Genomic DNA, 71,529 nt, shown 5'->3' with positions numbered 1-71,529 from the left:
CGGCTTATTGGTGTCAACATTGTGACAAGCCAGTGACCGCAGTTCAAGCCTGGGTTCCGACATTTGTAAGTGTGACCCCACTGGATATTTTTAAGGAAACCTCGGCACAATTTCTGACTTCTCCAGCCGTGTTTGTGGTGACCAAAACAGGTATTTTAAACCAAAATATGATCTTTTCCTACCTCCAACCAGGCATTTTTTGTGCTGATAACAGTAAGTTTGCGTGTGGTTTTGCAGAAACGTACTTTCCCAACATTCATATTGGTGATTGGGTCAAAACAACGTGAGAAACAAAGTCTTCAGATAACTGAAGCAAACACATTCTCATCTCATCACATCACAGGTGTTTTCACTGAGATAAGAAGCCAGAATGCCAAAGTGAGCGTGAATGACATCAGGTAAAGCTAAACAAATACATAACAGATGGCCCTCCATTATTAATGGACATCCAGTACTGGAGAACATATACTAACTCATTTCTTTTTCTATAAGTCCTGTGTGATATAAAATCATAATATGAAGATAAAGAGAAAACACAAATAATATGAATCAGGGTTCAGGGGTTGGAGCACCTCCTGGACCCAAATTGAGTTTTTTAGTGGTGCTATTTGGAGAGATATACATGTGACATAAATATCATAAGAAATCATAAGGCACTTAATTAAATGCCTTTATTGTCACGGATGATAGACCCTATAAACAAACTCCAATGTGTTTTTAGTCCTTTCTGTAGTTTTCTTGTGATTTTTAGACCAAATATTATGATTTATAGTTCCTGGTGGATATAACTACTATATGTACCCTATATGTAATTGTTACATGTCTGTAAATGGATATTGGTGTATTATATTTTCTGTTGCTTTTACCAAACACACTCTATTTGTTATGGTAGGGTGTTTCCCACCTACTTTTACGTTCTCGTCATATTTAATGTGCCATCGTCTGTCTGTCTGTCACACAGGAATAAAGCTTAATAAATAAGAGAAAATCTCTTGATCCCAATCTAAATATTGTGAAAGGCATGGCAGCACTTTTTGACATTTTTTTTCCCAGACATGCCTTTATTTGTGTGATGGCATTTACCTCATCTGGCATTTCTGTTGTTTGTCAATTATCTTCCTGAAGACTCGGGTCTGACGGAGTTGTTGCAGCGAAGTGATGACAGAAAGAGGGAAAGAAAAAAGAACATAGGAATAAAAATGTAAATATAATTTCCCCATTTGTAAATGCTCGCTGTTCAGCTCCGTGCCAAAGTTTCCTTATCCAGTAGATATCTTCACAAATGTTGCACAGATGTATGTGAAACATGACAAGATGGACAGTGAAGACTTTCAAAAATGTGCACAATGCTGCGGTTGTAACAAGGATATCATGTCCTCGCTGTATCAGTTGCAAAATGCTGTGACAATTCTGGAGGTTGTAGAGTTCAAGCACAAAGAGAAGGAAAAAAAAAAGAGACTTATGGTCGTCGCTTTGGATAGTTTTCCCACATGAGGCAGACATTCGGACACATGTCCCCAAGAAGGCATTATAAATCTGTGAGCATGTCCAGCTTTTTATTGATGAGAGAGCCGAGTCACTAGAACCACCTGTCAAAACTCGTCTTCCTCTTTCTTTTGATCAAAAACTTTCTTTAGTTAGAGATTGTTTCAGAGGAGCAGTGGGGGGGTCTCAGCTGTATAATCTGTGATTGATTGCAGGCAGAAGCGACCAATTTATTTTCCATTTTAAATAAAGATGGAAAAGCAGGAGAAACTGCCAAACGGTGTTCATCTGATCTGAACGGACCTTCAATAAAACAAATTCCTTCAACAGCTATTTCAGCTCTTCACCGAGAGGCATTCCCCAAACAACCTTTTGTCTTCCGTCCTGACACCCCACAACTGTCCTCCTCCTCCTCCTCCTCCTCGTCTCCCGTTTAAATCAATATATAATATTACCAAGGATGAAATCTGGTAAGCCTGACCGCATGAAGCAGATACTTCTCCATGGCTGATGACAGATTCAGCCATTTAGTTCCTGTGTCTTCTATACAAGAGTATTTAATTCCAAGTATCACTTCACATTGATATCAGAACCAGAATCACAGTAGCTGCCAAGTTTGACATTGAGATGTAGAGATAATTTGTCTTGATGTTACAGCAAATGCTGTATATATTTATATATAATTATATTCAGTGTCATTTTACACAAGTGCACTGAACACTCTGTTTCTTCCTTTTGATCAAGTCTGAAATAAACAAGAAAAAACAACATTTAATCTGAAAGAAAACACACAATTCTTTGCAGATAGTCTTTATAAAGTCAGATGTATTCGTGGATACAAGTATAGAAGCTTTTACATGGCATAAGACTGCCATCTAGTGGATAATGAGGTCATTTACTACAAAGTGAAGCAAGGGAAACATTTGAAGTGTTGATATATTATACGAAAAGCAGCATTAACGCTGGATCATCTCCTTATATCTGTATTTCTATAAAACTTGATGCCTCTTCACTTGGCGATGCCTCGTCCTGCTCAGTTGTCTCCTTGATCCACACACTTTACAGATGCTATAATATGTATCAGATATTCTGTCAATGCAACTTGTAAACTGTGATTTTGTTGTTTTTTTCTGTACATGTGACATCTATTATATGTCTGTCCGTCCTGGGAGAGGGATCTCTCCTCTGTGGCTCTTCCATGTTTTTTTCTCCCCTTAAAAGATTTTTTTCCTCAACATTGAAAGTTTTTCCTCACTTGAATCGAGGGTCTAAGGACAGAGGCTGTCGTTCACTGTACAGATTGTAAAGCCCATTGAGGCGATGTGATTGTGATTTTGGGCTATATGAATACAAGTGATTTGATTGAACATTTCAGGAAAATACACGGCAGAGCTGTAAGCAAAATATCATCAAATGACACAGAATTTCAGTCCGTCATCTTATGAAGTAGCCGCTTCAGGTGGAGCCTGTGGCCACAGACTGATCGCAGTACGGATGCTAAAAAAAAAGAAAAGAAGAGAATTTATGAGGACAACTGAAGTCACACAGATACCACGAGGCATGATGAAGAATACAAAAAATAGAACTGCAACAATAAGACAATTCATCGATTTGTCGACGGAAACAGAAAATAATCAGAAACTGTTTTGCTGGGTCACCTTTAAGTCTTCTACAATTGATAAATGTATAACTTCTGGTTTTGGACTGTTAATAATTTCGCACTTTTGTATCTTAAAAAGTAGTTTATAACCTGAAGTTTATGCACATGAGTGTAAGGAAGGCTAAGATGTAGTAAGCAATGATAGAAGATCTAATATGCCACAGCTCGAAGACTTTCCCCTCCTCTCTGAACCCTTGCAGAATATTTGCAGATCACAAACCAGCTGTGAAGGTGCATACCGCCACCTACTGTACGGGAGTGTGTATATGCCACGCTTGTTAAGTCCATGAAAGCAATTTGTCTTTGTATTTTCATCCATATTTACTGGATGAAATTTCACAGATACTGATAAAAAGCAATTAATACAAGATTCCCAATATCCGTCAGATAATTTGCCAGGACGATATTGATCCTGGATCTCTAAAAATTCTTGATATTATTCTGAGAGTTGAATCGAGTTCTTTCTCCGTCTGGAATCCCACAATTAATGTCCTTTTGATATCAGCTCTCCGCGGATTAGTGGGAATACTTAAAAAAAAGGAGCACATGTATTTTTGCAAAGACAAACCACAAACCACTGCTGGTTCGATATACTCACTACTCAAGAATGCTCTTATCATCGAGTGAGAAATGTGTTGGTGCTTTTGTGTTTTATCAAAAAGGTTGTTTTGACATGCTTGAACAGAGAATTGTGTGATAGATTGGTAAGAAAGTTAAAGATTAATAACCAGGAGCCACAGGTATATCAGCTCTTACCTTGTCCCATTTTTCAAAGAGTCGAAGGCCTGATTGATCTGATCCAGCGGGAGGTTGTGGGTGATGAACTCGTCCAGCTTCAGGGTTTTGTTAATGTAGGCGTCCACCAGCTTCGGCACATCCTCCACACTCTTCCAACCTTTAGAAGAACCACAACACAGTGGACGGACGTTAATGAGCCTGTAAGAAATGATGTTAGACATAACAACTCTTTGTTGTTCCATGCATCAGATGTTAGTTCTTGGACCCACTTTACTTCAGCCTGAGTCATCTCCTGCTTCATTTAGTGACTTCCTGTGTTCCATGTTTGATCATATAACAGCGCCAGACTTGTAACTTTCAATCATTTGTGAGCCTATTGTTAGTTACTCTACTGTTAGATGCAACATGCACGGCTGTATTGCGCTCTGGTCTAGTTAGCTTGATGCTACTATGAGCTACCTCCCTGTTCTCAGTGAAATTATCCTTGTATACCTGTTGAACAATAAGAAACTAAGCCTTTACTCCAGCTGGAACCATCAACTAATTTGTGTACTGACCACAATTTAGACGACCAATTATTTTTTTTATGCCATTAATAAAACATTCATTGGCTTTCTCTTGCTTCTGTATTCAAAACTCTCTGTGATAGGTGTTCAAACGATCAATATTCTAATCAATAATAACCCCACATCATTGCTTAAAGCCACATGTTTACCATAGATGTTGTTTTAGTTCAGATTTTCTCAAAGTCTAAAATCAAATGAGGCTCAGAAATGTCACAGGTGACTTAACACGCTCTTCTTTATATTCACGGGTGGATCTATACTTGAACAATGATAAACTGGATTTTAAGTTTAACTTCTTGTCAAATGTTCATGTGAATTTCCATAAATTGCTACAGAAGCATTTTGGCGGGTCATTTTTTAACTAACAGGCCTTGTAAAATTAAGTTCACCTCCAAAATAAGTCCCCTTCAAGGTGCGTCCCATCAGGATCTTTTCAACCGCGACGTTCATTGATTCTGTCTCCGTCCACCCGGCGATCACACAGACGCCCCAGGCATCTATTGTAGACTCGAGCGCTGCAGTCTAGAGCGACAAAAACACCGATTATCTCAATTGATACTTCTTACTGAATAAAAGCGCCATACTTTTGCACGCCTACCATGATAGTTGGACTTCCGACACACTCCAGAGCGTAGTCCACTCCTCCCTTTGACAGCTCCACCACGACCTCCTGGATGGACTTTGGGCTGTGATCGTTGGGGTTGACACACTGAGTGGCTCCAAGCAACAAGGCTTTCTCAAACTTGGCAGGGTTGACATCAACCCCGATGATCGTTTTCGCCTGAGCAGCCTTACAGCCCATGACGGCAGCCAGTCCCACGGCTCCGAGCCCGAACACGGCACACACAGAATCTTTTTCAACCTGGATCCAAATACAGAAGTCAGTCGAACAAATACTGTTTTAAGATACGTCTGTAGAGATCACTTGTTTAGATCCATTTTCAGAGAATACATTTTGACTTCATTCTTCAAAATATATCCATTATACACTTATTATTATTATTATTATTATTATTATTATTATTATTAGTAGTAGTAGTAGTAGTAGTAGTAGTATTTATTCGCCTTGGCACATTTAATTCTTACCTAAGCTTGATCTTAATTAATCAGGTTTTCAAGCCTTATTGGCTTTTATTTAAGTATATCAAGGGTTTCTCAAGCCTGATTTAAAAAGTGCTGATTAAATAAAATGAATTGTACAAATTAAAAATCTAAATTAAACTTCACTATTACACTCACCTCACTTAAATGTTCTATTAGCTGGAGTATTATGATAGTATGTATAGTATGTGAGTATGTTGATCATTTTCTACATGTTGTATTTAAGAGGATGCTCAACACATCTTTAGCTTTTCTACAGAGCTTTAGTCTTTTCCAGTCGGCAGTGTTGTGTAAAGTACCCTAATGTCATTCTCAAGTACAAGTGTAGATATCGTGTCAAAATATATTATATATTATATATAATAAGCGAAAGTCACCCACATAAATGTGTCTCAGAATCAGTGTTTTTTTTTATCTGATTGCTGATAAAATAAATTAATCTAAAAAAATGCACCACTCTGCAGATTTGCATGCTTCATCAGAGCCAAAGTAACTAGTAACTAAAGTTATGAAATAAATGTAGTGGAGTAAAAACTACAATATTTGCCTCAAAAATGTTGTGGAGTGGAAGTATAAAGTAGCAGAAAATGGAAATACTCAAGTACAAGTACCCTTAAAGTTGTATTTAATTACAATTATTGAGTAAATGTACTTAGTTACATTTATCACTGCAAGGAGGATATATTTTCACCTGTGTCTGTTTGTTTGTTGGTTGGTTTGTCAGCAGGATTACACAAAAACTACTGACTGGATTTCCACAAAACCTGGATGGAGGATGTGTCTCCAGAATAGACCCCATTAACTTTGGGTGGGGAATCTGTATCAAGGACATTTGCATTTCATTTCTTAGGGAATAATGCAAAGATCTTGATGTAAAAAAAAATGAGAAGGGTGAATTATGTGACTCCTCAAGTGTCTCAAGTACGATTATGTGGCGCTCGTGTTAAACACTGCCATCTAGTGGGGGAAATAAATAACTTCAGCTCTGCCACAACCACTGTTAACATCACCAGGCAGCATCTTAGGAAAATGTCAAACACAAGTTACAACTCAGACGTCATCCTTCAAATAGTTAATCAGTTTTACTATGATAAGATCAAATGCTCATGTTTGTAGATAAATCTGTAAGGACGGGTTCTTCACACAACAGCCACGAGCTCACATCAGAGTTGATTTATGACTGAGAGTGTCCGATAGATCTTCATCCTCTTACCTTGCCTGTTTTAACAGCGGCACCATAACCAGTGGAGACACCACAGCCGAGGAGAAACACTTTGTCCAGCGGCGCATTGGGATTTATCTTTGCGAGTGAGGTGTCGGGAACCACGGTGTACTGGGAGAAAGAACTGACGCCCAGGAACTGGTACACTTGCTGGCCCTTGCACGATATCCTGCTTGTGCCATCAGCCAACACACCCACTTGTGTATTTGCCCTGAAAACCACACGGAATTAAACAAACAGTAGTTAAAGACACTGAAATCATAGTCGAAAATAAACAAAGCATGTTTACTCAAATATTGAATTTTTGTATATTTTTTAACTTGTACTAGAGCTGAATATTTAAATGTTATGCTGTTCTGTACTTCTACTTCATTACTTTTCTAAAGGCAGTTATTGTACCTCTTACTCCTCTACATTTGTCTGACAGCTGTAGGTACTTTTCAGATGAATATTTACCTAAAAAAAACAAAACATAATAAGCCTGAACACGAAAATGAGCGTAATCTGTCTCCTTTAAATGAGTTGCTCCAAATTTTTTTGGTTTGTGGCCTTTCATAAAAAAGCGTCTGGTTTCAGATGTCTAAAAAGTTGTTGGCGGTTCCACCAGAGTCATTTCCCCTCCTTCACTTCTCATATGGTTTTAATCACCTCGTTGCGTAAAGAGGTAAAACTCTCCAAAAGAAACTAAGATTTGAGGCAAAGAAACGTCTGTAAATGTGTGTAGCATGAACGTTCTTCTTTCCTACCCCATTAATCATCTCATGACTTCTCTCATATCCTATACTGTGTCTGGTGAATATCAAATCATTGAGGACACAAACACGACATAATTATAGTCTGTCATGTTATAGATGAACTGCCGGAGTGGAACAAAACACTGCAGGTCAGGTCTTAATGTCCTACATAATAATGTTTCAGTCACAGAAATCTTTTTTCTTTTACTTGTGATACTTTCAGTACATGTAGCTGCCAGTACTTCTGCACTTCACTTGAGTGGGATCTTGACCTTTTCCACAGGTAAGGAATTCAAATATTGCAATCAAAAGGTATGCAGGTGTGTCTGTCTGTGTAAATACATGGTTATCAAATTACCAGTTCTTCCTGCACTGATTCGTCTTAGGACTCCGGCATCGTTCACATTCCTCACACTGGGGCAGAAAAAGAGGAATGACTTTATCACCTGAGGAAGCAACAAACAAAACAGACAAACTATTTCAGTCAGAGACGGAAAAAAAAAAAAAAAAAAAAAAGAGGAATAAAAAAAACCCATGTCAGCTCGTTTGTCGTGGACAGTAGTGTTTACCCGGTGAGAATTTGGTGACGTCTGGACCGACGCTCTCCACTATCCCTGCTCCTTCATGGCCAAGAATCAGTGGGAACGGTCTAAACTTCATCCTCTGCTCCGTCTCATACAGGTATTCATTGTCTGTGTGGCAGACACCTGCGGTAACAATCTGCACAAATATGTAGGGAGCTGATTCAAGTCTGAGGAAGTGGCTCATGATTATTCGTCATTTCATGAACAAACAACAGGGACAGAGGAAACATTAAAAATAGTTTTGGAGAAGAAATGTTATACTTACGATGCGACATGAGGTAATAATACAATACAGAAATATAGATTTTTTCCATAAGTGAATAAACAAGCTGTTCTCAGAGAAGAAAAAAAATCAGCTGATGAAGATGTTTCTCTTCTTTAACACCTGTAATGCTGAAAAAATGACAACTTGAAGACATGTTCACTTTATGTAATGAGAGTCTGAGTCAGCGTTGGTTAATCTGCCACTGAGTAAAATGCAATTTTTTTCTTCCTATTATCTCAATTCATCCTGATCACATCATCAACTCCAGATGATTACGGCTTAAAAACATATCACCTGTTGACCCTGTAAAGTTTCCAATGTAGCTTCACAAGTGCCCAACCAGAGTAGGAAATAGCTAATAAACTTTTTTAATATATAAACATATATAATTGTGGCAGTATAGACAGACGGATTTTGGATGAGCAGCTGACCTTGATGCGGACTTCATGAGCCTTTGGCGGGGCCACCTCCACATCCTCGATGGTCAGAGGCTTCCCAGGCTCCCACGCGATAGCTGCTTTGCATGTTATCACCTGAGACAGGAGCAGAAAACACTGAACCTGCGCACACAGCTCGACTGGGAGTAACGTGGTGTTTTTTTTTTCTTTTTCTTTTGTTTTTTTAAAAACCCGTCTCTAATTAGAGGACGCGTCATGGAGGAAAGTTGAGCAGGGTGCGGCCGCTGTCTGTTTATACAGCCAGTAATCCCAATTTACGCGCGTGAGAGGCGCATAAATGGATCCAGACTGGATGTTGAAAAGTGAAAATAGACTCAAAACTACACAAACAAACACACTGAAGCTATTCATAAAGCAAACAAAACACGTTTTTTTTGTTGTTTTTTTTGTTTTGTGTCTTACCTGTCCGGCTGTTGTCATCGCTGCCTGGTGTGTCTGACTTTAAACCACCTGCGTTTAAAACAAAGTATTTATATTATATTTTCTGTATATTTACAGACGCGTGAATGAAGAAGTTGCACACAGATATCTGACAAGTCAAAGTACCCGAGCCTGTTATCTTCTGGTCCGGATGAGTCACCAGCTCCACAGCTTGTGCTTTTAAACATGATGCGTGCGCGATAGAGACTCCGGGTTTACGACACTTGCCGACACCGGAGAGCAGCTTTACGGCAGCCCGTCCCCACACGTGTTGTCATCGCATGGACGTCCGCTGGAGTAAATAGCTGCAGCTCGCGGGTCAGAAGTTGTGAGTAATCTGCTTTAACTGTGTGTAGAAAGTGTTGAAGACGTGTCAGCGTTTACATCCCGAAGAGAAGACACGACGTGTTTATTTATGGACGTAAATGAGGCGGAATTTGGGGAGTTTTAATGGTTTTAAGCGAGCTAGCATGTTAGCTTAGCTTGTGCAGTGCTGCCACGGGGTCAGCTCACAGTCTTCGTCTTGTCCTGACTGATTCTCCTCTCCCCTGTTTGTTTTACAGACGACTTGAAGAGAAAATGTCTTTCAGAGGAGGAGGAGGACGAGGCGGAGGATTTAACCGAGGTGGCGGCGGAGGATTTAACCGAGGTGGTGGAGGCAGAGGCGGTGGATTTGGAGGAGGCAGAGGCGGTGGAGGGTTTGGAGGAGGCAGAGGTGGTGGGTTCGGACGGGGTGGAGGCAGAGGTGGATTCAGACAAGACTACGGTCCTCCAGAATATGTTGTCGGTAAGAACCGAGTCACGAACCTGTGATGTTGGGAAAATATGTTGCAGAAGCTGAGGCTGGTGACTGAGCTGTGTGATTAAAGGTGCAGTGTGTAGTTTAGGAAAGAAGAGTTTGATCAGAAGAGAGAGATCTTCATTGACTGAAACACAAACTGACTCTAAAGGACAACACAACTGCACTGATGTGTGGCGGACCCTGCCACCTTTCTAGCTTCAAACAGTGTTCTGGGGACCTCATTTTCTTCTGAGAACAGCGATGGAAAATAAATATTTCAGAGTTTGTATTGATATTGTAAATATTAAAATTGTAAGACTGAATTTCTTTGTGACAAAACTTTACTAAGTTGCTTTTATTTTGACGGGGCAGAGGGAGTTAACTAGATGCAGTCAGTGGGTGGAGCAGCTTGCAAAGGTCAAAAACAGCCGGGTCCACTTCCAGTAACCACACTTGCCACTAAACACTTAATTGTGTGGTCAGGAAAATGACCATAATTACCAGTACCCGGCCTGTAAATACCGCCCACACCAACACCTTTTAATATCGACTATGATGTCAGACTTTGGGCTCAATAATGTGGAAGTGCCTGAAAAGCAAAAAAAGGCAAAGTGTTAGTCGCAGTAATCAAGTACTGTGTTGTCAATAATACACATAACTTTTCATGCTCCGCAACAAACTGCAACCGTGGGTTTTTTTTAACAAGTTACAAGTTATGAAAATATCTTGTGGCCATCATTCACACCATGTGATGTGAATGTGACATTTAAAAAACCCAGATGTGAAATGGGGAACTGGAAACTTGTGAAATTACATAATTTGAGTGATCATCATGCAATCATAAGACTAACCATGTACACATGGTCCTCATTAGTGACTTGTGTTTATACCTTCAGGGTTTCAGAATTTCCTTTTTTGCCAACTTCCTTCATTTTGTTTGTTTTGTTTTATTTGTTGATGATTCTTTTTCCCTTGGTTTGTTTTTGCTGTTTAAATGTCCAAAAATGTCCAATGTCCTTGAGCAAAGTCTGCCAAAACAGCTTTTTCACACAACTAACTGTGGTTCATTGTGTTTCCACTGTACAGCACTGGGAGAGTTCGTGCATCCGTGTGAAGATGACATTGTGTGCAAGTGTACAACAGAAGAAAACAAAGTTCCCTACTTCAACGCCCCAGTGTACTTGGAAAACAAGGAGCAGATCGGGAAGGTGGATGAGATATTCGGCCAGCTCCGTGACTTTGTATCCTTTCTGTTGTAGTTCAGTCTCTGGACCTCTGACACATCTTGTGGTTTAACAAAAATAAAGGTCAATTTATCAAGATTAAGTGTAATTGTTGCTGCTCAAAATCCCGTTGATTCCTTAATCCACCCGTGCAGTATTTTTCAGTCAAACTGTCTGATAACATGAAGGCATCGTCATTTAAGAAAATGCAGAAGGTAAAACAGACATTAACATTTTAGAAATGGTTAATTTTAATCCTTGCAAACATTTCAGTTCCTCTGTGTGTTACACTGTATGTAATTTGCGATGCCTCTTTAGTTTTATATAGATCCGATGAAGCTCCTCCCGCTGCAGAGATTCCTCCCCAGGCCGCCAGGAGAGAAAGGTCCGCCAAGAGGAGGCCGAGGCGGGGGTAGAGGCGGCGGTCGCGGAGGTGAGGCATCTAACTTTGTCTCATTTTAATAAATCCCGTCTCCTATTGTTTATCAATGTGTAGCTCGTCACACCGGGGCAGGCTTATTCTAGAGTAAGCTGTCAAACTAAAAAAGCTCAGTGTTTCCGACGTTAAGTTAATACTGTTTTGCTTCTATTTGTTTTTCCCAGGCGGTTTTCGAGGTGGCAGAGGTGGAGGTGGTCGCGGCGGAGGATTTGGCGGCCGCGGTGGAGGGTTCGGAGGTGGACGCGGTGGAGGCTTCAGAGGAGGAAGAGGAGGCGGTGGCGGACGTGGATTCAGAGGTTGGTCCTTTTTCAGTCTTCTACAAATTGTTCTTCGTCTTTCCACGTTTAAAGGTACTAATTTTTTGTTGTTTGCCTGTAGGTGGGAGATGATCCGACTGTGGTGCTCTGGTGTGACCGTCCCATTCCAGTCTTCTGCCACACAAGTAACAAAGGCTGCGTTTTATATCAGTGTTCGGCCTGATGGACTCAGAATATGGACATTGCCTCACTTTGTAGAACTTGAGTGGATTTTCTCTTTTTGTTTTATTTTTGTACTAGTTTTGAATGACTGATGGATCTCCATGATTTGTATTTAAAAAGGTTCATATGTATGCTTGTTTGTAACATAACGAGGACCTTTTCTGCCTGTCTGGGAGGATATTTGGGTCCCTTTGTGAACAGTGAACAGGCATTGTCATTATCCTGCGCTGACTGTGTTAAAATGTTAGGCCATGACAGATGTTTATACTTTTGAATAAGATTTCAAAAGATGCATTCACAAACCTCAATGTGTTAATTTCCTGAGATATGGGAACATGTGTGGTAAATCAGGCTTTTATGCTATTAGTTGAAAACATTTTAATACCCATAGTTTGTAAAATCTTAAACAGGATATTGTCACATTTTTGTTGAAGACCTTGATTAAAGGGTGCTTTGTAACTGTGTCATTGATTTAATCTCTCAGGTATCCGTAATACGACGCCATCCTAAGGTGTGTTATTTCCCCCGAGGGCATTACTTGGAATAGGAAAAACACACTATAAAGAAAGTGATGTTTCAGCAGATGTCAAAACATATGAAGATTTTATGGTGCCCGTCCCCTCCACAACGTGCTCTGCTTGTTTTATTTCACTGAGGGATGCACTCTTTACTGTGCAGAACGATGCCTGCAGCAACATGGTTTCACCTTTAGATCTGAGTTTCACCAAAACACAAACATAACATGATCCAACGTGCAAAGGTGTGATGGGAAACTTGCCTACCGTGCGAGTAGTACTGGACCTTTCAGTGAAGTACGAGACATCTTGTGTCCAGTAGTTAAAATTTTTAGATGGATGAAGTATTTTTCATATTTATAGATTCTGCAACATTTAATGAGGGCGAAGACGATAAACACTACTCAAAATGAGTTATTTGATTGTTTATTCTGTGATGTCAGAATTTTTATTTTGTGTTTTGAAGAATTAGCTCACATTCAGTATAAATACAAACAATTAAATAGGTGTTGTTTTGGTTCCACTTATCCACCTTAAGACCAACTCAGTCTGTGTCAGGGGACAGTGTCGGTCAGCTGTCATTTATTTTGTCACATCTATTTTTAAGGCTAAGAAGGCTTTCACTTTCACATGTTAGTATTTATATCCACTACATAAAAAAATAATGAAGTTACTGTGAGATTTTTAAAAAACATTTATAACTCCGGTGTTCTTCTGATTCTGGGCTTTAATGTGATACAAACATGAAATAGACTCAAAAATAATACAAAATAAATTAAAAATTAAGCTCTTTTCCACCGTCGTGCCTACGTCACGCGTCCGCTTGCCCGTTCTCGTTTCTGATTGGTCCGGATGGTTAACTCCTTCCGGTTAGGCTCCGCCCCCTCCCCTCTGCTGAGGAAACCAACATGGAGACAGCTGGAAAAGTGAGTACACTTCCCATCAAAAAGCGCCAGAACTGTCAGAAGTGCGTTGTTTTAAATGCATTATTCTCCATTTATGTGTCGTAACGGTGACAGACATTTCAGCTGTAGCACAAAAATAACAAGGTTTCTCCAAACTGACGTGCAACACACACATGCGTTGAATAAACAAGTACAAAGAAACACTGTTCCGCTACTTAACCGGGTCAGTCAGCCGCCTGTGGTTTGAGCAAGTAGCTGTAATATGTGTCCCGAGAGACATATTTAATGCTGGTAAGTTAAGACTGATTAAAAACAGTCACCACTAGTTTAAGTGGAGGAGAAGTCGTAGTCACGTCTCGGCTACACCTGAAACAACTGAAAAAAGCTGCACAGGGTTAAATGTGTTAAAGCAGAACAGCTCTCAGGGCTTTGCATAAGCTCGGACAGTTCAAAGGGCAGCTGCCCCATGCAACCAGCTGGAGCTGCAAACACACTGCAAACAATCAGTCAACGCATGGCTGCACCTCCTCGACTCAGTGATGTACTTTGCCCTCAGGTGATCAAGTGCAAGGCAGCTGTAGCCTGGGAACCTGGGAAGCCTCTTTCCATGGAGGAGGTGGAGGTGGCACCACCCAAGGCCCATGAAGTTCGCATCAAGGTAATCCAAACCACTGCATCCCACTTTTTAGTAGTACCGTCGAGCTGTAGAGATGCTCTGGTCTGCAAATCTTGTTATCCAGATGTAAGAAAACATGTTTGTTTGGTACAGACTCCAACAAATGTCACATCATCAGGATTTTAATGTTTGTGACCAATAAATGTCATTCCCAGTCATCATGAATCACATCGCAGTCTGTTGAATTAACTGCAATATGCATATATTTTTATCATACTGTGTAGCCCTTTAGCTTTAGTTTAGCTTAGTATTTCCTTTTAGCGACCTGTTTTATCAGCATGAGAAGCCTAGAGCCTACAATCTCCCCTGGAAGGATCGCACACAGCCCAAAGTTTAACAGACAGACTTACTTCTTGCATGTAGCAGCTGTGTCTGGCTGATACTGAAATGACTCTGTGCCTCTCAGCTCTTTGCCACAGGGGTGTGTCACACGGATGCCTACACTCTGAGCGGCAGCGACCCCGAGGGGCTTTTCCCCGTCATCCTGGGCCACGAGGGTGCTGGAACAGTGGAGAGCGTTGGGGAGGGTGTCACCAAATTCAAGCCAGGTACGAAGCAGCCAGACAAGATATTGGAATTTAAACATCTGTATGCTTTTGCGAATAAATATGACTTGCGTGATTTCTAATTATTTTAATAATTCCCCTTTTCTCCAAGGCGATACTGTCATCCCGTTGTATGTGCCGCAGTGTGGTGAATGCAAATTCTGCAAAAATCCCAAGACCAACCTCTGCCAGAAAATTAGGTAATATTGTGACTGATTTACTTAATTTTATTTATTTACTTCAATAGTTGAACTCACAGCCTCTTGAGCTACACCTCAAACAAATCACGGCTCAGTCATCATCAGTTTGAGCGTCCACCTGTCCCCCAATGAAGTACACAGCAATTACGTTTCATCATACTTTGATGAAAAGAAATCACCTTTTCTCTTTGGTTGCACCCTGCAGAATTACCCAGGGCCAGGGCCTGCTCCCCGACAAGACCTCACGCTTCACCTGCAAGGGAAAGCAAGTGTTTCACTTCATGGGGACCAGCACCTTCTCGGAGTACACCGTAGTGGCCGACATCTCTCTGGCCAAGGTGAACGAGAAGGCCCCAATGGATAAAGTGTGCCTTCTTGGATGTGGCATCTCTACAGGTTACGGTGCCGCTCTTAATACTGCCAAGGTGGGTATCACAGGCTGTAGGCCATGCTGTGCTATAGCCAGTCACCTCCAAGTAGCCCAGTTCAGTTCAGTTCTTTACAGTAGAACAGTTATTTTTGCGTTTCCTTTATCAAAACGTGAATGAGTCCACTGCAGACTACAGTTTGGTCAGTCAGAACAACCAGAGTCATCTTGTCGTCTGCACCCTGATAAAGATTTCCCAACTTCTTGCTGCCTTTTCTCAAACAAAACGTGTTTACTTGTCATTATAAACAACCACATACTGAGATAAAAATGTATACAGCAGTGTGCGCTGTGCGTAGGGAGTGTGTGGTTGAGTGGCTGAGAAAGCAACAATAAAAAGGCAGTGAATGCGAGCAGAACAGAGGACAGAGGAGGTCAGCAGTTTGTATATGTTGTCAGTCTTGCGGTAAAGTGCAGTGTTCTCATGAGGCAAGACCAAGACAAGCCTCCTCTGTTGTTTCCCCACCGATGGGAAAAGTGAAAGCGCTTACCCCCAAAGCCTGGCCTTCATTAGGAGTACTGTGTGCGGTAGAAACACAAAACAGATCTTGGACATGTGTATATTGATTGCAGGTGACATACTGGCTGTGATACCGAAAGTACTTTGGTGGAGCAAGGCTTATGAGACTGCATCAGAAAAAGGAAGCATTGTTCCCTGACTTTCTTTCAAAAGTGAGAAAACTGCTGTTAGATAATTGTGACACATTTTATTTTTTAAAGCTTGTTAGGCAGAACAAGTTTGTCGCCCAGAGGACAGAATGCAAAGAGATGAAATTTGTCTCATTGTTCGCAGGATTCACTCTGAAATGGGTCACCCTTATTACTCATGCAAGATGTAATGTGAAATGAGCTGTTGCCAAAGGGGTCTCTCTTCAAGTTGTTGTTGTTTTTTCATGTTTTTGTTGTGACATTATTTTGACCCAAAAATGTCAGTTTCTGACGTGTTAACAATTCACGAGAAAATTAAAAAAACATTTATTGGCATCTATTCAGAAAGCTTGACATGAATCCCATAATTACGGTGTGGGCTTCCAAGTTTTTGTCTCCTTTATCGTCCCTGGTGCTTGAATACATTAAAAAGAGAGAAATTGCAATATAACAATACAAGAAAATCCAACTCTGATATTTGTATAATTAAATGTGACGAGCCGACTTTTAAGTTCTTTCACAGATTTGCTGAATCTCACATTGCCGTTCTTCCTCGTGCACATTCAGGTCGAGCCTGGTTCTACATGTGCTGTTTTTGGCCTTGGAGCTGTTGGCTTGGCTGTTATTATGGGCTGCAAGGTTGCTGGGGCAACCAGGATAATTGGTGTAGACATCAACCCTGCCAAGTTTGACACAGCCAAGGAGTTTGGAGCCACTGAGTTTGTGAACCCCAAGGACCACAGCAAGCCCGTCCAGGAGGTTCTGGTGGAGATGACTGACGGGGGTGTGGACTATTCTTTCGAGTGCATCGGAAATGTGCAAATCATGGTGAGACTTTGTGATCGAAATCATCTTACAGAAATGGAAGTAAACAACATATAAAAGACTGTCAGAATGTGTTCATTCATCATCCAGGTTGATTGTTATATGTAGGTAGTAGAGCCGGTGCAGAGGCACGTAGTATTCAGTGAATTCAACGGGTGGCACAAGCTGCATGTAAAATAGCTTTCAGAAATGAGCATGTTATTATTTCAGAGAGCTGCTCTGGAGGCATGCCATAAAGGATGGGGTGAAAGTGTCATCATCGGTGTCGCCGGAGCTGGACAGGAGATCTCGACCAGACCATTCCAGCTGGTGACAGGCCGAGTGTGGAGGGGCACAGCCTTTGGAGGTGACTGTCTGTGTTAGAAAATGACTTGTCACGAAGAGCATTAGGTGGTCTGACCGCATTTCCAACTTTCTGCAAGTTTAAAACCTTTCAAATTACCAAACCAAAATTACCCCTAATTATGGGTCATTTAAGTTTATATTCTACTAAATTTTAATTTAAATGTAGCTCAAACTTTGCAATGTCTGAGTCCAAATTATCTATACAAAAAATTGCTTTCTAATGAAAATGCATGTATTTGTAGTGTTTTTTTATCAGCCTTGTGGTGATCATTGAACAGCTGTATAAGGACTAAGCTGTTTTAAATTTCAGCATGTGAAATACCTCAACATTTCTACCAGGTAACAGCTGAGCAGCTATTTATCTTTATTGGGTTGAGAATAAGTGTCTCACCACTGCAGAAGGCATTTTGCTGAAACAGCAGTGCCAATCAGACAGGCTAAATAAAAAATGCAAGTTGTTAAACTGGTTTTGATAATCATCTCCAGGTTGGAAGAGTGTGGAGAGCGTTCCCAAACTGGTGGAAGAATACATGAGTAAGAAGCTGAAGGTGGACGAGTTTGTGACCCACACGCTGCCCTTTGAGAAGATCAATGAGGGATTTGAGCTCATGCACGCCGGAAAGAGGTGAGAAAAACATCTTAATTATCCAGTCTGCATAACACGTTTGCTCCAGTTTCATTTGTTTCTAAAGCCCTTTTCATTTAATTATTTTCTGCTGCTCTATTGACTATAGTTCTCTTAATTATTGTGTTTTTTCTCATTGCAGTATCCGCACAGTGCTGACCTTCTGAAGTGCCTGAATCACGACCTCTTTCACATCCGGCCTTTAAACAATCTCCTTCCATAGTTGCAGCAGCACTTAATGTTTCTCTCTGCACTTGTTCATTTGTTTTGACATAAGTTTCAGTATTAGAACACAAGCAGTTTAACTGTTTGAAGCAAAAATCAAAAGTCATTAAAGTTTTTTGAAACGTCAGTCAACAATGAGTCTGTCAGTCCTGTTTATTCACTGTTCCAAGAACTCAAAGCACGATAACAGCATTTAATCATATTACATAACAGCTACATTATGCAACACCACGTTCATACTTAATGCACATATTGTGACAGACACTGAATATCACAAAACATAAACAAATGTGATAAATAGTGAGAATAAATACACATTTTACAAACAAATATGCCAGTTAAAATGACTTGTATACTTTTGGTATATATTGCACTTATATTTGACTTTTGATAAAGTCATCACAAACTGTGAGATAGCATACCACAGCCTGATTAGATCACAAGCTTCATCCTGTCTTAAAGATAATCATAATCACCCACCAACACCTCATCTGACTCAGCATGACTGTTGAATCTTACTGTATCTTTTTGCAGTATGGACAGTGCAGCGCAGTAATCCACAAGCTCTCATTAGCTGCCTGCATTCCTAACTATTCTCATTCATACAGATATAATATACACAATTCAAGTGTTTGAAAAACAAAATAATGTTTAAAGTTTGCATGTCCTGCTACATTTTTAAAAGAAAAAAAAAATTGGCAGTGGAGTGTTGAGGATGAGTTCAAGAGTCTCACGGCCTTGGGAACATGGAGTTAGGGTTTATGCACCCATATCCCAATATCCATAATTTTGAGTCGTGTATGTTAATTACAAGACAAGCAGTAACACAAGATATTAATATATTTTGCCGAAGTATACTGTCACTGGTTTTGTGGCTTGTCGTGGACTTTTGAATCTGTATCTTTGATGTTTTCGAGTCTAGTGTGATAATGTTTTAGACTGGGACTTTGATCAAGGGCTAAATAAGTCAACCTGATCTCCTGATTATTATCAGCTGTATTGGTAAAAGATTGGGATGATTCAGTTTATTAATAATCTCTTGCTTTACGTGAATACTTCTGCAAACCACAAAAGAAATGTCCAGATAATGGTCACAAGTTCGATGGATGTACTACTCTCACTCTCCTCTCCCTCTCTAGCTTTCTCCTCCTCTCCTCTCTCCTCTCCTCTGCCTCACACATTGAGAGGTCTGGATCGTCATTACCCTGGGCTCCCATGGATCATTGCTCTCTTCTGTTTTACTATCTCCTTATATCTGTACTTCTGTGAAATTCAAATCTTTTTACATTCTGATGGGGTTTTTTTGCTAATTATCTCGTGTGGCCTGTTGTTTTCCAGGTCACCGTGGTGGAGTGGAGGCCATGTGGCCCGGGCACCACTTGGCGATGCCTCGACCTGCTCAGTCGTCCTCCTGGATCCACACTCCTCACATATATTTTATGTAACTTACTTGCATCAGGCATTCTAGCAATGAAATATGAAAACTGTGATTTTGTTGTTCTGTTCTGTACATGAAACATCTATTGCATGTCTGTCCCGGGACAGGGATCCCTCCTCTGTGGCACTTCCTGAGGTTTCTTCCACCTTTTTTTCCCGTTAAAAGTTTTTTTAAATTTTTTAAATATGGAAAGTTTTTCCCCACTCTATTCGAGGGTCTTAGGACAGAGGGTGTTGTTCACTGTACAGATTGTGAAGCCCACTGAGGCAATGTGACTGTGATTTTGGCCTATGTAAATCAAATTGATCTGATTTTGATTTGAATTCATGTATTTTAATTCATGTGATCTTTTCTTATCACTTCAAGGACAATTGCAGATGACTTCCTCAGATAAATGTAGGACTTTTTTTAATTACTGATGAGTGATAATGGTCATTTATCCCAGGAAGACATCAGCAGTGAGTCCCAAACAAACCCTGCATCAACACGTGCTTCGTCCTCTTGCGCATGCGCGGTGCGACGGTACCAGATGGCCCAATCACATTCTCTATTTCAACGGTCGCAGGAAAGTGAGCGAGACTCCCAGAAGATGGCGACCGCTCTGGTGGTGAGTGCACAGCGACACACCGGCGCCCCAGTCCCGCAGTTCGCGTTTATCCCCCGTGAAAACACGAACGATGAAACACAACGACGGGGTTGTTGAGACGGGACACCTTCAGTAGTTGTGTAGACGTCCCGTTGTTCACCTGTGGCAGGTAACAGAACAACACTAACGCACCGGCGCCGGAGACGAACACAGTCGCTCCGCACACCGACGCTTGTAGTGACCGCTGTGAAGTGTAGCGACCTCGGGGACCGACACCGGGTGAAACCACCCTGACAGTAACTCTGGTGCTCGGATGAATGAGCGGAGCCTCCAAGCGTTGATCCACAACTCGGTTCCGACTAGTTGGACCTTCAGCAGACAGCTAGCAGCGAGCTAATAGCGAGCTAGCAGCGGCGGCTACGCGTTGTGTTAGCAGCGGCAGCGACAAAACAACACAAGCTAGCTAAGACATGCTCCTCTCTCTTCACTCATCTCAGCAAGGCTACAAAGTGCTTCACGTGAAATACAGGTTAAAATAAGCTTCACAGGACACATGAGAATAAAAGGCAAAAAGTGCTTCAGAGAATATATTAAGATAAAACATTAAAAACACAGGCCACCATTGTTTTTTAATGTTCATTGCTGCAGGAGTCGGTACTTTCCAATCTGTTTTAAGAAATCTCATGTTTAAATTTATTTGCCACCTTTTAATGTGTCTGAACATAAAATCATCCTGGTTTTATTCGAGACATAAGGTTTAGCACCACAAGCCACCAGTTCCAGTCAGTAAGCTGCCTCTGTCACTGTTTTTAAGCCATTTAAAAGCTCTTTTTTTTGTGAGTTTGTAAGTCATTTATTTTAAGTCATATCTTGTCTTTTATCCGGACCGTGAGTCCACAATAAAGTTTTGAATTGAAATGGATAAGAAAAGTAAAACACTAGAATACATGTCGAATTTACAGATCTGTCATCAAAAAGGTTTTCCTATATTAAAAAAAAAAAAAAAAGTTTTAAGCAATGACCTCAAAACAGGGAGTGTTTTGCCTGATCGTGGAGCTCTGATAGTTAAACCCTGTTCGCCCTCGGTCACCAGCCTTGACCTACGTACGTCCAGCGAGGGTAGGTTGGATGATCTTAGGTTGCGATTTGATTTGTAGCGTAGGGAGTCAATAGTTCAGTAATGTAACTGGGAGCCAGACCGTGTTGGGCTTTAAAAGTTATCTTATGATAAATCCTGAATTTAACTGGCAGCCAGTGAAGGGAGGAAAGAATAGGCACTGATTTAAATGTATTAATGTTTCTTAGATGGAAGTAATGAGATTACCGACATGGTTCAAAGTTCAGTTGGGAATCAAATATGACACCAAGATTTCTGACTGTAGATTTTATATTGATTGACGAGGGACCAAGGAATGGTTTTAAGATGGCGTGGCCAAATTAGTCAAGTTATATGCAAAAATAGTTTAAGATTGTCCAAAGACCGCAACACAAAGGCAAACTTAAGATTTTAATATCGGCCTCATGGATAAGGGTCAAAACAAATCAAATTTACTTTATCATCAAAATCCACAGAAGCAGTGAAGTAATACAGAGGAACACACAACAAAAGTAAACGATACAAAAAAATGCACATTCCTCCTTAAAACTACTTAAATACCCCATAAAGCTGCAGCAAGTAATCCGTTAATTATTAAACAAATCACGCACTATTTTGAGAATCGATTAAATGGTTTAATTTTTTTTAGGAAAAAATCCTCATTTCAGCCTCTTAAATGTCAATATTTGTGGTTTTCTTTACTCCATCAGTAAATTAAACAAAACAAGATTTTTGAGGGTTTCATCTACGGCATGAGGAAACACTGATCGCCATTTTTCACATTTTATAGCCCGAACAAGTTTACTCGACAGTGAAAATAATCCTTATTTACAGCCCTATACCTCCTATCCACTCTCATATACTCTCCAAAGTATCATAGCCACGAGCATAACCTTTTTTTTTTTCCAAAATTTCAATTACGACAATAAAACTAAAGACAAGTTAGATGATTAAATGCAGCATAACAGTGCCAGCAGCTGTCATCACAGATGGCACATTAGAAACGCAGCAATTTTAAAAAGCCCCAACATTTTGTTTGACAATTCTCTGAAAGTTTTAATGCGTCTTTGTACCGTTGTGTTTCCTAGGTGTCCTCTTCAGTTGCGGCAAATCCTCAGAAGAAACAAAAGGTCGTGAGTCCTGAATCGTACATTAAGCATCCATTACAGAACAAGTAAGTCTAGTTTTACTCCTTGTTCCCCAGCAAGTAGAGTCAAGAAGTTGTCATGCAGAAAACATGATGAACAAGTGCATTAATACAGTTCTGATTTTTAATGATGGGACATTGAAGAGTTAAGTCCTTATGGGTCACATGATATTTGTCTTATCAGTTAAGACACTCAAAAGGCATTAGGGTCTGAGCAGGTTTATCTCGCCCTTATATCAGGTTCAGTAGTTTTATTGTGAATCTGCACATCTCTTCCAGTGAAACAAGTTGTTAATGAGCAACATGACAAATGAGGGAAAGCAGCTGTCAGTCTAACCCTTCTTTGATTTGCAGGTGGGCTCTTTGGTTTTTCAAGAACGACAAAAGCAAAACATGGCAATCTAATCTTCGTCTCATCTCCAAAGTTGACACTGTGGAAGACTTCTGGGCGTAAGTTTATTATCGCTATATGCTGCACATGTCTGCATTAAAAGATGTAGAATTGCACAACATCAGAGCTATTCATGATTCACAGTGGCAGTTGTTGGTGATGTGTGAAGTTATGTTGCACCATGTTTTCAGCCTGGCTGCTAAAAGGTTTTCTGTAACATACTCTCATACATAAAATATTCTCCATCTTTCACAGATTATACAATCACATTCAGCTATCAAGTAACTTGCTGTCTGGCTGTGACTACTCGCTCTTCAAGGTAAGAGTGCTCTTATAACTGTCTTTCGACATTGTATAATTATACCCACTTAAAACTCTGAACTGTCTCAACTTCCCATGTTAATAGATAATCACATTAATTTAGGGGGACAGGACAGCGTTGGTGCACTCTCGCACGTTCAAGGAATTAACGATGCAGAATATCAGCTCCTGTTCACCTCATTCTATGCGAGCGAAGGGGCAAATAAAACTGTGACATCCGGTGGCAAAGGCATGCCGCATCATGGTTTCGCATGACCTATGAGGTCAAGTCTCAATAAATAACAATGACGTGTGTGGTTGAGCCCTCAAATGGACCACAAACCAGCAAACTGAGTTTCCTGTGCCTCACAGAACCAAAAAGAAATACAATTTTCTTTCTGTGTTTTATAATTCCAGTCAATTCATAGCCCTCACTGTCGAACTACAAAGGAAATAAGAGTGGCAAACTTGGACTTTCATGGCCTTGTTGGTAATTCATTCATCTGAGTTTTGCTGATTTGTGAGCCTCCATCCTCAGTGATGCATGTACTCATTGGGTGGGGAGAATCAAAACATAGTTTTTTCCAGATACTCGCACCAAGTCAGGCTGCACTTCACTTCACTTCATCTTCTCCAGTGGCCACAGTGAGCCTATAAAGGATTAGTTATGAACATTAGTCACAACTGAAACTGGATCTCATCTGTCATAAATAATGTTGGATAGTTGGAAACAGAGGATGGAAAGGTGGCATCTTGTAATGCATTTTGGTGGTGACAAGTTCCTGCTGTCAGATGCTACTTCAGTTGCCACATTTACATGCTGACATGGTTACCAAATGCATATTTAAAAAGGCCAGCTGTTTCTTGACTGTTGCAATGATCTGCAGATTATTTTTTAAATTCAGATTATGCTTTTAGAGGAACAACAACGGAACTTGAGAACTTAATTACCTTTGGTCGTGATCTAAAGGGGAAACTTACAAATTAAAGCCTTCGTTCATCGTGGAATATTTATAGTGTTGTAAACTTTGACCTTTATTTGGATGCAGGATGGGATTGAGCCAATGTGGGAGGATGAACAGAATCGACGAGGTGGCCGCTGGCTGATAACTCTGTCCAAGCAGCAGCGTAAAGCAGACCTGGATCGGTTCTGGTTGGAGACGGTATGTTCAGTCCTGTCGAGTATTGATACTTCAATGATACCTTTTTATGTCTTGTCTAGGGATGAACCAATATCGCCCCCTATCGGCAAGTTAACTAAAATTCAATGATGGCAGTGGCCGGTGTTTATCTGTTGTGACATATCAGTTTAGCACCGGCACTTTTTTGAGCTACTGGCTTGTGACATCCCTGCAATCCAGTTGTAAGGCTATATAAACGCATATTACTGAGTAGGTAGTTGTATAGCAGGCTTTTGAAGCAGTTGCTTTTTAAAGATTTTTTTTTTTTTTCCCAGCACAAAAGGTGAATAAATGACAAGAAAAACAAAATGACAGACAAACATCGGTATCATCAGTGGCCCAGAATTTCACAATCGGGGCATCCCTAGTTTACCTGTATTCTTTTTTCGGGGGAATACATTTTGTGGCATCACAGCAGTAAAAGCATTTGTGTAAATAAATCACTTTTTTTAGCTGCTTTGGTTTCTGTACTACAAAGCAAGTTCAACATAACCGGGATATTTTTCAGTTATCTGGCTTCACTTACAAACACACAAAGTGTTCACATGAAGGTGGTTATCAAGTCGATAAGTCAACAGGTTTTTCCACATCTAGACATGCGCACAGTCACATAAAAGGGGAGGTGTTGTCAGTGTATGAATACTCGCAAACATGGACTACTACTGGCAGCAGACTGGAATATGTTACAAACAAAAAGCAAGCTATATATTAGATGAATAGAAAAATAAGTTAAACACATAATCCAGGCTGACAGCAGCACAGTTACAGCTGTCAGAAAAAATCAACTGTGCGAATATGTAAATTAATAGGCTTATAATATCACGGCTCCATCATTAGGGCACGAGTAGAGCTGACTATAACTACATATGTTTATTCCATTAAAGTAAAGTGTTGCTGAGATTTATTTTTATGGCATTTGTGACAAGCTTAGCCTTATTCTTCCAGCTGTAACCCCCACAGTGTCTAACACACTTGGGAGCAAATGCAAAATAATTACAAAAACAGAATTCAAGGCAGTACTTTCATATCTTGTAACATACAGGGATTTAATGTTTCAATCTGTCTGTTGTAAGATAATGTTGGTATAAAAAAGCACAATGAAATTGCTTTGACATTACTTGCAGCCAACAGGAAAAATAAATAAATGAAGAAGACGGGAGGAGGCGCTCCTACACAGCAGTACACCTCTGTCAATCCACACACCGAGCTCAGCATGATCTTCTGTGAAAGATGCTGTCATTTTCCAGAGTGCATGCTGGCACACTGTGGCCTGTCATGGCTTCCTGGGAAACTTGAGTCATTGTTAAGAGTAACACCTGTGCTTTTCCTCCTGTGAGAAGTCAAAATGTCTGCCATTAAAAAGGAACTGCTCCCCAATTACAAGGCATTTGGAAATAATGTTTGTTTTTCCTGCAGCTCTTGTGTCTTATCGGTGAAGCCTTTGATGACCACAGTGACGACGTTTGTGGAGCCGTCATTAACGTCCGAGCCAAAGGAGACAAAATCGCAATATGGACCACGGACTACGAAAACAAAGAAGCCATCACACACATAGGGTAACTCAAACATGCCACAAATATTGGTGACAAAGTTGAACGTGTCAATAGCCCTTTTTACACATGTACAAATGTTGTGTGTAACTTTTACTTATGAGTATTTAAACCCCTATAGCTGAAATGAGCTACTTGAATTTTACACTCCTTTTACAGTGATAGATACCCAGTTAGTTCAAGAGCTGGAAAGAAAACCCCAGTGTTATATTTAAGGGTGTCAGTATGGAAGAGTATTAGGGCCAGGGCTAAGGAGAAAAAATAAGGTTTTTTGTCATTATGCACTTCAAGAAAAAAGTCTGAATGTCGAGAATAAAGTTTAAATACAATTGTGTGAATACAGTTGAAATGTTGAGAATAAAGTTGACATTTCAAGATTAAATTCAACCTTTTGAGACTACATTAAACAGCACAACTCAACAAAGTGCCTTGTGTAGATGAATTGGTGAAACTGTACTTCAGAATCTGCTTTAGTAACAAAGAAATAATTTCTCTTTTAGCTCATAAACACAGTGTAGTTGTCTGTATTAGGACTTTGAAGAGATTGTTACACTACACACAGAAAGTTACACTCCAGGGATTTTTTTTTCTTGAAGTGCAAAATAAAAATTTTTTTTTTTTTTTTTCTCACCCCTGGCCCTAATACTCTTCTGTATTTCAGAGCTGTGCAGGAAATCCCTGTTGAGCAAAATATGTCTGAAGATACAGCATCAGTGGACAACCTCTGTGCTACTGAAGGAGAATAGAGATAATTTAATATACATGCCTGTCTCTGTAGGGCTTCTTGTGTCGTTTATTGTCACATATGAAGGTTTAAAAATGTTTTCTTTTAGCATTTGCTAATGTGCTTTACACGTCTTTTTTCTTTCCCTGCCTCTGTAGGCGTGTGTATAAAGAGAGATTAGGCGTTCCGCCAAAAGTGATCATCGGATATCAGTCACATGCAGACACGGCCATAAAGAGCAGCTCCACAACCAAGAACAAGTTTGTTGCCTGAGGACCATAAACCAGAATCATCATCCGTGCTTTTTCTGTTGCCAGCAGAGATTTTTTGTGATTTTTCTATGAATGTAACAGACAGGCAAACAAAAAGGAAACCGTTTTATCTCCACTTTAAATCTTTGTTAGTGGATTTACATGTTTGTTAACACTTCACCAATGCTTTTGTTTCTGGTGAGAGTATGTGCAGTTACAATGTAGCACCATCATTTGAGGACTTTATAACTTTGTTTTTGTGGTGGAGGGCTGAAGATGAGTAAAAGATGTTTTGATGCCCTGATTTCATTTTTAAATGCGGTTGCATATTTGTGAATTTATTAATTTATCCACCGCTTACGTTTTTCTTAAAGTACTTAACATTAAAGGCAAGAAAAGAAAGTAAAACATTTTCTACTTTGGTACAAGCTGTAGTGTTCTGTTAGTATTGTACATCCAAGTCAGTTTACAGTAAAAATGTATTGCATGGTCTAATTTTTAACCATGCAATGTGATATAACCCACAAGTGAAGAGATCTGAACTAACAAACTGATAGAAACCTTTGTTTTCGTAGGAATTTTAGCAAAGTCAGATCATTTTTTGACACCTTTTCTGCAGTTGTATTTCAGTTTGATAAATTCTTTATTGCCAGTGTTACAAATGGGAAGTCTTGGTTTGAACTGCGAAGTTTCTTGTCAAGCAGCTTGTGCAATTTTATGTGAAGAGTTCAAATTGAGATGTTTACCATTCTCAGAAGCAGAATATATATTTAAAGATGCTTATGGTGCTTCATATTTTGTCTAAAGTTCATTTCTGTGAAAATTTGCCAGGATCATCCTAAGTTCCTTATTTTTTTTCCATCTGTAAAAACACACTCCTGTTTTTATGACTTGAGACATGAAAAAAATTCAGAAATGAAAATATTCCACTCAGCTTCACACATGAAACTTAATTTTGTTTCACACAAAAAGAAGACTCTTGGATTTTTTCATGAAAAGAAAAACATTAAGTTTCATACAAAATTCTCTTGAAACATTTTTGGGAAAAAATTCTCCAGAAATTTTTTTTCACTCAGTTTCACACATGAAACTTCTTTTCTATTGAATTTTTCTTTTCAGAAAAATATTTTTTTTCTAAAATAAATGTATTCACAAAAAAAATTTTTTTTTCAGAAAAAGTAAACTTCAGAAAAATATTTAAAAAAAACTTCAGAAAAAAATAAATTTTCATTCGTTTTCACACTTGAATTATTTGCTAAGATCCTTTTTCTAAGTCTGAGTCTACGTTCTCTCCTGTTTTGAGAATTGGTGAAAAGATTTTGACAACTTTGTCACTCGAGTAAACGATTTACATCAAAATGGATGAAGGAAGCTTTGTTAATCATACATGGTGCCACTTGAGCAAAATTATAAAGTATGTACATTTTTTGCCATTCATGTCGGAGCTGTTCGTTTACTTTCTCTTACACATATGTCCCTAGAATTTTGAGTGATTTCAGTAATATTTTCCAAATATACATATTGTTGGGTTTGCATATTTTCTGCTGAAGCCATAAGATCCAGTAAAAAAAGTTTACTTGTTCATTTTAAATGCCTTTTGTTCTACTGCTTTGATAAAGTTTACATTGTGTCATTATTTACATTCCAAGTTTCATTTTGTTTGTGGCATTAACAAATGTGCGTTGTCTGGAGGATTCAACTGTGCCTTGAATGTTACAGCCTGCCCCATATTTCTAGGCAGTGAATGTACGAGAGATGGATTGTAAATAAACATTTAGTGTGAAGTGAAGTGTGTTCTCTTTCTTATGAGGTGTTTGACTAAAGGTAACACTTTAAAATAAAAACAAAAATTCTGACTTTTTTCAACGTTTTCTGAAAATTCTGACTTTTTCCCCATCAAATTTTCTTTTCAAATATTGACTTTTTTCCCTCAACTTTTTCTGAAAATTCCAACTTTTGTTTCAAATTTATCTAAAAACTTTGACTTTTATTCCTCCCAACAATTTCTCCTCAAAATTCTAACATTCCTCCCAAAATTCAGACTTTTTTTCCCTTAAATTTTTTCTGAAAATTCTGACTTTTTTCAACTTTTTCTGAAAATCCTGACTCCTACATCGGTTTAATCAGTTTATTCAGTACACATCACAAACAAAACAGGAGTCAGACTAGACACTGGTCCATGTTGGAAGTGGAAGGTTGGTGGAGATGGAGATTGCAGTCAGCTGGCGCTTCAAAAAGGGCTCCTCTCCTTCCTCTGACCAATCCTGTGTCAGCAATCAAGCTGAGCAAGCCAATCAGCAGGTCCAGCCTGATGCACTTCCCTGAATTTCTTTTTACTAAAATAACTTTTTTCAGAAAAAGTTACTTTTCAGATAAAATTACTTTTCAGAAAAAGTTACTTTTCAGATAAAATTACTCTTCAGAAAAAGTTACTTTTTAGAAAAAGTTACTTTTCAGAAAAAGTTACTTTTCAGAAAAAGTTACTTTTTAGAAAAAGTTACCTTTCAGAAAAAGTTACTCTTCAGAAAAAGTTACTTTTTAGAAAAAGTTACCTTTCAGAAAAAGTTACCTTTCAGAAAAAACAAAATTCCAACTTTGGTTTCAAACTCTCTTAAATGTCCAACTTTTATTACCCCCAAAAAGTTTCTCCTCAAAATTCCAACTTTCCCCCAAAATTCTGACTTTTTTCAACTTTTTCTGAAAATCCTGACTCCCCCCCGTCACACCACTGGTCTAGGGGAACCCAAGACATACCATGATGTGTGTCTCCCCATTCTTTCCACCCCCAAAAGAAAGCCAGTGTCACAGAGGAGCCACGTTCAAAGTAGCATTTATTTTGCTTCAGAGGGAGAACAAGGCCAACACAACAAACAACATAATCTGTTTACCCCTAACTTCCTGCCACAAATCAGAAATATAAACAAAAGACAAAATCTTACCCAACTCCTACATCGGTTTAATCAGTTTATTCAGTATACATCACAAACAAAACACGAGTCAGACTAGACACTGGTCCATGTTGGAAGTGGAAGGTTGGTGGAGATGGAGATTGCAGTCAGCTGGCGCTTCAAAAAGGGTTCCTCTCCTTCCTCTGACCAATCCTGTGTCAGCAATCAAGCTGAGCAAGCCAATCAGCAGGTCCAGCCTGATGCACTTCCCTGAATTTCTTTTTACTAAAGTAACTTTTTTCAGAAAAAGTTACTTTTCAGAAAAAGTTACTTTTCAGAAAAAGTTACTCTTCAGAAAAAGTTACTCTTCAGAAAAAGTTACTTTTCATTAAAAGTTACTTTTCAGAAAAAGTTACTTTCCAGAAAAAGTTACTTTTCAGAAAAAGTTACTCTTCAGAAAAAGTTACTTTTTAGAAAAAGTTACTTTTCAATAAAAGTTACTTTTCAGAAAAAAGTTACTTTCCAGAAAAAGTTACCTTTCAGAAAAAACAAAATTCCAACTTTGGTTTCAAACTCTCTTAAATGTCCAACTTTTATTACCCCCAAAAAGTTTCTCCTCAAAATTCCAACTTTCCCCCAAAATTCAGACTTTTTTCAACTTTTTCTGAAAATCCTGACTCCCCCCCGTCACACCACTGGTCTAGGGGAACCCAAGACATACCATGATGTGTGTCTCCCCATTCTTTCCACCCCCAAAAGAAAGCCAGTGTCACAGAGGAGCCACGTTCAAAGTAGCATTTATTTTGCTTCAGAGGGAGAACAAGGCCAACACAACAAACAACATAATCTGTTTACCCCTGACTTCCTGCCACAAATCAGAAATATAAACAAAAGACAAAATCTTACCCAACTCCTACATCGGTTTAATCAGTTTATTCAGTATACATCACAAACAAAACAGGAGTCAGACTAGACACTGGTCCATGTTGGAAGTGGAAGGTTGGTGGAGATGGAGATTGCAGTCAGCTGGCGCTTCAAAAAGGGCTCCTCTCCTTCCTCTGACCAATCCTGTGTCAGCAATCAAGCTGAGCAAGCCAATCAGCAGGTCCAGCCTGATGCACTTCCCTGAATTTCTTTTTACTAAAGTAACTTTTTTCAGAAAAAGTTACTCTTCAGAAAAAGTTACTTTTCAATAAAAGTTACTTTTCAATAAAAGTTACTTTTCAGAAAAAGTTACTTTTTAGAAAAAGTTACTTTTCAATAAAAGTTACTTTTCAGAAAAAGTTACTTTCCAGAAAAAGTTACTTTTCAGGAAAAAAAATCCATCTTTTGCTTCAAACTCTCTTAAATTTCCAACTTTTATTCCCCCAAAAAGTTTCTCCTCAAAATTCTGACTTTTTTCAACTTTTTCTGAAAATCCTGATTTCCCCCCGTCACACCACTGGTCTAGGGGAACCCAAGACATACCATGATGTGTGTCTCCCCATTCTTTCCACCCCCAAAAGAAAGCCAGTGTCACAGAGGAGCCACGTTCAAAGTAGCATTTATTTTGCTTCAGAGGGAGAACAAGGCCAACACAACAAACAACATAATCTGTTTACCCCTGACTTCCTGCCACAAATCAGAAATATAAACAAAAGACAAAATCTTACCCAACTCCTACATCGGTTTAATCAGTTTATTCAGTATACATCACAAACAAAACAGGAGTCAGACTAGACACTGGTCCATGTTGGAAGTGGAAGGTTGGTGGAGATGGAGATTGCAGTCAGCTGGCGCTTCAAAAAGGGCTCCTCTCCTTCCTCTGACCAATCCTGTGTCAGCAATCAAGCTGAGCAAGCCAATCAGCAGGTCCAGCCTGATGCACTTCCCTGAATTTCTTTTTACTAAAGTAACTTTTTTCAGAAAAAGTTACTCTTCAGAAAAAGTTACTTTTCAATAAAAGTTACTTTTCAATAAAAGTTACTTTTCAGAAAAAGTTACTTTTTAGAAAAAGTTACTTTTCAATAAAAGTTACTTTTCAGAAAAAGTTACTTTCCAGAAAAAGTTACTTTTCAGGAAAAAAAATCCATCTTTTGCTTCAAACTCTCTTAAATTTCCAACTTTTATTCCCCCAAAAAGTTTCTCCTCAAAATTCTGACTTTTTTCAACTTTTTCTGAAAATCCTGATTTCCCCCCGTCACACCACTGGTCTAGGGGAACCCAAGACATACCATGATGTGTGTCTCCCCATTCTTTCCACCCCCAAAAGAAAGCCAGTGTCACAGAGGAGCCACGTTCAAAGTAGCATTTATTTTGCTTCAGAGGGAGAACAAGGCCAACACAACAAACAACATAATCTGTTTACCCCTAACTTCCTGCCACAAATCAGAAATATAAACAAGAGACAAAATCTTACCCAACTCCTACATCGGTTTAATCAGTTTATTCAGTACACATCACAAACAAAACACAAGTCAGACTAGACACTGGTCCATGTTGGAAGTGGAAGGTTGGTGGAGATGGAGATTGCAGTCAGCTGGCGCTTCAAAAAGGGCTCCTCTCCTTCCTCTGACCAATCCTGTGTCAGCAATCAAGCTGAGCAAGCCAATCAGCAGGTCCAGCCTGATGCACTTCCCTGAATTTCTTTTTACTAAAATAACTTTTTTCAGAAAGTTACTTTTCAGATAAAATTACTTTTCAGAAAAAGTTACTCTTCAGAAAAAGTTACTCTTTAGAAAAAGTTACTTTTCAGAAAAAGTTACTCTTCAGAAAAAGTTACTTTTTAGAAAAAGTTACTTTTCAATAAAAGTTACTTTTCAATAAAAGTTACTTTTCAGAAAAAGTTACTTTTCAGAAAAAGTTACTTTCCAGAAAAAGTTACTTTTCAGGAAAAAAATCCATCTTTTGCTTCAAACTCTCTTAAATTTCCAACTTTTATTCCCCCAAAAAGTTTCTCCTCAAAATTCTGACTTTTTTCAACTTTTTCTGAAAATCCTGACTTTCCCCCCCCCCGTCACACCACTGGTCTAGGGGAACCCAAGACATACCATGATGTGTGTCTCCCCATTCTTTCCACCCCCAAAAGAAAGCCAGTGTCACAGAGGAGCCACGTTCAAAGTAGCATTTATTTTGCTTCAGAGGGAGAACAAGGCCAACACAACAAACAACATAATCTGTTTACCCCTAACTTCCTGCCACAAATCAGAAATATAAACAAATGACAAAATCTTACCCAACTCCTACATCGGTTTAATCAGTTTATTCAGTACACATCACAAACAAAACAGGAGTCAGACTAGACACTGGTCCATGTTGGAAGTGGAAGGTTGGTGGAGATGGAGATTGCAGTCAGCTGGCGCTTCAAAAAGGGCTCCTCTCCTTCCTCTGACCAATCCTGTGTCAGCAATCAAGCTGAGCAAGCCAATCAGCAGGTCCAGCCTGATGCACTTCCCTGAATTTCTTTTTACTAAAATAACTTTTTTCAGAAAAAGTTACTCTTCAGAAAAAGTTACTTTTCAGAAAAAGTTACTCTTCAGAAAAAGTTACTCTTCAGAAAAAGTTACTTTTTAGAAAAAGTTACTTTTCAATAAAAGTTACTTTTCAGAAAAAGTTACTTTCCAGAAAAAGTTACCTTTCAGAAAAAACAAAATTCCAACTTTGGTTTCAAACTCTCTTAAATGTCCAACTTTTATTACCCCCAAAAAGTTTCTCCTCAAAATTCTGACTTTTTCCAACTTTTTCTGAAAATCCTGACTTCCCCCCCCCCCCCGCCCGTCACACCACTGGTCTAGGGGAACCCAAGACATACCATGATGTGTGTCTCCCCATTCTTTCCACCCCCAAAAGAAAGCCAGTGTCACAGAGGAGCCACGTTCAAAGTAGCATTTATTTTGCTTCAGAGGGAGAACAAGGCCAACACAACAAACAACATAATCTGTTTACCCCTAACTTCCTGCCACAAAACAGAAATATAAACAAAAGACAAAATCTTACCCAACTCCTACATCGGTTTAATCAGTTTATTCAGTACACATCACAAACAAAACAGGAGTCAGACTAGACACTGGTCCATGTTGGAAGTGGAAGGTTGGTGGAGATGGAGATTGCAGTCAGCTGGCGCTTCAAAAAGGGCTCCTCTCCTTCCTCTGACCAATCCTGTGTCAGCAATCAAGCTGAGCAAGCCAATCAGCAGGTCCAGCCTGATGCACTTCCCTGAATTTCTTTTTACTAAAATAACTTTTTTCAGAAAAAGTTACTTTTCAGATAAAATTACTTTTCAGAAAAAGTTACTTTTCAGAAAAAGTTACTCTTCAGAAAAAGTTACTTTTTAGAAAAAGTTACTTTTCAATAAAAGTTACTTTTCAGAAAAAGTTACTTTTCAGGAAAAAAAATCCATCTTTTGCTTCAAACTCTCTTAAATTTCCAACTTTTATTCCCCCAAAAAGTTTCTCCTCAAAATTCTGACTTTTTTCAACTTTTTCTGAAAATCCTGACTCCCCCCTGTCACACCACTGGTCTAGGGGAACCCAAGACATACCATGATGTGTGTCTCCCCATTCTTTCCACCCCCAAAAGAAAGCCAGTGTCACAGAGGAGCCACGTTCAAAGTAGCATTTATTTTGCTTCAGAGGGAGAACAAGGCCAACACAACAAACAACATAATCTGTTTACCCCTAACTTCCTGCCACAAATCAGAAATATAAACAAAAGACAAAATCTTACCCAACTCCTACATCGGTTTAATCAGTTTATTCAGTACACATCACAAACAAAACAGGAGTCAGACTAGACACTGGTCCATGTTGGAGGTGGAAGGTTGGTGGAGATGGAGATTGCAGTCAGCTGGCGCTTCAAAAAGGGCTCCTCTCCTTCCTCTGACCAATCCTGTGTCAGCAATCAAGCTGAGCAAGCCAATCAGCAGGTCCAGCCTGATGCACTTCCCTGAATTTCTTTTTACTAAAATAACTTTTTTCAGAAAAAGTTACTCTTCAGAAAAAGTTACTTTTCAGAAAAAGTTACTCTTCAGAAAAAGTTACTCTTCAGAAAAAGTTACTTTTTAGAAAAAGTTACTTTTCAATAAAAGTTACTTTTCAGAAAAAGTTACTTTCCAGAAAAAGTTACCTTTCAGAAAAAACAAAATTCCAACTTTGGTTTCAAACTCTCTTAAATGTCCAACTTTTATTACCCCCAAAAAGTTTCTCCTCAAAATTCTGACTTCTTTCAACTTTTTCTGAAAATCCTGACTTTCCCCCCCCCGTCACACCACTGGTCTAGGGGAACCCAAGACATACCATGATGTGTGTCTCCCCATTCTTTCCACCCCCAAAAGAAAGCCAGTGTCACAGAGGAGCCACGTTCAAAGTAGCATTTATTTTGCTTCAGAGGGAGAACAAGGCCAACACAACAAACAACATAATCTGTTTACCCCTGACTTCCTGCCACAAATCAGAAATATAAACAAAAGACAAAATCTTACCCAACTCCTACATCGGTTTAATCAGTTTATTCAGTACACATCACAAACAAAACAGGAGTCAGACTAGACACTGGTCCATGTTGGAAGTGGAAGGTTGGTGGAGATGGAGATTGCAGTCAGCTGGCGCTTCAAAAAGGGCTCCTCTCCTTCCTCTGACCAATCCTGTGTCAGCAATCAAGCTGAGCAAGCCAATCAGCAGGTCCAGCCTGATGCACTTCCCTGAATTTCTTTTTACTAAAGTAACTTTTTTCAGAAAAAGTTACTCTTCAGAAAAAGTTACTTTTCAATAAAAGTTACTTTTCAGAAAAAGTTACTTTTCAGAAAAAGTTACTCTTCAGAAAAAGTTACTCTTCAGAAAAAGTTACTTTTTAGAAAAAGTTACTTTTCAATAAAAGTTACTTTTCAGAAAAAGTTACTTTTCAGGAAAAAAAATCCATCTTTTGCTTCAAACTCTCTTAAATTTCCAACTTTTATTCCCCCAAAAAGTTTCTCCTCAAAATTCTGACTTTTTTCAACTTTTTCTGAAAATCCTGACTCCCCCCCGTCACACCACTGGTCTAGGGGAACCCAAGACATACCATGATGTGTGTCTCCCCATTCTTTCCACCCCCAAAAGAAAGCCAGTGTCACAGAGGAGCCACGTTCAAAGTAGCATTTATTTTGCTTCAGAGGGAGAACAAGGCCAACACAACAAACAACATAATCTGTTTACCCCTAACTTCCTGCCACAAATCAGAAATATAAACAAAAGACAAAATCTTACCCAACTCCTACATCGGTTTAATCAGTTTATTCAGTATACATCACAAACAAAACACGAGTCAGACTAGACACTGGTCCATGTTGGAGGTGGAAGGTTGGTGGAGATGGAGATTGCAGTCAGCTGGCGCTTCAAAAAGGGCTCCTCTCCTTCCTCTGACCAATCCTGTGTCAGCAATCAAGCTGAGCAAGCCAATCAGCAGGTCCAGCCTGATGCACTTCCCTGAATTTCTTTTTACTAAAATAACTTTTTTCAGAAAAAGTTACTGTTCAGAAAAAGTGACTGTTCAGAAAAAGTTACTTTTCAGAAAAAGTTACTCTTCAGAAAAAGTTACTTTTTAGAAAAAGTTACTTTTTAGTAAAAGTTACTTTCCAGAAAAAGTTACCTTTTAGAAAAAGTTACTTTTTAGTAAAAGTTACTTTCCAGAAAAAGTTACCTTTCAGAAAAAACAAAATTCCAACTTTGGTTTCAAACTCTCTTAAATGTCCAACTTTTATTACCCCCAAAAAGTTTCTCCTCAAAATTCTGACTTTTTTTCAACTTTTTCTGAAAATCCTGACTTCCCCCCCCCCTGTCACACCACTGGTCTAGGGGAACCCAAGACATACCATGATGTGTGTCTCCCCATTCTTTCCACCCCCAAAAGAAAGCCAGTGTCACAGAGGAGCCACGTTCAAAGTAGCATTTATTTTGCTTCAGAGGGAGAACAAGGCCAACACAACAAACAACATAATCTGTATCTAAAATAACTTTTTTCACAAAAATAACTTTTTCACACATGAAAACAAATTCTCTGAAAAAAATACTCTAGAAATTTGTTTGTCCACTTGGTTTCACACATGAAACTTCTTTTCTATTGAATCTTTATTTTAAGAAAAAATATTTTCTTCTGATTTTTTTTTCTTAAAAAAACTTTTTTTTAGAAAAAAATTCTTTTCAGAAAAAAAAACTTTTTTCAAAAAAAATCAACCTTTTCATTTTTTTTCTAAGTCTCTGAGTCTGCATTCTCTTGAGAACTTTCATGAATTGAGAAACTAGTGAAAAAAATTTTCCATCTGTAAAAACACACGACAAACAAAAGGTTTCCAGGAGGAAAATAAAATGTTGTGTGAAATGGAGTGAAGGTTGATTGATGCAAGGTTGGCATAATGCTGTACATGAATCACAATGTTCTAGTTGCACTGACCGTGTGTTTATTTGTGTTCAGATTTTTTGTCTGCTTCCGTGTAGATAAAAGGATTTCTGTAGCAGCTGTAGCCTCAGTAATTTATGTCCCAGTTGGTCCGTACTTTTAATAGGCTATACAAACTGCAGCTAGACTTAAAAGGGCTTTAAGTAATCTATGACATCCATTGACTGCTACTTGAGAGCAACAGCAGCAACACAGCCCCTCCCGCTCCTTTGAAATAAGCTCCTGTAATTGACACAATCAATCAAGGCACACTTTCACACTGGAGACAACTAGGAGGAAATTAGAAGAGAGCCACAGAAATGTCTCCAGAGGTTGCAAGGTGAAGAGTTTACCTCACAATGCAAAACACAACAAGCAGCCTTTGTTTAGTTGTGTTGCTGCTGGAGATTCAAACCGACCAGCTGAAGGTAATCCAAACATTTTGTCTGCATCTGACGCCGCTGAAACAGCAAAAGAAAATAGCAGATGGAAAGATAACAGACAAGATCTTAAACAAGACTCCAGGAGTGTATATATTTCATAAATAAATATATACAAGTTACGCAGGTAAAGGCTCGACTCCAAACCAGGTGTTTCAGGCAGTGCAGCAACAGTGTTTTCTTTGGCGTGGACTTTGGGCTTTTTCACTTTGCAGACCTTTAACTTGCAAAAAAATACTACATAACACAATAACGGAAAGGCAGAAACTCAAAAAGCAGAATATGACCTCTTGTCAAATCATCCACAGGCAGCCGAGAGAGACGGGATAGGTCTAATTTTAAAAGTTACATTAAAATCTGCTCACATATGGCCAATAAAAAAGTGATTAATATATGTAAAGTGCTACAAAATGTTACAGGGAGGCACTTTAAGATGACGCCACTAATAAGAGTCTTTTGTTTTTTTTTTTAATTGTCAATTCATGATTGTTCAGGAAGTTGGAGGTTGTACTGTGTGTATGTGTTCTGTGGTTCAACACCGACCGCTCCACGATGGTTGGATTCAGCCAGACACAACTTTACAAAGACATGACTGCAAGTTTTCCAATCATGGCAGCGAGCTCAGACTCTTACAGTTTTTATGTCTTTTCATTCATGTGATATTTTTCAGTAATAAACTTGATGCAAATATATATTTTATGTGCACATGATGCCAGCTGTTTTCTTTAAATTCAGGGATATCCCGCTCTTATATAGCCTGTAAACTTTATAAGGAAAGATTAATTGGTACTGGGCATTTTGTTAATAAACGGTCAACCATAAGACCAATCCAACATGGTGTGGGTGGAGTAAACCTTGCCTGGTGGATTTACTTCTGCTGTATTTTTATTCTCCTCTTTTCAGCTGTAAACTGAGCACAAGTAAATTAACTCACCGCAGGTACAGTAAATCCTTCAGGCCTCAGATGTTTTCAGATGTCCTCCTGGGTCAGTGAGATTATTTGTCCATTTATTGTAAGTGCGTGTGTGTGTGTACGTGTGTGTGTACGTGTGTGCACTACGCAAAGCAATTACGTGCCAGATTTATAGCCGCTCTAGATGATGAGTACAGAATGTGATAAAATATGTTAATGTAATTAACTGCCCGATAATGTAATATATAATAATCTCCTGATGGATAATTTAATTATTTTCCTCCCTGATAATATAGCTCATACAGAACAAGCATACATTTCATTTATTGCATCAAAGAGATGTAAAAACTGATGCAAATTTGATCACATTCTGGCTAATTATTAAAATAATCTTGTAGTTGTTATTCCACCATTAAGAAGACTCTTTTCTTTGATTCTGCCCGCCATTTCAAAGTCTTCATTAAAACGATGATGCAGCCTGATCGCAATCATCTATTGGCGGCGGCGTTAAGTATTAATTTATGCAAAACCTGCTTTCCTTCCTTGGTCCTTTTGCACCGATCACTACCTTGTAGTGGTAACAGCTGACATCCGAGTAGTGGATTTGTTGAACCTGATGTCCTGACAGATGGAAGAGATAATTTGAGCCAATACCTGTAATTGTCAGAAACAACATTTATGTGCTCTTTCTCTTAAAGCAACATTATCCAAAACGCACCAAATCACACAAAAATGCCAATTTCTACATAATGTTGCTTTAAGGTTACAGAATTATATCGAAATACATGTAGTTTTAATACAGGCCCATTCACTCAAAATCCATGTCACCCCTGCGGGAACTTTCCCCCAGGGACTATAGGAACCTTTGTTACAACTACGAGAGAAGGGTAGGACCCAAATGCAGAAACACTCAGGAGGCAGACAGGATTCAGGAACTGAAGGCGAGTTTTATTAAACAGAAGCTGAATGATACAAAAAAGCAAAGTACAAATCAATGAAAACACAAAGAACAAAAAACTGGTACATACCATGAGGTCAAACTGAGAAACGCTAGATAGCACTGGAGGAAGCTGGGCTGAAACAGTGGGACACACAGGAGAAAACAGAACGAACTGACAAAGACAAGAGGAAGCACAAAGACTATATACACACACACTAACGAGGGGATGAGCTGCAGGTGGAGGGAGGCGGGGAAAGGACAGGTGAGGGAAAGGAACGGAAAAACACTGGAAGGAGGGAAAATCACACAGAGGGAGGAACTGAAAAGCAACACACGACACATGAGGGCACAATTTCAAAATAAAACAGGAAATAAGAGAACAACAAAAACCAGGATCATGACAACCTTTGGAGGAACTCGGTGCTCTCACATTATTTTACCATCCTGGAGGTTAGTACTTTCCAAAAGTACAGGAACTTCAGGGGTAGGACTTGCGATGCAGAACGTTTTTTGATTGGTTGAGTATTTGAAGCATTTTTATATCAACAATCTTTTATTAAAAATCTGCAGTTTGTTTTTGTTCATTGTGATCTGACATCAACACGGAGTTACAGAAGTTACAGAAGAAAGCATATAGTTACAAGTTACATCGTGTTGCTTTAAGTAAATAATTCATATGCAGGTTGTCAATGATGCAGCAGGTAGAGTAGAAGGTCTCATGGAAAAATTAAGAATGAGGTCAAAGTGCCTCAAAATTGGGTTCAAACAGAGGACTGACTTAATGAATTCATCAGTTTCCACTCATATCTAATGCTGCTTGAAAGTGTGACCTAAAACGAGTAGCCTTAGGTTCACTGGCCATAGAATCAAAGGAGGCTTTGATAAGATGTCTGTTTACGAGCATGTTGGCTGTTGCATGGATCAAAGCCCACGCTCACCAAGCAATCTAAGTATAGGCCTGTACCGTATATGAATTTTTTTCCCCACATGTGCATGCTAAGTGAATTATATGAATCATAACTGGCTGCCATGCATACAGAAGCTTACATAAGCTGGAATGCTGCACCATGTAACGCCACTTCTCCACGACCCCGGTTTAGTCATCTTTGTCAGGCTCGTACCTGCGTATGTTAAGTGATTACTAAATATCTGAACACAAAAACCAGAGGCATCAGGAAGCTGCTATAACAGCCTCCACTCTTCTAGTTTTAGGCTTTTCAGACTTTGGAACCTGGCTGCAGGAATTTGCTCCCATTCAGTGACAAGAACATTACTAAAGATAGGAACTGATGTCCGGCGATAAGGCCCAGCATGCAGTCTGCATTTTGAATTATCACAAAGGTGTTAGAACAAAATCAGAAAAAACATCTCTATCTATCCCTTTCATGCATGCACGCACTTTTAATTATGTAAGCTGGAGTACCATGTGCCAATCACCAGGAGGCGGATCCCCAAAACCTTGTCCACAATCCCATTTAATTATTACAGAGATGTTGTCTCGGTCTCTTGGCCAGTGACTACAGATGTAAATTGGCTTATAGCTAACTCTGGTGCAGCTGAGAGGCTGTGCACTGTTCCTGTAAATAATAACCAAAAAATACATTATCTTTGTATCTCTGTCATTTTGAGTTATGGCATCATACATTCAAAATGGCAGAGGGACGAGGAAATGCACCAAATACGTCTGGGATAAATGTTAAATCGTCTTAAATCAGAAACCGACAGGTTAAAAAATAGATTAAAAAATATCAATATGTTTCTCCTACATTTATTTTCTCTCCTCTCTAGTGGATGTAAATTCTGCCTTTTTCGATTCAGCCTTATTTTGTATGTTTTATTAAAATTGTGATATAATTTACACTTGAATAGCTTTATTACAATTCCAGTCAGATTCAGATCTAAATATAGGTTCAATAGGCAGAATTTATCCTTTGGTGCATATTTTCTGTCACAAATAAAGAACATTATTATTTCTATTTAAGTATTCCTAACATCCCTTATTTAGTAAAAAAAAATACCTGACTGGTTTTTCCGATAAAAGGATTTAACCGCTTTCACTTTGTGTCGAAAAGTGGTGGGAACATAAAGCCTCAGATGAAAAGACATTTTCTAAACGGCCTTCAACATAAGCGGTTTAAGGCAATGTAATGTAGGAGGTCAGTATGAGGTCAGAGTAGATAATTACGGTGGGGAAAAAAATGCATAAGGGCGCATCAGAAGGCCACAGCCTGGGCTCGTACAGAGTCGACAATATGAAAATACTCTTCATAAAATGAACAATAATGTTGAACGACCAAGTAACACTTACCCATATGAATCACATCCACAACTTCAGCACCATGTCAGCTGAACAATGCCAGTATCAATCTGCTGTAGAAAGCACCAGAGCAAGTCAGTCAGCCATCTTCATTAGTTAATTAACATTTCTTGGTGCATGCCAAGGCCTAACTCCTTCAAAATAAAATACATCAGAAAAAAAGTTAACAGCATGATTTTGATTTAATAATTCATGCGTGAAAGGGCTATCCATCCATCCATCCATCCATCCATCCATCCATCCATCATACCTTTGCTCCCACAGATAATATTTCATAGAACAGCCAAAGCTCCAGTGTGACTGTGACAGTGGTGATTCTCTCTTCTTCCACTGGGAGGCAGTAAAGCTTCACTCTTGACGGCAGCCTCCACTCCTTCAATCCTCCACTTCCTGCTTTGGTAGAGAGAATTTGGATTCCGCTGAGTGTGTCTGTTGCACACACTAGGGAAAGAAGATATCTGTAAATAGCAGCTGTGTGTCTTATTTATTTATATACCCACCCATCACCAAAAAAAAAAAAAAAAAAAAGAAAAAGAAAAAAATCCACATTACAATTCCCCCCCTATCGCCTTAGGCAACTGTCAACCTCCTGCTCACCAGCCCCTGTACGGCACACAAAGGGGACAGGGAGAGTCAAGCCGTGCACTTGACTGATGTTTTTGTACCACCTTCTATGCACAAGTGCAGGAGTTATAAACCCGGGGACATGACACCACTCTGGACGAGGCTGCGGCACAAGAGGTTGCAGATAGTTCCTTCCATCTGCAGGAGGTGCCGATTCCTTCTGTGTTTCATGACAGACGTGTCACTTAACTATTCCTCGTTCGCAGCACCTCACCAGCGGCTGCCTCTGAGGAGTCTAAGCCGGGCTCAGTTGGTAGGCTCTTATCCGTGGCGCTGCGGACCGTATCTCTGAGTCAGTAATAATCTTGTCATCTTTCTGTCTGAATCAGAAGAAGGAATCCACTCATTTGATGAGTGGGGGGCTTGATATCACGCAGACACCCACATGTGTGCACCCACAGCTTTGAAATGAGTTTAACAAGCAAAAGGCTGCATAAGAGTTCCATTTTTAGTAGTGACTCATGAATATTTATATTTATTTCATATATAAAAAGATGTTTACATGAACATGGATTACTATCTTAATCACTGTCAACCGATATTAAAATGACGTCTGTATGGTTTGATTATTTCATTACTGTCATAAACATGTTTACATTACATCAGTCTGCCACCGCCCCGTGTTTTGTTAACACGGCATCTGGGTTATGACATCTGGTGACCTTCGACATGTGAGTCTGAAAACAAAACAAGCAACATCTGAATTACCAATGAACTGGAAGCACAAACCGGGCAAAGCTCTGAATCATGCTTTAAAAATATTAGCAAATAACTACTTTAATATTCAGGCTTATTGGAAAAGGGTTCAGTTATGAGTGTGCATGTGGACTCATTGTATCCTCCAACCTTTACCTGAGACAACTGTCTGAGCTATTTTTGATATATGTGACTGGTTGGCTGAGCAGCGATAGCGGGGAGGATTGCTGTGCACAATAACTGCGAAAAAGCCAGTCGACTTTACTGGTATTCCTGGAGACACCTAAATCTAATAAGTGTGTAGAATTTAGGGGGGTTTAGGGAGGAAAATGAAATATGAGTGCCATGTTGCATCGCCATGGTTCTACGGTAGCCCAGAAAGGACAAACCAAACACTGGCTCTAGAGAGGGCCTGTCAGGTTCTTAACATCCAGCATAAATGCCACTAAATCCTACACACTAGTCCTTTAAGTCAAAACTCAAACAAACACATTATGGATGACAAAAGTCACCGCAGCAAAACAGTGATGATGACGATTGATTGATTTTTGGCATTTGGCTTTTGTTCTGTAAACCACTTTGTGACAAACTTGTTTGATAGAGACGGCTTTGCAAATAAATTTAACTTCTTCTTGACTCATTGGAAATGGGACGGCTGAAGGGGCTACAAGCAGCCAACACTGGGATTAGGGGGTGTTGCTCATATTGACACTCAGAATTGCTTCAAACAGAACCATGTTCAAGTATGCAGAAGCATTTTACAACCCAAACAAGGCTCAACTTCTGCTACTGCTGTCAGTGTCGTCCATGAGATCCCCACTCTTTCAAGTACTTACCAATGTCGCACTGAATTGTTACTTATGCCGAGGAGGTTATGTCCAGCAGTTTATCATACAAATATAAGACTGGATTTTCATGGATCTTAATGGACGGACAGGTGTTAACCTAATGAGCAGCTGACAAGATAATGACGGTGATTCACCAGTTATGGCTTTAGACTGTCTCTCACCATTCTTGGTTGACAAACGCTGAATATTTTTTTAATCACAAGTAAATCCAGTGTGTTAAAATATGGTATATTTTTCTATGTTCGGTCGCAGGTTTCCCAGCCTCCTCTCTGAACACACTGCAAAATGGCAAACGCTAATACGTCTGTAATCCACACACTGATGGCAGCCCTAGTAAGCTGCCTGGACCCTGCACCAAATAAAAAAAAGCACTATGTGTATCAGTGCTTGCAAAATGACATTGCTCAATGAAGTGAGCAACCACTGTAAGCTAATTTATTTAGCAGTTCACTGAGTTGTAGTGTGAGAGTACAGTAGGCTCGTCCTCGATGGCCGTCTTCTACTAAAGTGATGTAATCTACAGGCAGACAGCTGCTGCGCCTACGCTGCTGTCACGGACTAAAATATCCAGCTGCTATTCGATGTTTTTCTTTTTAGACTTGATTTCGGAAACATAAGTATCATTATTGGAATAAAAAAATCTGCTTAAGAAAGAAACCTATTACTACGTGCACGGGCATGACAAGAATAAAACACATCCTCGTACCAGAACGACTGACGAGGTCGATCGTTAGCATCTTCAAAAACAACAGATATCATCATTCTCAGAACAGCGACACATGTACTGGACCTTCACTGTACAGTCGCAGGTTGGTTAGGTTCAGGAAATCATTGGGGTTTGGGTTAAAACTACGTAAAAAACAAACAAACAAACAAAAAGTACCTTTACCTAATTAAGTATGTGACGTTACTTCACTACGTTCATAAGTTAAAAGAGCTCACTGTTGACCTCTGGTTTCACTCTGGACAGGAACAGCTGTCTCCTGAACGACAGTCCTGTGTTTGTTTGTTTAACTCGACCATCCACCCTCGGCCTCCTGCTTCTCCTCACTTCCTCCTTTTCTGCCGTAATCATTACCATCGCCGCTAGAGGCCGCTGCTGAACAACAAACGTAAATACGGGTTGTAATAAGCTGCTTTCGTTCACGACCTACAAGCTTAATATTCTTAATTTGTCTGTGTGCTTCATCACAAGAATGAAACTCTGTACCCATATCTGTCTATCAGTTCACTATATATTTGACATTTTCTCATCAACAATTTTGTTTTTGGTTCAAGAACCTTGTTTTTGCAAGTTACTGCTGCTTGACATGGCAGTTGCATCGATTTAATAATGCATTAGTCAAGAGAACTCGCCAGGAAAGCAACATCACAATCAGCAGGCTGCAGACAACCATCATGCTACAACCTGTGAGACAGAAAGAAACAAAATATCACATACGAGTGAAGTGCGAAGTGAAAAAGGCTATGAGTCAGCCTTCAAAATGTCAGCAGATCAAAAGCAGGTCAGGGCAAAGCCTTTATGGATCTCGACTAAACGGAGCATATAAGCAGCTTCTTTATTGAGCCTGCCGCTAAATCCTTTCTTAATTATTTTAAACATTTTCAAAGAACCACAAGTCATCCTTAAATACTACAAATCTGCTTTCACGTTTGGTCCACAACATCTACTTCAGGATTTTTGTCAGTTTTTGTGTATGATTAATGGACTGTAAAGAGATGTGATGGCACAGTTTGTTGTTTATTTAAAAAAAGAGCCACCAGTAATAAATGGCCTCCCTCCATTTACAACAGCCAGTAATTAATAGTAACAAAATCTGATTAGTCTCTGAGGGAAGGAATGAGACTGTAAAATGGGTAAAAGATAGTTCGGCTATAAAACAAACATCCTCAGGTTCGCATTATACAGGAAAGATAAACAGAGATTCATCCATATTATATTATAGTGATCCACAAAGCAATGTTTCCATCCATGCTGATTTGTCCTTGAGCAAGACAGTGAACTCCTACCTGCTCCTGGCAGCTTCTTCCTCTGACCCATCTGGTGAAACAGCAATGTGTGCGTGAGTGTGTGAAAGTGAGTAAGTTGCTTTAAAAAAAAAAAAAAATCTGCTCATCCTCCCCCCTTCGTCATTTTTGGTACACATGTTCAATTTGGGCAGGAAAAAGATCCCCTGGCAGTAACTTAGTTAAATGAGCTTTGCTTGCTGCCGGTTCAGCAGTAATCACTGGTGTCACAGCTCCACAATCCGGCCTATGTTGAATCTATTCCCCAAAGCTTTGGGTATCATCCATCTCTGAGCCTGCGTCCCTGGACAAGTTGGGTTTTTCTGACCCAGTTTGAAAAAAAAAATATATAAAATTCTGCAACACATTTACATCAGGTAATACTGGGGCAGGATAAGCTGCTGAAATATGCTTCTTATGCAGAGTTTGATCTCGCCTCTGAGGTCAGCTCATCATGCGTAAATGGTGTTTCCCTGGCAACATATTCTATATGAGAAGTGCTGATGAACGCAGTGGAGTGAGTGGAGTGAAGATTGCTATCTCGAAAATCATTCACTGGCTGCGAGAGCTTATGATGACGATCTCAGAGGACAAATATTTCAGAATTTAGGACATAATTGAAATATGAAGGATTGTAATTCGAGATGCATACACACCGAGTGTGTAGACACTTTCACCAGAGGGGGCAACATACTGTATATGCCTCTGTTAGTTTATGAAGAACATAAAGATTCATTCTTCTGGAAAACTCAAACAATTTAAGGGAACAAAGAAATTAATTCTTACCTTCTTTTGAAAAATCTCTCCCACCGTGCTGCTGGTGTAACAAATGTAAAACATCCCAGAAAAATGTGTCTGCACCGGGGTTGCACCACAGAGACCCTTAGCGTTCTGCTCTACATATTCAGGACGCATCAGATATTGATATGCCATTACATTTTTTGCAATTGCATTTTCATGATGGATAATGGAGGCACAACACTGTTTTGTAAAACAAACAGCGACTCGCTCGACCGTCCTGTTCTTCTGGACGGAGGTTAATGCTCCAAAATCCTGCATGTTCGACATTTGTAACTATACAAAACTGCCTCTAATCCAAGTCTCCAGCGTTAAGAGGAGTGCGTGTTTTCCATGTCTGTGTGTGTGTTTGTGTGTGTGTGTGCATCGATTTGTTAGCTGTGTAATCCTCGATTGTGACAATGGTCAGCGAGATTAGGGGCTAGAGCCACAGAGTCGGCCCTTTTAGACGGGTAATGGGCAAAAAAGCGTGTTAATTGCCCTTGACTGTTGAAAGTAAATTAATTATTGATCGCTCTCTCGACTCCTCTTCTGTACTTACATACCCTTACAAATCCTTTTATCTTCGGCTCGGAGTAAGAACATTTCCTCTTTTCCCATCATTATGCAGGCTGGCGAGCAGAAGGACCACTAGCCAACCTCTGCAACCAAAGCCCTTTTCTCCCCCGTTCCTTCTCATAGCTGTGTAGTGAGCTGAAGGCCTGTCAGGAAATCCTCCCCCAGCCCAAAAAACGCTTTACCTTCTCCTGAGATCTCTTTCAATACCTCCTGTCTCTTTCTTCTTCCTCCTCTCTACTTTTCCAATAGCTTCTTCTTCTTCCTGTCTGTACTACATATCCTGGCTTCTACAACTCTAGTTCACACACATACACACACATGCACATAAAACACAAACGCTGCACACACATGTTTTCTCGCCCCCACACCTGCAGCTGTTACAAATAAATAAGAGAGCAGATGAATAAAAACCGAGGTTGAGGTCTAAAGGCTGTGTCGTAAATTGATGACAGTGAATGTAAAGGCGTGGAAGCAGTAGAGACAACAGCATCATTATTCTGCCTATTGATTTTCTCCCTCTGCTGCTAAAAGGAAAAAGCCACCTTGTATTTGAAATGAGATATAAACAAAGTCTAACATAATAAAACTGCATCTTTTTTTTTCTGCAGCTGCACATGTCAAAACCCTTTGGATTAAAGCTTCACCTTGAAAAGAGGCTCATGTGTCAGTGTGCACATAATATTATAGCATATATGTGTTTGAGAGAGTGACAGATGGCCTGTATCGGTATTTGATGTTGAATTCGCTGCTATTACAGTCCTATATTTGATCTCACATCAAACTGCAACTCGAGTCAAAACCAGAGGTGCTCTGATGTACCTGTAGTTAGACTGTTAGTGACAACTCAACACTGTTGCTATATAGTCCTACTTCACTACATAGATTTTGTCTTCATGTCTTTACAAACAGAAAATTAACAAGACAGAAAGTCTTTCCTCCACATTTGCAGCCATGTTGGGCTGTAATACTTCCTGCGCACCAGAAAAAAACAAGTTGTTTGTTGGATGAAAATTGTGCAACTTTGCTGTTTCTTACCACTGGCTCAGATTAAAGGTCAGGTCTTCAAGGAGTAGTTCAACATTTTGGTAAAAATGCTTATTCTCACTCAGAGTTACATGAGAAGGTAAATACCACTTTGATCTGTCCATTAGGCTTGAAGATAGAGCCAAGAGTTCACTTAGCTTTGCATAACGACTGAAACCAGGAGGAAACAGCCTTCGTTGCTTGTTGCACGACTTCCTGGAGTCTCCACTAGATGCCTGGAAAACTCAAGGCAATGCAAAGTTAAATAAAGGTAACTCCTACAAAACTAACTTGTTGTTATTACCTCTGCCAAGGAGGTTATGTTTTCACCTGTGTCCATTTGTTTGTCTGTTGGTCGGTTTGTTAGCAGGATTACTGTTGGATATGACCATTCAGCATTTTAACATATTACGACATAACATGCTTATTAATAATAACTGGACGTTGACATGCTAATGTAGCTGGCTTAAACTCATTTTCGGCAAGCATTGTCGCCGAATAATTGAGATGTGTTTCTGCTGTCTGGTGCTAATTTATGGCATCTTATCAGGTGATACAGTGATCTTAAAGATAAACTGCTACGTTCAATCCATTTGGATTTTGGTATTACTTGTTGGATTTGAAAATGTCTTGTTTCAGCACCATCTTGTGGTAGCATCAAGAATGAGAACGTGAACGCGGCTACAGTATATTTTCAAAATTATGCAAAACCTTTGTGCAAACGAATGCATCGTGAAATAACACATCAGACTACAGGAACAGGAAAACACACCACAGACATTTAAATGGACTCAGGATTGCTGCAGCTTTATGCGCGGCGTTGTCCCCTTGCAGTAAGTTTATGTACTTCAATGACTTTGATAGTCATTCATTGCATGTTCCCACCAATGTCACGGAAAAAATTATATTCACATTCATTGCTCTCGGTGACTTTAGCTATTCTTATTCTGACATCTTTATCATCGAAGGACCTTGAATCCTCCTGTAGCTTTTTGTCTATGATAATTGAGAGAGCGATTTAGACAGATCTCAAGCTTTGTGTGTCCTCGGTGTTGGCGAGGAGGCGTTCATCTCTTTGAGGCTGGGATCTTTATGGCAATCTAATCTCTTGCATTTAGGCTTTTGGTCAGTTGAATTATATCCTTTCACTTTCTGAACAAGAAAGCAATTTCTTTATGGCCAAGGTTTACGCACTGAACCATTTCAGTGACTCGCCTTGAAGAAAGTTGGAAGCAGAAAGTTATCTGTGTAATGACTACATTACTCCTACTTACTCTGTGGAAAGTAGATGTAAACAAAGGATTGACATGGATAAAGTCAAGAGACAACATAGAACATTATATTATAAATTCCCTTTCTAAGGTCATGTCAACTTTTACAGAGGAGCAATAAAAAGCATTCTGACTGGAAACACTAGCTACATTTCCATCATACAATCTTATTCCATAATGACAAATAAATCTCAAATAAGCTTAAGTTATCAATTATGAATTGACAGACGGAGACAAACATTACAGCGATGTAATCAGAGCTGTTACCTTTTGGATAAGAAACAAACTTGTATGAATCAGATGAGCAACATCTCAGATCCAGCAGAGAAAGACACGGTGTGTCTTTGTGTTTGTGTCGATGTGGATCTACAGCGTAGATCACATAAAGCAGGACCTTGAGGAGTGACAGTACAAACCTCACATGCATTAAACATATAGAGAAGCATAATCCAATTACACTGAGGAGATGGACACCATTGCCATGACAGGGTATATTGCCAATCTTTTCTTTCCTGACCTATTTGGAAGGCAGTTTAATACAGTATTGCCTCTAATGTGCAGATGTTACATTGAAATTTAGACCTTTAGCTTGTAGTAGATGCGGTGTTGATCAACACAACAACATTTTCTGTTGGACACATAGCTGATAATCTTCTCTCCCACTGATTCACTCTTCCAATATTACTACACCAGCACATTCTCACTACCAACCCATCAAACACGGCAGCTTATACCGGCCTGTCCTCATCAGGAAAACGACCATATAGGTTGACTGGAAAAGCCGGTTATCACAACCCGTAGTTATGTTTCTTGTTGGGTTGTGACCTCTGGTGGCCATAGCAATTATTACAGAAACAAAGGAGGAAGTCCACAAGTTGACAAGTCTGCACAGGAAAAAGGTCAGGGACGGATGGCTGGGTCAAACAAACACAGGACCTTCACTTAGGAGACCGCTGTTATCAGAATGTCAACGATGAGTTATTTTAACTCACGTATGTAGTTAAGTTACGTCATAAACATAACGTAGGTACGCTCATACTGTAGCTGATGTTACATTTATAATGTAGTTGCTTTAAGCCAAAGTATGATGTTTTCCTAAACCTAACCAAGCTGTTTTAGACCCTGAACCTAACCAAGTAGTTTTAGCATGTAAACATAACCAAACTTTGCGCTTACGTTGAAGGCTATGTCTGTCTGACAGTGGTCTGCTGCCGTTTTAGGAACAGGGAAGGTACGAGGATGTGTTGGCTCATACTGACATCACATATTATAGAAAAAAACACATGTTGGTTAGAGTGCTTGCTGGGATTCAATGACATCCAACCCTTGTTGTTCCAGGGAAGTTTGTCAGGCTAAAGGGTTTCCTCTGTCATTCGTTCCTACATACTTTTCCATTACATGACCCATGAATGATTCAGGAGCCACTGTGTTTGTTGCAAATAGTCATTCATTTTTTATAGCAGCTTTATCTTGAAAACCCTCTCCTGTCCTGAACCACCCCGCTGGATCATGGTTGGATTTTTCATCACTGGTGGATGAAGTGCCACGCTGGCATTTTTTTTTCTGACCTGCCCAGATGTATGAATTCATAAATTGTGGATGAAGACTGATGGACTCCCTTGTTTTCTGTGATGACATTTCCATACATGGCTCACTCTTGGAAAATGTCATTTTGGCTCAATAGCATCACACCATCACCTCTCATGGTAAATATAATACCGTAAGTGTTTTTTTCCTATAAATTCTCACTGTTTTGCATATCTTATACACCGAGCCCACATGGTTTATTTCCCCCAGCCGCAATGCAAATGCTTTTTTGTGGGAAGACAAATGCATGTGCATCACTAATTGAGTGTGCGTGGTTATATGCTCTTAGGTGTCTGTTGAGTCAGCCTCATTTGAAACCACTTCCTGCATAGCTGCTCCGGATAAGTAGCTATTTACTGAATGACCAAAATATCAAATGGTATAAATGCCTTATATAACAGGTACTCTGTTAGAAAGAGAGAAAAAACAGCAAAGTTGATCCCCAGACCCCAGGCTATTAGTCAAGGTATAATACAACCACACATCAACTTTTCATGGCTGTGGCCTATCACAAAATAAACGCTATACCGAATTGAGGCATTTATATTGTGATGTAATTGAATTTTGACCTCAAGAATAGATATAGAGCTGCGATGTGGCAGCGACCGGAGTAAGAGGTGGGATTGGGTGCAATGGGGCCATCCAAAATCTCTCTTGGGGCAGAAAATAAAAAAGAAGCCAGTCGTGTTTCTGCTGCAGTGTGTGATTGTGTCTGAAGGAGAGCACCGGTCTACATGTGTGTCTCTGGCTGCAGTGATTTCCCACCAGCCTCGAGGGGACAGTCATCCCCTCCACTTTTCTTTACCCGAAGCAAGTGGCACCTAAACCTGCAGCTGTGCCAGGTGAGAGTGGCAACCTCGTTTAGCTAAATGTTTTTCCTTTTTTTCCAGCTTGTAAAAGGAGTTCAAAGGGAAGTTATCTGTCCTTTCCTCACACCACGTCCCCCCCTCCATTCAATTCTCTCTACCCTTCCCTTTTCTTTTTTCTCTTTCTTTCCCTTCACATCTCAAGATTAATAATGCAGCATAACTGATCCCCCCCCCCTCCCCTTATTTTATCTTCACCAGATAGTGCTCAGCCAGCACAAGCTAATTTTAGAGGATGACACTGCTGAGTGCCTGCGATAAGCAGCTCACAATGAGCAGGACATTATTTTCTTTCTTTCTCAGGTTCCAGTCCTTCCCAGGTGGAAATCACTGTAAACACAGCGTGTCCCAGATCTTGCAGATTGCAGAAATTGCAGAACATATTTTGCATCATTACCCTAAGTTCTGAAGCATGCAATTGGCATACATCTGATGTCTGTCTCCTGTCTTCTTGTTTAAAGGTGCAGTGTCTTACAGAATTAGTGATGACGACTCTGATGTCTGCACGTATTCAGAACAATCAGTTTCCTTTTGACAAAGAAGACTGATACAGTGGGTTGAAAATGTTTGTTCCAAATGAGAATGACAATATAAATTATGAAAAAAGTGACACTGTCTCAGAGAAAATCATTGATATTGCAAATTCAAAGCACATTATGTCCCATTTTCGAGACATAACAAGTGCCTTAAGAGACATATTTCAGCAATTAACAAAGAGGTTGAGTCGATAACAGCAGGGGGCCCCAGATCCTTGTTTGGTGCAGCAACCCAACTGTTTAGCATTCCATGCTTGGAGCCCACGGTGCAAGTGTTTATCATACACAATGTATTATTAATTTCCAAGCCTTCAAAAATATTGACCTCAGTATTTGTCTAACCTAATCATGTTTATTTTATCTTGCCCATAGCGTGTAAATCATGCTAAATCAGCTTTAATTACACTGGAGTGGAGTTTGTCTACAGTCGAGGTAGTAGAGATTAGATTCAAGGACAGGATTATTTTATTGCCAACACTGAATTTTTGTTGCCTCGTGCTTTGTGTGTGTATTGCTCTGCTGACATGTGGGCGTAAGTGTGTGTGTGTGTGATCTTATCTGACGAGGGAGATAATTGGAATTTATAGGAGGTAATAGATAACATGGCTGTACATCCAGCCAGACTGACAACAGCAGGAGCAGCAATATATATCCTATCATGGCTGTTCATTTTCCACGAGTGGTTTAAAAATGGGGGGCCAGGGGCTGGATGATACAGTGGGATCCGTCTGATACAGGCCGAGGCTGCTGCACCGGGGATTTCTTCTTCTGTGTGTGTCACGCTGGTAAACTGAATGTACATGTTTGTAATCTGGGGATTTTACTGCGTGCAGCACATTATCTTTTATAGAGTCTTCTAGGACAATTTAGCTGCTCTTATGTCTTCTCTCATGTCTCTAGTTTGTGCTCCTATAACCTTCCACACTCTCAGACACGCTGCTGATTACAGAACACAAAATGTTCAATTATTGTAAGCAGCACTTCAGAAAGCAGAGCCGAAATAATGGATAAGAGAGGATAAGACAAGTATAACAACAGCTTTTATAATGTTGAAATCAATTTATTACGGTGGAATAACTATCAAGGGGCAAATAAAACAGTACATGTCTTTCAGGTTGAATTTAACTTCACACAAAGCTGACTTTTCACAGGAAATAAAGACGTTGAGTCCAAAATGGAGGTTATCAGTTATTCAGGCCTACCATCCACTTTTATTCAACCTCCTCTGTTGGAGTAAAGGCAGCGTCACATAACAGGCATAGTTTTTAGACAATTAAGGGACAGAAGTCGATACAAAATCATGAATTAGTTATTTTACCAACCAGACTAACTTGCTAGCTTGCTAACCAACAGTTACCAAGCTAGCATTAGCTTGCCCCCACTCGGATCCCCCTCTTCAACAACTCTTTTTGAGGGGAGAGGATAAGAGCCATGCTAATCCAGCTTGGATTTAAGGCTCGCAGGAAAAATGAGGTAGACAAATTGTACTCAGGCTGGCTAAGCAACGGAAAATCAAAGGAAATCAGTGCCCACATCTTTTGCAGAGACCGTCTTTTACACCTCAACATCCTGGATCCAGTTGTTGCACTTGATGGGCGGACCGTCTTCTGAGCCGAGAACGCAGGACGTCATTGATGCTTGGTGCTCAAACTGGATCCTCACCTGCTACTTCTGTTTACATTCACCCTGACGCAAACTCAAAAAATGCACATGTTGTGTTCTGTATACATGTTAATAAATAACTGTATATGTTATATTTTTGTGTGTCATGAAGGGTTTTACAAAATGTTATTTCCTGTTTTATTATCATGACAAATAAATCCCTCAGACTGTAAAATTGTGTGGTCGATACTCTTCACGGTGCTGTCTTGCTCTTCTGTTTTCATGTATTCACACCACCATCAATATACATTTAATTTAAGGATAACAGATTCGAGATACCCTTTCAGAAACATGAATAAAGTGAATAAAGAGTCTCTCTATTCTTTACAGCAGATCTATTATTGCCGTGGTGTTGGACGTAATAATCTCTTCCGCTGCAAAAGGTTAGAGGAATGTATGCAGAGATTCTCATCGTATTCAAATGAATGTTTGACAAATGAGTTTCCCTTGAAGACATATGATACAGTATTAGCATTTTATTATAACTAATGATGTGGGTGATCAGGATTATGTAGAGAAGATAAATCATTTCCCTTCCTTTCATTTAGAGAGTGACAATGCTTTATGGCTCTTCGCTGGGCATTCGACCCGGGTCAGACATTATTTCTTTGGTCGATTTCAAGTGAATTTTTTCAACTTGGGCCTTATTTTCATAGTTTTTCGCAATAATTACCACTGATTGTGTTTAAAAATCCCTCACTTATTCCTCAGTGGTGCTTCAGTGTTACTCTCTGCTGAAAGCAATTCCCAACAGCTATAACCAAGGGGCAATTAAAGCACAACCAAATCCGGCGTATGTACTTAATTACCGCTACACTGGCAGACAACCATGATAAAAATCATCTATATTTCATTAATACTATAGTGGCAACCATGGTAGAGGTCCCAGCTCCTTCATCTATATTGCATTTATACTGCAGTGATAAGTCCCCCTCCCGACATATATGCTGCATTAATACTATAATGATAGCAAAGGCAAAGGTACCTCACAATGCATCTATCTTGCATTAGTCTCACAAGAGCCGGTTGCAACCTACTCTTTTAAAAATGTGATAAAGTGGAGCTGAAGACTTGCAGTATATTGCGACAGTGACCTCATATCTCAAACAACTGGGAGCTAAGCTATTCCTTTTGCTGCCTGACAGCAGAAAAACAGAGTACATTTGAATTTTTTTTGACCATTTCTTCTAAGGGGAAGAGAAACATGATAAAAGTGGTGCCGTGGTGTTGGAGTGAGAAATGGTTTGTATGACAGAGGGGGCCTTGGCCACTTTTATAAGGCTGCTTCAGGACGGACTAATAAACATATAATACTAGTGAGAGAGACAGTGTGAATACACAGACCACTCTATCATTCTTAGCTCTTGGCAGTGTGTGCATTGCAGGCTGTCTTAAGCCTTTATCCTGGGAGTTGTCTATGCAGGACTAATGTCCCCGAAACTGTACGGAGAGACAATTCAGGTTAAGAGTGTTTGGCTGCAGAGGCACAGGGCGGCCTCTGTTTGGGGACTTCAATCTGCATTCAAGACTCTGCTTCCCTTCCTCAACCGCTTCCTTCTGTCCTGCGGCCAACGAAAGACAGAGTAAGCACACGGACTCGCTTAATTAAAAAAAGAAAAAAAAAACTAATTTGTTTAATTAGCATGCGAAGAAGTGATTCTTTCCAAAAATGTTTGTCACTTGGCATGCAATGCTCAGTACAACACCCATGCTGCTGCACACTTGAATTGTTTCTATCATGTAAGCACAGTGACCACCTTTTTGCAATATGCTGCTTGACGGTATTAAAATATTACACCACGTCCGTTATGGCAGTGAGCATGCATAATGTGTACCTGTACGTATGCAGTCATCTGAGACTATGAGCTGTTGGCTTGCAGCTAACATCGTGGAAAGAATTCTTGTTTTTGCAGCTTAGTTTTTAACCTACTTAAATTACAAGTACCGCACTCTTGAGCCCTCCAAACCTGTTAACAACCCACTGTTTAATTTCCATCTCCACGGTCAATTAGCACATAAACAATTCCTTTGTCTGGTTGTACCTGCTTTGAAGTGGCTACCTCACACTACTTTTCATACAGGTGTCGCATTCACATTCATTTGCTGGAGTGAACACATGGACGGTTTGTTTCATGACTTATTTCATGAATGCTTTCATTAAATTAATTCTGCTCTGTATGTTTATCTCATGGTACGTTGCTCAAACACACTGTAGGACCATCGCTGTCCCTTTAGCAGCTGCACTCTCACTATATATGCCATGCTGCTTTAATGCATGACTAAAAACGAATGTGTGTTTCAGTTTTATATGTAAATGCTGTATATTTCATGTTGGTTTGATGTTTATGAGGATATGTTGTCCCTGTATAATGTATTCCCACCATGTAACAGCTTTCTGTGATCTTCATTTCATTTGTTTTATAATCATATTCTGACGCCATGCATTGGTTTTTAGATGTTTTGAGGCTTTGGGCTTCGCTTTAGGGTCATCAGCATTCTGTTTTTTTGGAGCCAGAAGTGATTTGGATCAGATGGTGGAGCTGGGAACGATCTCGTAATTGGATCTGACTGAGAGCCACACCCTGAAGCATACCATGCTTCATTTTCTGTCTGTTTTATTCTCAATGGGACCAAAATTTACTAAATTAACTTCAGGCTGTTTTGAAGAAGACTTTAAACTACTGATTGAGACCATAAACTCATGAGTAAACTGTTTACTGAAGTGATAAGTCAAGTGAGAAGAAGGGTCATATTCTCATAAGCTTACATGCGATAAGACTTTTTTTTTTGTGGAACCAGTAGAGTCACCCCCTGCTGGCCATGAGAAAGAAAGCAGGTTATTTGCTTCACTTTCAGCCTGTTCTCCTCAGAAAAATGCCCATATAGGTTGAAAATGAGAGGTCAGTGCAATCCATAATTACGTGTGTTGTTAGGCGGCGACCTCTAGTGGCTTAAGTGAGTATTACAGCTGCAAAGGAGAAAGTGAGGAGAAGAAGTGGAAAGAGTGGAAAGTCCGTGAGGAGGTTGTGGATGGACGGTAGGGTGAAACAAAAACAGGACTTTCATTCAGGAGATGGATATTTGTGTCCAATGTAAAAACCAGAAGTCTGCGCAAATTCTTTTAAAATATTAATGTTGTGAAATTACATCACACAACATAAGGTAAGTTACCATGATGTTTTCCCTAAACCTAACCCCAAACTGCAACCATACAACAAAGGTCTGGTACGTGTTGCTGTGACGCTGCAACTGTCTACAAATGTTGTTTTGGGAGAAGCTAACAATCAACCTATTCAGTCGTTTAGATATGAGGACTTGAGACCATGACCTCATTAGGAAACTGTTTACGGAGGTAATAAATCAAGTGAGAAGTACGGCCATTTTCTCATAAGCTTTCATACAATCGAATTTCTTTTAGAAACCAGTGGAGTCGCCCCCTGCTGGCCATTAGAACGAATGCAGGATTAAGGCGTTTGTGCATTTGCTTCAGAAGCTCCGTGCATTTTCTAATACAGTCAGTTGATGTACTTGCTAAATGCCTCGCCTTGTCTTCTTCAGTGAAGGATTCTCAACATTTCCTGGATTAACTTTTGACAATCCCCAGACAACACATGTGAACATAACCTTTTCATTTTCACACAAAGGTGAAGAGTGCAGAAGTAAAAGCGATGTTTTTCCAAAGCAGAGGCTGGGACCCTGCCTGCAAACATCTCACCTACTCAACATTGTGAAAAGCATTTTTTAAAAACCGTGTTGCAGTGATTCTGGCAGGATGTTCACACAAATACACTCCACCACCAACAATGGCAAAACCTCTTTAACTTAATTTCAAGTGGTCAATTATCTTTCCCTATCTTTCTGGACAGAAAGCAGCAACAGTACGAGTGATGGACTGAAAAGGTTATGCCAGCTCTCTTTTCAGCGCTGATGGACAGCCTACTCTCCAGACCTCTGGAGCTGGTTTGAACGGGGCTAAGCCTCAGAGCAGATCTCACCAGCTGCTAAAATTCAGAGCCACACAGCAGTAAAAACAAAGGTGCCCTGTACCTGAACTCAAAAACCTTGTTATTTATTTATTTCCTCAGAATATAGGGGTTGTTATCTGATTTTTGCAAGGCAGTGACTACTGTATAAAGATTTATCTATCTGGTGAAAAGAGAGGAAACTTTCTGCCTTCACAATCTTAATGATATTAAATGAAATCTGTCTTGGCTGAGGATTTAGATGGAGCTGAGCAGGCTTTTGATTGAGAGATAAATTGAGAATGCTGACTGCTCATTTGTTCCACTAACTATAGTCTAATAATACCCTAAAACCTTTCATTCTGTCACACAGCTTTTTTTTTTCTTTTTTCTGAAAAATATCACTTGCAAAGAGGTCAAAAGAACAAAAGATGAAATCACTATACAATCACTGATCTGGCCCAATAGTGTGGGTTTATTATCATCACCATCTTCCAATAATATTGGCCTTTTGACTGGATGAACACCACTCGGTCCTTGTAATCAGGTTCCAGATCCAGAGTCGGCATTGTAAGATTTTACGGTGCAGATTCATCAGCAATCCCATCACAACTCGATAAAGCATTACGTCTGGCTGCCCCACAATCAAAAATTGCAGACATCGTGGTTTTCCAGGATTGATGTGGAGAACCATTGCTTGTGGGGTTAAAGAGTACTGCCATTCCATCATGGTGACACCTAGGCACATAATCCACATGGGACATTTTAATTGAGCACTGTCGATTAAAAGCCCACAACCTAGTCAGGTCTCTGAAGTGCTGAGGCGGGTTTTTCTGCCGCTTGTCCGGTCTATATGCTACAATCTTGTCGAACAATTACGTGACATGAAGTTGAATGTAAGGCTTTCTTAAGTGATGGGATTGATTGCCTGATCAGGTTTGTTTGTCTAGATGACGTCAATGAAGCTCCTTCACTGGTGTTTTAGCTGAAATCGTCACAGTTCAGTCCACAAGAAATTATGAAGTTGTGGAAATCCAAATGAAGAAATATGCTGCATTAAAAAAATTAAATAAAAAAAGGCCTAGAGGGCAGCAGTTTTGTTGATGCAGCAAATTTTCTTTGCTGTCTTGTACCACGTTTTCATCCATTGGTGCCAAATGTTACAATCCCTGCCCCCAATGTCCCAAACGGTCTGTCATTATAACCGACAAGCTTTTTTAATAATAAGTCATGACAAAACAATTTTCTAACTCAAGAGCTGAGCAGTGTTGAGAAGCTGATGTAGTCATTTTTCCCCATTTATAGTGGAGAGTTTTCCATGTTCTCCTTTGGTCTCCAGAAGCGTCCTTGTGGGTTCCCTCTTCTCTTTAGTGCAGGTTTGTTTTTACCTTCCTTTTTTTTTTAACTGCTTTCTTGATAATCCCATTACGGCCTACGGTTGCACTTGTCATTCCATGTGGCTTTACTCTGAATCTCTAAAGCCAGTCTCATAAAAAAGTAAAGGTAAAGTATGTCAGTATTTGACAAGTGAAGACATATTTTGCCATCAGATCACAATTCAGTCGGCTGTGTCCAAACAGGCGGCTTTGTTTTCTTAAGAAAAATTGATTCATAGTTTTGGAGAAATGCAGGACATGCTGCTGAAGACTTTCTCCTGTGAAGCAGCCGCAGGAAGTGTCAACCAAGGTTAACCACCAATGGCTACTCATGCTCAACAGAGTTTTTCATAGTTTTACAGCTTTATTGTTTCAGATTGTGCCGCAGTAAACAGGTGAAACTTTGTATGGCAGGGATGGACTTCATTACAGCGCTGAAAATGCAAAAAGCAAAGTTCTTCACTAAGGTTAGGACATATATAATAACAATATTTATATTCACTGCAACTTTCTGCGAGAGTGAATATTGAACATACAAACACAGATCCTGAGTTCGCAGTTTCCATAAAAAAATTATGGTAAATAAAGGACTTAGTATGCAGAAAACGCCACTAAGGGTCATAGTTTAAAGTTCATTTTCAGTGAAAGTTTTATGATTTCTCATCAAATGCAGACTGAAAGTAAAACCAATATCACTGTAAGCCATGGCACCTCATTAGTTTCAGTTTCATAAGTTTCACACGTAATCTGCGTGTGTAACACTGAAGTCTTGTCTGTTACCTGGAGATATCCTTTCTGTGGTTTTCCATTTCAGCTCATCACTTTCTGTTTTCCTGGGAGTTTACCTTCAGCAAACAATCTGCCTACATTCAGTATCCTGCTGTAATGAGAGCTGGCATACTGATCCAGTTAATCTGAAAGGCATAACAGGCCAATAATCATGTTTCTGCTTTAATTTCATGAAGGCATTTATTCCACATTTGGGGGCTTATAGCCACTGTTTGGACTGCAAATAATATATTGAGGTCCATCTACAACACAAGGTGAATTTTCAAAATGATGCTCTGTTTTAAAATCTATCAGATTACTTTAATGTAATTTAGTCGTAAACTAGCAGGTCAGAAAACTGAGCACTCACCAGAGACTCCAGTTCTCTCTTCTTCCCCCTCTTCTCTCTGCACATTACATTTACAAAGTAGAGTACATTTTCCCTTTAGCTTCAGTCAGTAGTCAACATTACAGAATGTAAACACCTGACAATGACTGTCATCTCTGCAGATCGCTGCTGCAGTCAGATCGACAAACGGGTGTGAAGATAAATCCAAGTCTCTGTCTCTGAGCTCTCCTCCCGTCAGTAAAATGCTCCGAATCACAGCACAATGTGATGTGACGCTGAGTGTTTATTCCTCCAGTGGGGTGTTTATTCCTCCAAAGGGTGTTTATTCCTCCAGAGGGATGTTTATTCCTCCAGTGTGGTGTTTATTCCTCCAGAGGGGTGTTTATTCCTCCAGTGTGGTGTTTATTCCTCCAGAGGGGTGTTTATTCCTCCAAAGGGTGTTTATTCCTCCAAAGGGTGTTTTTTATTCCTCCAGATGGTCTGTCCAAACTTGCAATGTTTCTTCTAGACTTGTAAGTGAAGTGCTAGAGAGTGTGCATTTCCTTGTTTCTCACGATAGGCATGACAACCCAACTACCTTGTTTCATGGTGCGTCCAATTTGCTTGCAGTATAAATTTGACAGGTGGCCAATTTTTTACAAATAGCACAATACAAGCTTTGTGTTGGTAAATCAGATACTGTATTATTAACAGATCCTTACTTGTATCAAGTCTCTGTATCAGAATTATGTAGCACAAGAAAAAACAAGGTCACACTCTTAGAAATACCTTTTATTAATTATCATGTCTTTAGAGACGCGTAATTTGCAGATCATGAAGGTCTCCAAGATTCTGCTAATTAAACCTGATGAGTGTGTGTGTGTGTGTGTGTGTTGGTGTGTGTTTGTGTAAGACCTGATGAGTGTGTGTGTGTGTGCTACTTCTTTGAATAAACATGTCCTCGCAAAAACCTGCTAATCTGAAGACTCTTCAGTGAGTGTGTGCTTGTGTTCCATCTCAACAGGTCACTAGTAATTAGCCTTACAATACCTCCTTTGCAGAAGTCATCAATCCATCTGTGAGGTGGTTCAGCCTCAATTGCTTCTCGTCTGAAGCACCTTGTGTCGAGAATTTTCATGAATTTGAGACTGAGTGATCTGCCTTATTACCAGACGCTGCCTCTTGTTCAGGGGAAAAAACTGCATTGGCAGAAAATAAAATCACCTTACTTCACTGTTAGGATTTTTCACTTGTTTTAAGGGAAATCAAATTTGTAAGGATCATTACCGGACGAAATGACTTGTTAAGATGGATATTGTTTGCAATGAGGTGCTGCCAGGGCCATCACCTGTAATGTAATAGGGAACAGTGTTGTGATGGACTGCGACAAGGGCAGCTACTGACGTTCACCTTGAGATAAGGGTCACACTCCTGCCTCATAATCCATAAAGGAGCCATAATAGCCTCTCCCTCTGCCAGACACGACCCCTTTTTACACCAAAGTAGAACAACACTGTCTGTCAGTACAGAACTTTTATACTCTCACAACCTAATTGAACACATACTGGCACGTAAAGGGCAACAAAGACACGTGAGCAGAATGCAATAAAGGGCAGCATGAACGCACACATTTAATATGCAAATTCCATACAATAATATTAGCCTCAGGGTTCCTATGGTAACATGAAATTGTATTACAATAGTACAAGGAGTGGCTGACTGATTACAACAATAAGAGGGAACAAACTGGTGTTGATTAGAAAAGACAGTGAGTTCAGCTCGGTGCTGTTTTTAGATGCTGGAAGCAACTCAGGATATCAAGTGAACAGATTAAGTGAATGCTCAAGCTCTGGTCAATGATCACAAAGATAGAGACGCACACACAGATACACACTCTCACGTCCGCTCACTCTTGTATTTAGGTCTACAGAGGAATTCTCAGTTACATCACGTGCACGTCGGATGAAAAATCACTCTCGCAGAGAAAAAGGGGCGTCGCTAGGGTGCAAAAGTTACAATAAATAGTTCATCTTTTTGAATAGCAATGAATATTTCTCGTATTTATTCTTGAAAAACAAGGTTCTGAATAAAATCTTAATCAAATTCTTTTAACTCTTCCTCGCAACATTGCTAAACCACACAGGTGGGCCCTGGTGCGAGCTCGTCCTCGTAGGAATCATTACATAAATGTTTTCTGAGGGTTTCATGTGTTTTCAGAGAGCCTCGTAATCCTCGTGTTTACAAGAGCAACGCACTTCCTCGCACTTCTGCAAGTAGCTTTTTACTGACGAAAATATTCTGTTTGCATTTTATTTGGTTATTTTTAACCCTAAAGCCTTATTGAATTTTTTTCCTAAAAGAAAATATTACTCAGCGTTTTTTTCACACCACGGATGCTCTTTGAACCGTGAATTGAGAAGAGGAGAGACAGAGAGAGAAAACAGAGTGAGACAGACAGATTTGTTGACAGGTGATGTTGTTTTGCTCCTCTCACAGAGGGTTCAGGTCCTTGACAGAAGTAATTATGGCTGCCTCTTAGCTGCGAGTAAAAAACACTGTCATTCTGTTGAAGCATGGATTCACTTTGATTCAAAGCACATTCAATATTCTGCAGTGTGAGAATCACCAAACAGTTTGCATGTGAAAACTCAAAAGTGAGATTTAGGATGATATTTGTGAGGTTTACAAAAAAGTGATGACATGATAAACGAACCATTACACAATGCTAATTAATTATCCCTATAATAAAGCCAATCCATTCTATAATAGAGCTATCACGTTGTCAACCGAGTGACCGACAGACTCTCCTTGGAAATTACTTTTTTTCCCGGCGTGTCACTCATTTTGCGTGAGCAGCTGTCTTGTTTTCAGATTGGCTGGATGTATCAAATTCATCTAAATGCATTCTAATTTTGTCCGTCAATCATTCCCTGAGAGCAGGTGTCATGTTTCTCAAATGACACATATAGTGTCTCACTTTGGCACCAAACTTTTTTGAGGCTTTATAAGGAAACAGTACTTTCCTAATTTACGACCTCTAAAATGTCCCGTCGCCTGCAGCTATTCTGCGACCGTTAATGAATCGTAATGTTGTTTTTGTCATTATTACGAGTTCTGCCGGGCCACTAAAATCTATAACCGGGCCCATACATAGCTGTGAGAGACACTACAGGTCTAACAAAGACAGCTATTAGAGACGGAGAGTGAGAGAAAGAGGGATACAGGGAGAGAAAGAGAGCAAAATTGGAGTAAAGTGAGCAGCCTAATGCCTCCACCAGCAGCTGTCAAGCCATCTCACGGCCCCGCTGCTAAATGAACTCCACGGCCCTACTGTTCACACTCCGCCCACCTCCTCCACCCACCTCTGTCTTCCTCGCCCTCCCTCTCTCCCGATCCCCATCTCCTCTCTCTCGGAAAATGGGCACTGAGAATCCATTCTGCCCCACAAATCAAATCATATTATATTGTCATTTTCCATCTCCACTTTGTCTCTCCCTCCCTCTACGTCCTCCTCACTCTATCATTCTCCTATCCGTCTCTCCCCCTTCTTTTTCCTTCCTCATGCCTGACTCTCCCCCTCCCTCTCTCTTTCCTGCCCCTCTCAGAAAAAGGGCATCTGATGGGATGAAAGATGTGCGACGAGGGGTGGGGAGTTTTCACATTCCTATAGGGTGTAATCCCATCAGATCAGCTGGAGACTTTGGGCTCAAAAGACACAGACAGCGCGGCTGCTCCTCAGTGCGATTTGAGCGTTCCTTATCTCTGCGGTACCTTTTGTAGCCTGAGTCACACGCAAGAGGAAAACCCATTTCATGATGGCAGCATTTGGTGCTGTACTACCTAAGTCGAATGACATTTCAATGTCATCAAAGTGGAAAAGTTTGACCGATTTGCTCGGCTCACGGTGACCTCATTCTGTTTTCCGATGTGTCATGTTCACCACCAAACGTAATGGCTTCCATCTCCGCATGAACGCTGGAGTGTGCACACATAAAAACGCAGGACCACATCTCTCTCCGTGGGGGAGTGATCATCGTCCGAGGAAGTCGGAGAGGCTGTATCAGATGCTTTAAGGCAGCACGCTGTGGTCAGTCTCTTTAATAGAGGAGCTCTAAATAAAAATCCAGACTTCGACGCGGGAATCGGCCTCCTCATCAGAAATACCTGCCTTTGACCTTGGGGAGATTAGAGCTTTAACATCAGTGGGCAATACTATGAAATAACTATCCCGTCCCTCTCACCAATCCACCTCTCCACTCCACCTCGGGGCTCTTTACGAGTGGAATATCAAGAAGGCCTCTCCGAATGCCTCCCCCAGGGCACGGCTATGCCCATATATCAGCAGGTCCAAACAGAGGAAAACAAGTGAATAAAGCAGCTCCCTGAGGGAATCATGACCACAGCCTGATTGTTTTAGATCCTGTGTCCATCTCCAGCTCGTGTCCTCGCCTCACAGGGGGAGACCGTGAATTGGCTGGATGTAAAAGATTGCGAGGTGAGGATTAAATTGTACAGCTTTGAACAAGTCACACAGAAGTTCATTACATGAGGGACAGATGGCTCCCACAGGTGAAGAATGGATCTGTTAACAACCCAAAAGCAGCGCTACAATGATGGCGACGTTAAACCAAACAAGTGGTTTCATGTTGAAACACAATAATAACATTATTACGAAGGCAACACAATGATTGACATGCACTTATTAAATCTAAGCATTTAAGTTTAAATTAATGTATGAAAATCCCTTAACAATATGGATATACTGTGATTTTTATTTAATGATTTTTTCTTTTTACTTGAAACAAAACAGAGACGAAGTACAACAAAACAAAACGCTAATAAACAAAGCCTTTAAGTAAGTAATTAATTCATTCATGAGTTTCATGAGGATTAAAAATGAATAAAGCCGACAAACATGATAAGAATAAAAACAATTACATAAAAGGATGTCCTCAACAATTGTTTCACGAGGCAGTTTTGAGGATTATGTGGGTTTTAGAAGCTGTTACTCCTCAGATCGGATGTGCCAGGTAGCTCTGGTCCTGCGGCCCCTGGCCTTCAGTCTAGACCTTGCAATTGCCAATTAGTCGCTGTTTTTTTAATACCCTCATCACCCCTGGGAGAAATTAGTCGATCGCTTGCCCTCTCCATAACGAGGGCAAAGCACATGGTCAGCAGCAAAATGCCCCTCGTAGCAGGGTTGGATCCAATATCTTGTGCAGATCAGATCCTTGCAGCAGTGGGCCTTGAACCCGAGCTTGTATATTCAAGGACGGACTGCGGCTGCCAATCTGTATCACATGCAGCATCAAATAATTAGCTTGCTTTGACATCACAACTTCATCTGAATCAAATCATCAGTGGCACCAACTGACACTGTGTGGTTTACTATCTGTTTGTTTTTTTATTTGACATCGGGACATCAGAGCAAAAAAAAAAAAAGAGCGATGGCGTTTTTCTGGAAAGTCGAGAGATTTTCAACTGGAAACGCTGCTGTTACAGACGCTCGCTCCTCATTGGAAACAAGTTAAAAAAAACCCCTGGTGCTGAGAAAAAAAAATGGAGTGTGGACACAGGCCCTTATACTGTTCTACCTGACTTCCTCCTTTGCTCTTGTCATAATTACTACGGCCACTAGAGGTCACTACAAACAATAAATGTAAATATGTGTTGAACTAATGAACCTATACGGATCTTTGTTCGGAGGAAGACAGTCAAATATATGGTATACTCTTTGCAAAACATGTTGAGGTAGGTAGCTGGTTAGGAGATTAAATGTATGTTTGAACAATATATTTATATATATAAAATGTATTACTGCACAATCGAGTAAACTTGTGTTTCTAGGTACATCCTTGTACTTGAAGTATAAACAGATTTGTGTTTCTCACTCTCAATCTGCTTTTCAATAGTGCCATTTCTTATTGGCAAAATGTTCACTGCTACTTATGTAACTTATTGGTTATGATGCCATTATAGGTGAGCTCCAGGTTCTGACCACTGACCTAAGGAAGTGAGAAAGGTAGTGACATAGTTTGACTCGAGTAAACGTTTCTTAGCCTAAAGGTTTGTTGTTTTACTTTACTTATTTCATAATTTTTCTGCTACATTATTGATTGACGCTATTTTGACCCATAGTTGATGGGTGATGGGTCACTGATTTCAGTAATGTACAGTTTTGTAATGAGTCGTCATATTTGACATAGGACTTTTCCAGCTGAACCAAAACTCTTTAGAAGTGTTGAATGAACTTTTCACATCAAATATTTGTTCATTTTCAACTAGCCAGCTGCTTTTCATGAAAAAGAAAAGAAAGGCACAATATATGAAGCTACCAAGACAGGTCTGGAGGCAGATAACCTGAGGTACTACAGACAGTTTAGCTTGGAACAGAAATGGTTTTAAATCTCTCTAATCAATGAACTGCATATCAACGTACAAGACAAAGAAAAGTCAGGCTGATTTATCTGGGAAAAAGAGATATGTCCCTCATCCAAACCATTGCAACCTGCTCCTTATTGTCAGGTCATCAGCCCCATTGTGCTACACATCTTATGCTTTTAAGGTTTTGTCATCATGGCTGTGCACAGATATGCCTCAGGAACGCACAACCAGTGAAGAACGTCCTCGTTTATACTGGAATTCTGAGGTACGTAGAATACTTAAAATGGAAATTTGAATTCTGCGAAGTGATTTTGGGATTATAAAGATTGTTTTCTGTTGCTTTGGGATATTTTAAATCCTTCTTGGTATTAACGGCTTTTGCAATTCAATTGGTGTCAAAAGAGCAGCTTTAAGTCAGCTGCATCAAGGCGACCAATAATATCATTTCAGTATGCAAATGTCCTCATGAGTGGAGTTTTTATTTCTTTTGCAGTAGCCAGGAGCCGAGGGCCAGTCCAGCTTCACTCTGCACGCAGAACAAGCACAAAGGTAAAGAAGAAATGTACCAAGCAAATCTTACAATCTATACCAACAGCTTGGAGGAGTGGGAGGCAAGATTTGATCCATCCTCCCTCCGCAGCTGAGATCTTCTATGTACTACCGGGTTTAAGTAAATCAAACACAGAGAGATGCAGAAAATTAGATCGTTTTAAAATACCAAACGTAAATGCTGACGTTTCAGACGGTTAGGAAGTAAGAAAAGAAAAGAAATAATGACTTCCATCTAAATCTGGGATAATGTTAGTGATTATCATGTCATGTCTGTCATTATGAATGAGTTAAGAGGGACAGGAGGTATGTCAGCCTATTATATCAATTTGTCAAGAGCTGACAAATAGATAAAATGTATGACAGCATGAACAGGGGAATAAAGATTTTGAGAGAATTTCTATTGTTTGCACTCGTACCTGCATAGCATTTGGGCGAGTAAAGGAAATGTGCAGACGGTACATCTGTAAAACTCTTAAGATAATCCTTGTGTGTTAAATATAGAAGAAGCAAACATTCCAGTTTGGGTTTGAACATATTTGTAAAGGCCTGTCACACCACAAAATGGCTAAGCTACAAGCTCAAAGCTTGGTGAAGTCGTTTTAAAGGATTGGTTGGTGAACTACTGTGCCACAGTTGTCAGGCTAATTGTTGACCCACTAACCAGTTGGGAAACATGCCAGCGCTGGTCAGCTGCAATAATTCTCCTAACAAGCCAGCTTGCTAGATAGGGACAGTGTTGTGCAAGTTCACACTTAACAAGAGCTCAAAGTTCAGTTTGCACAGATTAAGATGAATTTTAAGTTCACAGACGTTTCTTGTTGCTAGCTCGTTCTAGAAAACACGATTCTCCGATCGGGAAAAGTCGCGTGATTAACTTCCTTGTCACTGAAATACTGGAAACAGCAGTCGATGTGTTGTTTCAACGATCTGAGCGATAAAGAACACACCGAAGTCAGAAGAGCGATCCAGGCAGCACGTGAATGCAACTGAATATAACATGTTACTAATAAGATTTCAGTAATATTATTACATTTACAGTGTCAGCTAAACCGTCACCACCCGACCTTGCTGTGTCCACAGTGTCGTATAATTAAATCAAGATGTGTTGTACTAAATATCTTTGGAAAGCTGCATGTTAGTCAGACTTCTTTTTCTTGCCAAGCAGGATACTGTTGTTCTAACAAAGACTCCGGTGCGATCGTGTCCCTTTGTCAAATAAATCCATAATAATACATCCATCGCTGAATGTCTTTACCCATTTTCCATGTTGAAAACAGTCATTTTTGTTGTTAGCTTTCCACTGGCAATCCCATGATGCCTTTGGTTTAGTCTGTCGAACAATCAGAGGCAGAGTAAGGTTCATCGCTGTGTATGAAGTGTTACCCCCTGTGCCATAAGCAGTGCCTGAGTGTTGTTAACGCTCACAAGGGGTCAGTGACGCTCGCGTTCACGTTCAAAAAGATCTTGCAAACAGATTTGTTCATCGTTTATCGAAAATGAGCACGGTCGATGAACTCTCTGATGATCACTAGATTCCTCACAAGACAGTAGAAGTTATCACAGCTTAAGTTCTTCTGTTTGAAACGCTTGTGTGACTGGACTTAGAGGTGCTTTACTATAAATGTCCTTGGTTGGTGTTTTTATTCCACCAACTGATGCAGCCTTACACTTACAGTGTAGGCTGATACACTTGAGTGAGGTCAAGAGTGCAATCAACTTGAAACAGCCCATGCAATATTAACATAACACATACCAAACAGCAAAGCCATTCAGCCATGAAGATTGAGTGCTTTTAGTATTTTACGTCAGCTAGATTATTTGGGCTCCTCGACAGTAATGCACAGTGTAAGAATATCGATCTGTTAAATAAACAGAATGTCAATTAGCTTATGAAACATTTTGTGTTGCGTCCTTGTAGCAGAGGGGTCGTCATCCTTACCTCTCAGTGGAGCTGCGAGAAAGAAAGGCTGACTGACTTCAACATCACACCATTCTTCAGCGACCTTCACCCTTCACCCCTCCCCTTCCCTATAAGCAATCAATAAATATGCTATTTCAAGTCATGATGGGAAAATCAATCTGTGAGTTTTCACCACCTCGCTCTACCGAGCCTCCTCTCTCCTCCTCTCCCGCTACGTTTCTCCGAGTGCCTCGAAGGACCAGTTGTGAAAGTGGAAAGTATTTTCAAGGACTGCTCTGGATGCGATTGAATGGGGAGATTAATGAAGCTTGACAAACATAAGAAATGTGTTGCACAGGAGACCAATGGATGCTGTTTGACTTTTATTTCTGACAAATCTCACTCACCGCAGAAAAAGGCCTCGAGATTGACCGTGATTAATTGATCATCGCTTGACAAGAAGAGAGTAAAAAACACTTCCTGTTTGATCTGTCGTTTGGGCGGCTGCATAAAAAAATAATAAATCCATGAATCATCAATTATCTGCTCATCTCTGCCGACCTAGACGATGCATTTGAGCATTTATTGATACACGACACACATGAAAAGACTCTTATGACTTCTGCACTAAAGTCATTTAGAGGCAAATTCAAGTCAGTCAGTCAGTCAGTCAGTCAGTCAGTCAGTCAGTCAGTCCGTCAGTCAGTCAGTCAGTCAGGGGTGAAACGCTTCTCCTTCACTCCCAATGCACTGCTGTCAAGCCTGAAGTCTGCATGTAATCATTGTCTGCAACATGTCATTGATTGTATGAAGCACAAAAAACATGACAAGTATAAACAAACAAATAATAAACACATTTTAAAAATACAGAAATAAATAATGAAATTCATAAATAAATGAAAAATTAAATATATTTGGGGAATTAAAACGCTATCTCATGTTTTAACATGTATTTATTATTTATTTCTGTATGTCTGCATTTCTAAATGAATTTATTTATGTATTTCTACATTTATGTATTTGTTTATTTATTTCCACATTTATTCATGTATTCATTTCTACATTTGTTTTTGCATTTATTTCTGTGTGTCTGCATTTCTACATGTATTTACTTCTGCATTTATTCATTTATTTCTGCAATTATTTATACTCTTGTCATTTTTTGTCCTTCATATAATTGAACAGTTTTTAATGTAATTAATTAACAGATTCATTAACAGAAAATAAGAAATCTCTCTGATGTCCTGCATCATGCTTTGTTCTCAGCACGCAGCTCTGACATCGTAACATCTGGTAATATAAAGATGAGTAATAACATTAGTACATTTTGTGAATAAATGTTGAGAATGTGGGCTAAAATTTAAACTTAGTGACGTTAATGTGTTGTATTCTTTATGAGACAATCGTCAGGTACTGTATGGACCCAGCAGGGGACAGCATTTAAATAAATGAATAATTTATTAGGTCTATGTCTTCGCTGTGATTGTGCCCTGAGACCGTCCACATCGCTTCGTATGTAAAAAGTAACCTGATGGGTGGCACTCGCATATAACTGGGAGCAGAAACTAATGAAGCCTCTTGGTGGAAAGTCCTCAAGTCAAAACTAACAAATCAAGCTGCCTTCAGCTCCAGATATTATATCACCCTGATGACTGGGACTCTTTGACAATAGAAGCAGGGTTCACTGATATTAAAGACCAGGAGCGGCAAATGCTCATGTCTGCCTTTTAATTGCATCGGGCCTACATTTAAAAATGCAAATCATTCTTCAAACATCAGAAAATTGAGTGAAAAAGCTGAATACATGAGTGGAGAAACATAATGAATGTATATGCTGCCACACAGGGCGCGACGGGTCACTGAACGGTTTAATGAGTATGAAATTGATGTGAATAATCTTCCAGTTTCTGACCCGGTTGAACACCTATAGAAGAGATGTTGAGCATGTTAGACGCTGCGCTCCAATCTTCAAATGACGAAATGAGAGGAGATTTCTTGCAAGAATTGTGTTTATCCCTCCACTCAAGACTTGGAGAATCCATGCCGAGCGGCACCGAAGCCGTCACAGTGGCTCAACACCTTACTGAGACATTGTATTTTGTTATTTCCTTTAATTTGTCAAGCATTTCTTAGAGGCGCTG

At 39.8% G+C, this 71,529-nt stretch overlaps 4 protein-coding genes across 5 annotated transcripts; 3 read left to right on the top strand and 1 right to left on the bottom strand.

Moving 5' to 3' along the window:
• Positions 1-2,279: 2,279 nt before the first annotated feature.
• Positions 2,280-9,264, bottom strand: LOC141013785 (alcohol dehydrogenase class-3-like). Its single transcript, XM_073487647.1, has 9 exons — positions 9,216-9,264; positions 8,787-8,888; positions 8,076-8,226; positions 7,865-7,952; positions 6,764-6,983; positions 5,048-5,311; positions 4,839-4,971; positions 3,902-4,040; positions 2,280-2,982 (listed from the first exon to the last, which is right to left on the bottom strand). Exons 1-9 carry the CDS (start codon positions 9,231-9,233, stop codon positions 2,925-2,927), a joined length of 1,173 nt encoding a protein of 390 aa, XP_073343748.1. The 5' UTR covers positions 9,234-9,264; the 3' UTR covers positions 2,280-2,924.
• Positions 9,265-9,472: 208 nt separating this feature from the next.
• gar1 (GAR1 homolog, ribonucleoprotein) lies at positions 9,473-12,614 on the top strand. The gene is made up of 7 exons (XM_073486960.1): positions 9,473-9,561; positions 9,797-10,020; positions 11,101-11,255; positions 11,393-11,452; positions 11,556-11,670; positions 11,841-11,972; positions 12,055-12,614. The coding sequence occupies exons 2-7, from the start codon at positions 9,813-9,815 to the stop codon at positions 12,063-12,065; spliced, it is 681 nt and encodes a 226-aa protein (XP_073343061.1). The 5' UTR covers positions 9,473-9,561; positions 9,797-9,812; the 3' UTR covers positions 12,066-12,614.
• Positions 12,615-13,548: 934 nt separating this feature from the next.
• LOC141013123 (alcohol dehydrogenase class-3) lies at positions 13,549-18,218 on the top strand. 2 transcript variants are annotated; one of them, XM_073486690.1, is made up of 9 exons: positions 13,549-13,596; positions 14,132-14,233; positions 14,658-14,799; positions 14,909-14,996; positions 15,202-15,421; positions 16,639-16,899; positions 17,107-17,242; positions 17,728-17,866; positions 18,009-18,218. In XM_073486690.1, the coding sequence occupies exons 1-9, from the start codon at positions 13,579-13,581 to the stop codon at positions 18,031-18,033; spliced, it is 1,131 nt and encodes a 376-aa protein (XP_073342791.1). In that variant the 5' UTR covers positions 13,549-13,578; the 3' UTR covers positions 18,034-18,218. The 2 variants fall into 2 exon arrangements, with proteins under 2 accessions (XP_073342791.1, XP_073342792.1); XM_073486691.1 differs by lacking the exon at positions 13,549-13,596 and adding an exon at positions 13,846-13,866.
• A 1,848-nt stretch (positions 18,219-20,066) lies between these two features.
• On the top strand, positions 20,067-28,539 carry LOC141013124 (eukaryotic translation initiation factor 4E-1A-like). The gene is made up of 7 exons (XM_073486692.1): positions 20,067-20,136; positions 22,300-22,385; positions 22,713-22,808; positions 23,005-23,068; positions 24,099-24,212; positions 25,647-25,786; positions 26,663-28,539. The coding sequence occupies exons 1-7, from the start codon at positions 20,119-20,121 to the stop codon at positions 26,775-26,777; spliced, it is 633 nt and encodes a 210-aa protein (XP_073342793.1). The 5' UTR covers positions 20,067-20,118; the 3' UTR covers positions 26,778-28,539.
• The last annotated feature ends 42,990 nt before the right edge of the window (positions 28,540-71,529 follow it).

The sequence above is a fragment of the Pagrus major genome, chromosome 18 (assembly GCF_040436345.1).
Source record: "Pagrus major chromosome 18, Pma_NU_1.0".
NCBI classification, from domain to species: domain Eukaryota; kingdom Metazoa; phylum Chordata; class Actinopteri; order Spariformes; family Sparidae; genus Pagrus; species Pagrus major.
The sequence above is the reverse complement of the archived record's forward strand: the minus strand, read 5'-3'. Positions and strand labels throughout refer to the sequence as shown.

Coding starts and splice junctions, on each gene's coding strand:
- LOC141013785 (XM_073487647.1), bottom strand. Junction 6,984..7,864: donor AATCAGTGCAGGAAGAACTG/GTAATTTGATAA, acceptor TGTGGTTTTCAG/GGCAAATACACAAGTGGGTG. Junction 4,041..4,838: donor GAAGGGGACTTATTTTGGAG/GTGAACTTAATT, acceptor GTTCTTCTAAAG/GTTGGAAGAGTGTGGAGGAT.
- gar1 (XM_073486960.1), top strand. CDS start 9,813: ATGTCTTTCAGAGGAGGAGGAGGACGAGGCGGAGGATTTAACCGAGGT. Junction 10,021..11,100: donor TCCTCCAGAATATGTTGTCG/GTAAGAACCGAG, acceptor TCCACTGTACAG/CACTGGGAGAGTTCGTGCAT. Junction 11,671..11,840: donor TAGAGGCGGCGGTCGCGGAG/GTGAGGCATCTA, acceptor TGTTTTTCCCAG/GCGGTTTTCGAGGTGGCAGA.
- LOC141013123 (XM_073486690.1), top strand. Junction 14,234..14,657: donor CCCATGAAGTTCGCATCAAG/GTAATCCAAACC, acceptor TGTGCCTCTCAG/CTCTTTGCCACAGGGGTGTG. Junction 17,867..18,008: donor CTCATGCACGCCGGAAAGAG/GTGAGAAAAACA, acceptor TTCTCATTGCAG/TATCCGCACAGTGCTGACCT.
- LOC141013124 (XM_073486692.1), top strand. Junction 24,213..25,646: donor ATCGGTTCTGGTTGGAGACG/GTATGTTCAGTC, acceptor TTTTTCCTGCAG/CTCTTGTGTCTTATCGGTGA. Junction 25,787..26,662: donor GAAGCCATCACACACATAGG/GTAACTCAAACA, acceptor CTGCCTCTGTAG/GCGTGTGTATAAAGAGAGAT.